The 64,806-nt window shown below is 53.7% G+C and overlaps 9 protein-coding genes across 20 annotated transcripts in view; 7 read left to right on the forward strand and 2 right to left on the reverse strand.

The window, feature by feature from the left end:
- Positions 1–3,298: 3,298 nt before the first annotated feature.
- Positions 3,299–11,234, reverse strand: ZBTB8B (zinc finger and BTB domain containing 8B). Of its 4 annotated transcripts, none has more exons than XM_080632245.1 (4): positions 11,189–11,234; positions 10,487–11,035; positions 7,411–7,589; positions 3,299–6,320 (listed from the first exon to the last, which is right to left on the reverse strand). In XM_080632245.1, exons 2-4 carry the CDS (start codon positions 11,022–11,024, stop codon positions 6,003–6,005), a joined length of 1,035 nt encoding a protein of 344 aa, XP_080488371.1. In that variant the 5' UTR covers positions 11,025–11,035; positions 11,189–11,234; the 3' UTR covers positions 3,299–6,002. The 4 variants fall into 4 exon arrangements, 3 of the variants coding, with proteins under 3 accessions (XP_080488371.1, XP_080488369.1, XP_080488370.1); XM_080632243.1 differs by having other exon boundaries at positions 10,073–11,035; XR_013958240.1 differs by lacking the exon at positions 3,299–6,320 and having other exon boundaries at positions 7,478–7,589; positions 9,891–11,035.
- Positions 11,235–11,283: 49 nt separating this feature from the next.
- On the forward strand, positions 11,284–18,661 carry BSDC1 (BSD domain containing 1). 3 transcript variants are annotated; one of them, XM_080632300.1, is made up of 11 exons: positions 11,284–11,327; positions 11,488–11,548; positions 12,112–12,228; positions 13,236–13,406; positions 13,527–13,581; positions 13,883–13,998; positions 14,312–14,380; positions 14,556–14,637; positions 14,807–15,349; positions 16,346–16,449; positions 16,842–18,661. In XM_080632300.1, the coding sequence occupies exons 1-11, from the start codon at positions 11,317–11,319 to the stop codon at positions 16,872–16,874; spliced, it is 1,362 nt and encodes a 453-aa protein (XP_080488426.1). In that variant the 5' UTR covers positions 11,284–11,316; the 3' UTR covers positions 16,875–18,661. The 3 variants fall into 3 exon arrangements, with proteins under 3 accessions (XP_080488426.1, XP_080488425.1, XP_080488427.1); XM_080632299.1 differs by lacking the exon at positions 11,284–11,327 and having other exon boundaries at positions 11,413–11,548; XM_080632301.1 differs by lacking the exons at positions 11,284–11,327; positions 11,488–11,548; positions 12,112–12,228 and having other exon boundaries at positions 13,246–13,406; positions 14,471–14,637.
- Positions 18,662–18,936: 275 nt separating this feature from the next.
- TSSK3 (testis specific serine kinase 3) lies at positions 18,937–19,919 on the reverse strand (the record flags this gene model as incomplete). Its single annotated transcript, XM_080632564.1, has 2 exons — positions 18,937–19,598; positions 19,775–19,919. The coding sequence occupies 2 exons, from the start codon at positions 19,917–19,919 to the stop codon at positions 18,937–18,939; spliced, it is 807 nt and encodes a 268-aa protein (XP_080488690.1).
- Positions 19,920–23,109: 3,190 nt separating this feature from the next.
- On the forward strand, positions 23,110–40,938 carry KPNA6 (karyopherin subunit alpha 6). Of its 5 annotated transcripts, none has more exons than XM_080632273.1 (14): positions 23,110–23,356; positions 32,042–32,268; positions 32,877–32,972; positions 33,252–33,351; positions 33,632–33,726; positions 34,494–34,625; positions 34,842–34,930; positions 35,939–36,038; positions 37,019–37,182; positions 37,949–38,027; positions 38,185–38,310; positions 38,861–38,988; positions 39,292–39,470; positions 40,248–40,938. In XM_080632273.1, exons 1-14 carry the CDS (start codon positions 23,353–23,355, stop codon positions 40,430–40,432), a joined length of 1,704 nt encoding a protein of 567 aa, XP_080488399.1. In that variant the 5' UTR covers positions 23,110–23,352; the 3' UTR covers positions 40,433–40,938. The 5 variants fall into 5 exon arrangements, with proteins under 5 accessions (XP_080488399.1, XP_080488398.1, XP_080488402.1 ...); XM_080632272.1 differs by lacking the exon at positions 23,110–23,356 and adding an exon at positions 29,125–30,592; XM_080632276.1 differs by lacking the exon at positions 23,110–23,356 and adding an exon at positions 29,130–30,592 and having other exon boundaries at positions 32,042–32,175.
- A 973-nt stretch (positions 40,939–41,911) lies between these two features.
- On the forward strand, positions 41,912–49,046 carry TXLNA (taxilin alpha). 3 transcript variants are annotated; one of them, XM_080632632.1, is made up of 12 exons: positions 41,912–42,166; positions 43,102–43,252; positions 44,232–44,570; positions 44,980–45,071; positions 45,439–45,609; positions 45,901–46,095; positions 46,220–46,339; positions 46,595–46,669; positions 47,154–47,246; positions 47,561–47,656; positions 48,019–48,369; positions 48,541–49,046. In XM_080632632.1, exons 2-11 carry the CDS (start codon positions 43,135–43,137, stop codon positions 48,346–48,348), a joined length of 1,629 nt encoding a protein of 542 aa, XP_080488758.1. In that variant the 5' UTR covers positions 41,912–42,166; positions 43,102–43,134; the 3' UTR covers positions 48,349–48,369; positions 48,541–49,046. The 3 variants fall into 3 exon arrangements, with proteins under 3 accessions (XP_080488758.1, XP_080488759.1, XP_080488757.1); XM_080632633.1 differs by having other exon boundaries at positions 48,811–49,046; XM_080632631.1 differs by having other exon boundaries at positions 41,913–42,166; positions 48,019–49,046.
- A 2,080-nt stretch (positions 49,047–51,126) lies between these two features.
- CCDC28B (coiled-coil domain containing 28B) lies at positions 51,127–52,741 on the forward strand (the record flags this gene model as incomplete). Its single annotated transcript, XM_080632324.1, has 5 exons — positions 51,127–51,257; positions 51,685–51,836; positions 51,911–52,065; positions 52,165–52,187; positions 52,690–52,741. 5 exons carry the CDS (start codon positions 51,127–51,129, stop codon positions 52,739–52,741), a joined length of 513 nt encoding a protein of 170 aa, XP_080488450.1.
- A 174-nt stretch (positions 52,742–52,915) lies between these two features.
- On the forward strand, positions 52,916–55,823 carry IQCC (IQ motif containing C). Its single transcript, XM_080632365.1, has 5 exons — positions 52,916–52,994; positions 53,390–53,533; positions 53,992–54,316; positions 54,498–54,616; positions 55,013–55,823. Exons 1-5 carry the CDS (start codon positions 52,923–52,925, stop codon positions 55,061–55,063), a joined length of 711 nt encoding a protein of 236 aa, XP_080488491.1. The 5' UTR covers positions 52,916–52,922; the 3' UTR covers positions 55,064–55,823.
- Positions 55,824–56,366: 543 nt separating this feature from the next.
- On the forward strand, positions 56,367–60,396 carry DCDC2B (doublecortin domain containing 2B; the record flags this gene model as incomplete). Its single annotated transcript, XM_080632352.1, has 7 exons — positions 56,367–56,904; positions 57,886–57,943; positions 58,319–58,383; positions 58,615–58,746; positions 59,268–59,414; positions 59,642–59,681; positions 60,256–60,396. Exons 1-7 carry the CDS (start codon positions 56,627–56,629, stop codon positions 60,394–60,396), a joined length of 861 nt encoding a protein of 286 aa, XP_080488478.1. The 5' UTR covers positions 56,367–56,626.
- A 1,847-nt stretch (positions 60,397–62,243) lies between these two features.
- CTPS1 (CTP synthase 1) overlaps positions 62,244–64,806 on the forward strand; it is a 14,655-nt gene continuing 12,092 nt past the window's right edge. Inside the window, exons 1-4 of the mRNA XM_080632467.1 lie at positions 62,244–62,531; positions 62,755–62,928; positions 63,179–63,349; positions 64,056–64,156. Of these exons, the coding sequence (XP_080488593.1) occupies positions 62,763–62,928; positions 63,179–63,349; positions 64,056–64,156 (438 nt within the window). The 5' untranslated portion in view covers positions 62,244–62,531; positions 62,755–62,762. The remainder of the gene's footprint in view (positions 62,532–62,754; positions 62,929–63,178; positions 63,350–64,055; positions 64,157–64,806) is intronic.

Raw genomic sequence — 64,806 nt, forward strand, 5'->3', positions numbered from 1 at the left:
CCCTCTGCTCGCCGTCGCCTGTGGATTTCCTGTCATTTATCTTGCTTTTACATCACAGGCTCAAGAGGGGACCAGCAGAAGTGATTCCAAAGGCCATCAGCATCTTTGTCCTTGTCATTCCCTGCTGAGGGTAAAGCAGCACAAGCCCAGCCCCCAGCCCCCAGCTCTTGCCATTAATGGTGCACACTCACTGTGATACTCATTGCAGAATGTAACAGGAACATGCAGTGGGTAGGGGGGGAAAAGAGAAGGGATCAAAGTCTGGTGCAGCTCTGTCTGCAGAGCGAGAGGGTCCAAGCTAGGAAAAAATCACAGAATCCCAGACTGGTTTGGGCTGCAGGGACCTTAAAGCTCATCCAGTGCCAAGGGCAGGGACACCTTCCACTAGAGCAGCTTGCTCCAAGCCCCTGTGTCCAACCTGGCCCTGAACACTGCCAGGGATGGGGCAGCCACAGCTTCTCTGGGCACTTTACTAAAATGACCTAGAGCTGGTACAGTAATTATTAACCCACATTCTGCATCATCTGCCCTGGTTTTTGGTACCCAAATGTCATTTCTGCATGAAGGTCCCCAGCTGCATCCTTCTTGTCTTCTGGCACAAAGGCTTGTTTGGCCTCCAGGTCACCAGGAGATCACTTTTCAGGATGGAAAGGAAGTGGTAATACCCTGTCCCAAAGCCCTGAGCACAGGGAGGAATCTTCCCTCCACCAGCTCACCCAGGAACCCACCTTCAACAGAGCACAGAGCCTGGGGAAATCTGAGGTTTGATGTGGCATGAGCAGAGGCAGCACAAGCATCACCTGTGAGTAGCTTCACCAGAAACCCAAATCCTAACCCTGTACCAACAGAATTCAAATAGACATCGAAAAATACCCATTTTCCATAGAAAAAAAATGGGGGGGGGGGAAAGTAGATTTACTGTGAGATTAGTATTTATTTAATGTTTTCTGTTCTTTAACTAGAAAAGAACCAGACTACATACAACAATATAAACATATATAGTGTACACACAACATAGAGTAAAGATGAACTCAGTAATGCCCCACTGTAGAAAAAACACCATTACAAAAAGCACTTAAAGATGTGATCCCCACCCCTTACAAAGGGTAAATGTGTGGTGGTGATGCACAGGGATTCTCAGCTTTGGTTCAATTTGGTTTTCTCTCTTCCACCCTCACACACATCCCGCAGTGGGGCAGGTACACTTGGGAGAAAACATCAGCACCTCTGTTACTGATCCTTGGAAAACATCCACTTATTAAACCTGAAAAGGCTGCTAGGGTCACACAGCCCCAGAGCGTGTCCCAGACTGTCTGTGAGTGCTGCAAAGCTGACACCACAGAGACCCACAGCTCAGAGCATCTTCTTCCCACATAGAACCATTGATCCCAAATCCCTGCGGAAGCAGAGTGCTGGCTATCAGCCCCTTCTTCTGCTACTCTGCTTTCTCATCAAAACAACTTGCTTAACATTGGATACTGCATTATCTTGGCTGGTTTTGGTTTTAGAAGTACCCTTATTTTGCTTGTACTGGAGCACTTTTTGCTCACAATCATCATCTGCTACCTTTTAAAGTTCAGTAAACAGCAAAAGGAGAGTGAAAACAGGAACAAAATGTCAAAGATGGACACTCAGAGAAAGCCTGAAAGCAAACCGAGTTGGACGCATCAGATTCAGATGGGACAGATGAGAACACAGAGCTGGCCTCCAGGATATTGCCCTGGGGTGTTTGGGGACAGCATTTACAGTTCCTGTGTATGGCATGTTATTTTGAGAGGCTTTTTTGGGGGTGGCTGTTTGGTTTGGTTTAATTCTTTCTTTTTCATTTCCCAGTATCCAAACACCTGCCTATAACAACAAACCAACCCCAAAGAAGTTGCTGTGTGAACACCTGAAGGGGTGTTTCACAGGCAACTTCAGCTGGATCTAAAACCCTTTAATACTACCAAATGAAGAATTCCCAGGCACTTCTGAACCAGAAAGTCTAACCCTACAGATCCCAAGAAGAGAAAAGTGAACAGATTTCCCTGCTTGAATGAAACCAGTGGAAACGAAGAAGGGGTTATTCTGGTTTTCTTCGATTCAGGACATTCCCAATCAACAGGTACACCCAGGTTTTAAATACCATAGGTTGTGAAATAGCCAATATAATTTCAAATGATCTAGACAGAATACTGGGGAGGCTGCTCCCCCTCCTGCACCCATTTTATTGTAGGTCTATGACTGGGTTTTCTTCCAGCCAGGACCAGTGGCTGCTGCCCACTTGGGTGGCTTTTGCTCACCCAACATGAAAAAGTAAAAGCTTTAAAGAGTTTGACAAGTGCAGGTGAATATAAACCTACAACAACTGCTGAGGGAACCAGGGCTCTTACTATAAAAGATATTTTAACCCACCCCCGTCCCCAAAGCTGGTTTGCAAGTTGGCAGCTTCCTTTTCATCCTTTCCTACCAACACTCAACATCTTGCTCGCAGTCACCAGAAATGGATATATTCATTTCTCATCCCCAGAATTCCAACTGGAGCCTTATTCCAGACACTCCCAGGTTTGCTCAGGCAACTTTTGAATGGTAAAATAATAAATCAAAGCAACCCTCATGGAGAGTTTTATTTTCTAGACAATCAAAAAGCTCCAAGATCCACAGAATAGTTGTGTCACTTCTACAAATAAGGGTTGGTTTCTAAGAACTCCTCATTTCATCTAGACCAAAGGACCTCAGTTATGAAACTGCCTTACAAAACAGCAGGAAATTCAACGACCACATTTGGAAGATATACAAGGTCTTGCACCGAGATGTTTAATGCACCACAAATACCAGTGCAGCATGTATCCCTTTCATGAAATACAGTGCAATTATGTGCAGAAGTCCATTCAAACACATAATCCCAAACAAAGTCAGGGAGGCCGAGCCAAGACTTGAAGCTACCAAAACTGCAGGGCCTTTAAAACCCTTTGAGAAAAAGATTATATTAGAAATAACTTCCCTAACCCCATTATTTTTGATTCTTCGTCAAGCACCATATGAATATTGTAAACCAGCCACATCCTCTTCTCAAAGCTTGTGGAGGTTGCATCTACAGTGAAAGACTGGAGGAAAAACATTCAAAAACCTAAGTGGAAAGCACAGCAAACAGCTTTACACGAACACCCGGTCACAAGAATGCGGCTAAACTACACCCTAAGTACAAAGGCTGAAGGACTCCACTGAAAACAAAGCAGCACATGACAGTTCAACAGGAAACACCATTGTGGTGGTCACCTTCAGCCCGGCACGTGAACCCCCCACCCGCACCCCTTCCCCGTGGTACACACACCTCAGCACAGCGCCATTCTCTACGCACAAGACACACAAGAACAATCTCTAAGACCAAGGAAAGCTCAAGTAAAAGGGCTGAAGGTCTCTTCCTGCAGCTCTTACAACACAGACTTTCACAAGAGGTTTGTTTTCCCTACTCTGAGTGTCTTCACTTCCAGAGTCAGCCATGGGAGGAGCTGAATCTCCCAACAGTTTATACTGCACCAGCCAGAACCACGCTTGCCCAATAGTCCAGGTCTAGTGGCTTCTACCAATATTTACAATGAGGTGGCACTTTCATGCTAGAATGAACAGAAACGGGGATGCCTGGCCACTAAATACCAGTTTGGATCCCTATTTACATTCTTACCCACTTCCATTAGCAAGTTTGTCTCCCAGCACAGATAAGCTGTGCCTCTTTTCCAGGAGTTCTCACATGCAGAAGTTCACCCTTAAGCTGATAACCCCCAAAATACCCTCTGATGCTGGATGGACTCAACAAAGATCTAGTAGTACCCCAAAGCCCTGGTCAGCTGCAGGGGGGTTTGCAATGTGCCACCAGGATTTACAGCCCCTTGTTTTGCTCAGATATTCAAAACCCCCAAGGACCCAAGACTAGAGGCTGGGCTCCAACTTTGGCATCTACATGAGCTGGCATTTGATGGTCTTGATTTAGATGACTAAAATAGGGGTATAGAGCCCTCAAGTTTTAAAGATGATGTCCCAGTGATTTTTCTGTGATGATTTGTGTCAGTAGGACACTGTTCAGCTGTTACAAACTCAGATCTACAGATGACCTGGAATAGGGGCTACTGAAAGCTCATGCAACTGAAATTACAACCTGTGATGCCAGGATCAGCTTGCGAGGGCGGCACTCAAGACCAGACCCTTTCAAAGTAAGTCTTGTTCCCTTCTGCTGTTTTCAGGAATCACCAGGAAAGTGACTGTTTCAAAAGCAGCTTGTTTCTTCTCTCCTCACCCTACCCCATCTGGCAATGAATTCTCAGCTGCATTTGTGAGACCAGAATCACTGCCCTTGAGCAAACTACAACATCACTGCAGGATGGAGCAGACAGAGAAGCTGAATTGTTCATTTTCAGTATGTCAAATAAAAGCACAAGATGGGCAAAAAGAATCCAACTAGTTAAATCAGGGGGCTCTTCGGGTTTTGGGTTCTGTCTAGCGTTTGGCACGTGTAAAGTCTTCACCCTAAAACCTGAGGAAGCACTCACTGCCTTGTTAAGTGGGGAGAACTGCTCACTCTTAGTCAGCCACAGGCTTCTGATCTAGCACTTACTCCAGCCAGAAAGACTCCTACAACTTGCCTGTTCACGGAATCACTTATGAACACCACAGTAAAGAAGCATTAACAGTCTTATTTCACAGTATATTTCAGTTTTGCCTCTTTGTTAGGAAACAGGAGGTTATCCATAAGCAAACAGGCTTTCTGGTGGTGGAGTGCTTTCTTCTAAAGCTTCCCAGCTTGATCTTGGATAGCTTCTATCAGTTTGCTACTGGAAAGGTAAAAAAGATCTCACCTCCTTTGAAAACCAACCTTTATCCATCCCAGCAAAGAAGCAGGAGGTCCACACCAGAGGTTTTTGTAAAAAACAACAGAACAACACAAATACTTGGATAAATTCACACAATAACATAAACCATGAGAAGGATCATCAAAGACTGAAAGAGAATAGAGTAAAAGAGAAAGAAAAGGATTTGCATACAAAGAGACTAGTAAAAAACTGAGGTTTTCTACCCAAGAGCTTCAAAAAGGGTTGTCAGAGCTCTTTTATACACGTAGCTCAGACATTTATATTTAACTACTCCTCAGCTACACCAGTGGTGAATGTGGCTCCTTCATCTGCCACCACCACAATTCCCATAGGACCTGACTGACAGCTTTCCACTTCTACCATGAAAAGCTGAAGAGAACTGGGCAGTTCACTGAGTCTAAATGCAGAGACCAGGACACACAACACCATAACGTGTGCTTAAGCCAAGACTACCAAAGTCTAAACGACATCAGACACACATCTGAAGCTCTGGCGTCTGAGCTCTTCAGAGAGGAAGCTGCAGTAAAAACAATTGAGAAGGAGAAGCTTCTTTTCTAAACACCTGCAAAGTTAAGGTCAGATGAAATGTATTTACTCTTACTGCCTATGCTCTCAGCAGCAGCACAGTTTTGTTCTCCTGGGTGTCTGCCCTGGTTTCCAGGTCAAATCCACTCTAAATAACCCCTTAACCTTTACAATTTAGACAATACTGTCCTACTACAAAAGGATCGCAACTTAGCTTAGAAAAGGTCCAAGATGATGGGTGGAAAACACACTTCTTTTAATGTGATCTTCAGAGAGGAGATGGGGCCCCTTTCAGATCAGGGATTAAGGACCGTGACAGCATTATTTGAAGAGATCTGTTATCAAAACACACAGAGATGTTCCACCCATAAAATCAAGACTAGGAGGCAGAGACACCACTGGAGATGGCTCAAGTACAACCTCTATGAACCCCAGACAGCAGATTCTTCACAGATTTCTGGTGCACAGCACTGAAAAGTATTAAAAATTCCAATTCTCCCCACTTTTCTATTAAAAAATGGAATAAAAAAAACCAGCACAGTCTCACTAACTGGGCAAACACTCAGTTTTGTGTCACAGACCGACCACTGTCACAGAGACACTTCAAACACTCCCACTCTCCTCTCACTGCTACATAAGTGTTTCTCGGTCTGACAAGCTCCTGTGGATCTCCTGCTTGTCATCACCATCAGCATCCTCATCATCAGCTGGATCGTTTTCCTCTCCAGACTCCACATATATAGGCCAGTCGTTATCGGCATCACCCTTCTCTTGGCCTTCTGACGACTGCTCCATTAGGCTGAGGTTGATGGGCATCGAGTCCTCGTGGGTGGTGGTCACACAGGTACAGCTGTCGCACAAGCCAAAGCGCCGCAACCCTTGCGACAGGCTACTCGTGAAGGTTCTCCTGCAGCCTTTGCAGATGATTGGCTTGTTTGATCGATGCACCTGAAGTTAAAATGAAAACACTGTTTAAAAAGGCCATCTGCCTCCTTTAGCTCCTTCTGGGGTTCTGCTTTGCACCAGAAAAACACCTCTGCTTCAGCTAAAGGGCAGGTGATCCCATCACAGTTGGGACTACACAAATCCCAAGTAGCCCCATACTTGGAGCTACACAAGTACTAACAACTCAACTATCAATGGCTTAAACTTAGAATCACAGAATGGTTTTGATTGGAAAGGACCTTAAGATCTTCAGTTCCAACCCTCTGCCATGGGCAGAGACACCTCACACTAGACCATGTCACCCAAGGTTCTGTCCAACCTGTGTCTGAACACTGTCAGGGATGGAGCATTTACCACTTCTTTGGGCACCCTGTGCCAGCGCCTCAGCACCCTCTCAGGGAAGAATTTCTTCCTTATCTCCAACCTGAACTTCCCAAGTTTCAGTTTGAACCCATCACCCCTTGTTCTACCGCTACAGTCCCTGAGGAAGATTCCATCTCCAGCATCCTTGTAGCCCCATTCAGACACTGGAAGCTGCTCTGAGGTCTCCACGCAGCTTCTCTTCTCCAGGCTAAACAGCCCCAATGTTCTCAGCCTGTCTTCACATGGGAGGTGCTCCAGCCCTTGATCATCCTTGTTGCCTCCTCTGGACTTACTCCAACAGCTCAATGTCCTTATGTGCGGACACCAGAATTGCACACAGTGCTACAAGTGAGGTCTCATGAGAGGAGAGCAGAGGGGCAGGATCACCTCCTTTGGCCTGCTGGTGATGCTCCTTTTGACGCAGCCCAGGCCATGGCTGGTTTCTGGGCTGTGAGCCTACACTGAAGCTGGGTCATGTTCAGTTTCAAATCAATCAACACTCCCAAATCCTTCTCCTCAGGCTACTCTGAATCACTTCTCCACCCAACCTGTAGCTGTGCCTGGGACTGCGCGGAACCAGGGGCAGGACCTTGTACTACACATTATTACTATTATTACTTATGCCTAGACAAGTTGATCTCCCATCAGCAACAACCACTTTGACCACCACATTTTGGGAGATCAGGAAACTTGCCAAAGCTCCTGGAGAGACAGAATCCTTCCAACTTACACTTAAAGCGTGACTCCGGAGGTGCTCCTGGCGCGTGAAGCGCTTCCCGCAGGTCTCACAGGGGTAGGGCCGCTCACCCGTGTGGGAGCGGATGTGCCGCTTCAGGATTCCCTTCTGCTTAGCTGTGTAGGGGCAGAACGGGCACTTGTGAAGCTTGATGGGCACCACTAACACGTCACCTTGGGGGAAGAAACACACTGCATTAGGTGAGGCGCATTTCCAGTGGCAGCTCCTTGTCCTCCCCGCTGCAAACCTGAGTCAAGACAACCACCCTGTCCTGTCCCTCCACATTTCCCTTACCTGGGATTGCTGCAGGTTGTGCAGTTCCAGAAGACATTAACACAGCTGCAGGCGACGGCATCCCTGAAAGCTCAGCCTGCCTGTACTTACACAGCTGCTGCTCTGAGGGAGTTGGCTCTCAACATGTTCATTTGCTTTTAAGAAGCCTTTAATTAAGTACTAAACATTTGCCTTTAGTGCAGTGGGGTTTCTGCACCATCTCCACTGTCAAAGTCTCCCATTTCTTAAGATACCATTAGCATTAAGCAGCATTAAATCCTAAACCCACAAATTACACGTAGTAGTAGCACAATATGTCCATGTGCTTTTATGAAATGCCTAAACTGAGGTGTGGGGAGCCCACCTGGAAACAGGAATGCTTGTTTCTACTGCCAGTCACTTCAGCCTTTCTACTGGTAGTAACACAACAAAGGGCTCCAATACATTTACTGAGGATTATTTTACTTCTCCAGAAATTAAACTCTACAAACAGAAGTAATACGTAACTTATGAAATCAGGCAGAAAAAGAGGACTAAAATCGAAGATCACATTTTCCATAACCATGGGTATTGCAGAGTTTTGCAGCAGCCCGAGCATAAGCTTCCCCTCCAGCATGAAGGTTGGGATGTTACACTACAAGATCAGTTTTCCCTGTTTCAGGTACTCACCCAGGGAAGGGTTTGTGTATCGAGCCTTGAGCTATGTCAGTTACGCCAGGCTGTGGAACGTTCCTTGCACTGAGGTTTGTCCAACCCAGTCTCAAAGAACCCCAAAAGGAGTGTCTAAATGTATTAACGGGTGAGTGAAACTCATCTCACCTGACCCGGGACCTTCACAAGGTGTTGCTAATCCCTGCTGGGTGGTTAAAGCTCTGTTTAGCAAACAAGAAACCCAGTTCCCACTCCTGCCTTGCTCCAGACTCTTCCAAGATGCCTGTTGCCCCTCCCTCCATGGTGAAGGAAACCAGGAATGGATGTGGACACATGAAAGTCACTGGTATTCATCTCATCTTCAACTTTGTATTTCTCATTCCTGGTGTCCTCTGAAAATGCTAAGACAGCAGGAGCACTGAACGCTGAGGACAGACACTCCCATCCCACTAAACATCCTCAATGCTTGGTTTTAGCACAGAAACAGACCTAAGGCATGCTTGAGGGCTTCCTCACGCCTGTTTAAAGCACATCTACCACTCCATTTCCAAGCTCACACCACCTGATTCTATCAAATCCTAGAAGCACCACCCTTTTAGTGAGTCATTAATGGTCTGAAGACTTAAAGAGAGAAAAAAAGTAACTGAATTCTGTGTGGGAGATGCTCTTGCCTTGCTACACATCCCCCCCCAGAGGCACAATGTGGTGACAGGGCTCTGTCCTGGCAACCTTTGTCCTTCAGTGTCTTGTGATGTTATCAGATTCCTTCTTTTAAAGCAGAAAGAGAATATACTGGGTTTATTTGCTTTAAGATCACAAATGCACACTTGAGTTGGAAGTGATATGAGTGTACTTGCTATCTAAGAGTAGAATGCTCAGGGAAAGGTTTCCTGCCTGGTGCCCAACCCACTCCTGCATCTGTCACATCCTGACCAGTGACGACACTTGCAGTGCCTGTCAGAGCTGCCTCCATCTTTGTAAGCAACTAAAATGCCCAAATCCTTATTGTCCATTTCAGGAGAAACTCGTCTGGACCTGATCTTCCTCTTCTCCAGCTCTCTGCCACTGCTGCTGGGAGATATTCCTGCCAGTGTGAGCCATCCCATGGGACTCGGGAGGCAGTGGAACCTCCGGAGCCCAGTTGAAAAGCCAATCTGCCTCTTGAGGTAAAAATTAAGTGTTGTCTCTCTGCAATACCACAGAGTTTAAAGCTTTCAGTGCTCTGAGAAGAATTCCTGGGCACCACTCAGTGTTGTATAAACCCAATTTCTGTCCTTTTGAAGTTCAAAGCACCAGCAGCTGATGTGCTGGCAAGAGCTTCGGTGGAATGAGCTACTTCTGCTCTGTCAGTTCTGCAGCAGAACCCTCTTGTGGCAGCTCAACTCATCTTCCCGATCGCTCTTTATAGCACTAATGCTACAAGAGGAAGAGTCTTTTTCACAATCCTTTCAATCAGGTCCCAACTGAGATCGTTTATTAAAGCATTACCACCAACACCAAACTCCAGCATCTGCCTCAAAGAGGCTGGAAGAGCCATCAGAAATACTTACCTGCCAAGTGCTGCACTGAATAAAGGAGTACAGCTCTTTGGGAGTCCAGAACAATAGTTTATTTTGCTATGGCATAATATTCAGCAATATATTCCTGCACAAGAATGAGAGTAACAAAGGAAGTCGCACACTTGGTGATCTCCTCCTCCGACCTATGGACTGCACCCCCTGAGTCCTCTCACCTGTGTCCTCACCATACCAGTCGCTGTGAATGTCCATCATGGAGCTCACTGCCACCCCTGCATCCTCTGGCCTACCCTCAAAGCCCCGGACAAAGTGATGGACCACGTCCTCCTTTCTCTGAGCCGAGCTGTTGCGCAACAGGGCCTCGAGGAATTGTTTCATGTGATAGTTATTGCAGGCCAAGTCCATGGCCTGCCCGCTGTGCAGCCCCTCTTCCATCTGCTCCAGGGACAGCGGGGTCGGATACTGCGGCAGCCGCTCACCCGCTTCCACCTCGACCTCCACCTCATCCGAGTCAAACTCCACTTTGGGTTCCACCCCTTTGGGCAGTGAAGAGTTGACATCGTCCGGGGAGTCACTGCTGACGGGGTCCCGGACCACAAGCTCCAGGGGATGGCAACCACTGCACTCACCGCAGGGAGGGTCCTGCTGGCAATCCGAAATCCCTTCCTTCTCCTGCAGGGAGGACACAGAGGCAGAGCACTGGCTCTTGGAGCTGAATGACGTGCCCTCTCTGGCAGACCCGGTGCTCCCACTATCAGCCTGATAGAAAGCCGCTTCCCTCTCTATTTTCCGGCAGATATCCAGTGAGGAGCGGATGTAGGTCTTGCAAAAGTTGACCACGTCGGTCATCTGCAAGTAGCTGGCTGCAGACATCACCTCGATAACGTTTTCCCCACAGAGATCCAGCTTCCCGGAGTAAAGGAAATCCAGGATGATGGAGAAGGCCTCGGAGGTGACAATGTCCAGCGAGGCGGTGCTGTGCCTCCCGCTGTCCTGGATGTAGTGGATGAGGAGCGCTCGGAAGTACCCGCTGTTGGCGAACAGGATGTTCTTGTGCGCTTTGAAGATCCTCCCCTCCACGATAATGCTGCAGTCGCAGAAGAAGTCCCTCTTGCGCTGCTCGTTCAGCTCCCCCAGCAGCTTCGCGTAGTACGACTGCATCTCCATGGCTCCCGCCGCTGCGGGGACAACGGCAACGCCCCGTCAGTGGAGGGGGGAAGGAGAAGGACCCCGGGACCCACAACCGCTGCGGGCCGCAGGGGCCGCGCTACCTCCCCCCAGCCACAGCCACCACCGCGAAGACCCCGGCCCCAATCCCGGTCCCCGCTCACCGCCGCTCCCGCCCGGCCGCCGTACCGGGTCCGCCCTCCGCGGAGGAGGAGCAGGAAGGGGAAGTGACGTAATGAGAGCCGCGGCCCAGTGAGGGGTCGGTAAATATTGGTGACGTCACGCCGCCAAGATGGCGGAGGGGTGAGAGCGGCGGTGCCGGGCCGGGACCGGGCCGGGGGGCGGTGGAGAACGGAGCAGGAGGGGACGGAACTGGGGTACCGGGGGGGATGGAGCGGAGCGGGGCTGGGCCGGGGTCCGGGTGTGCGGCCCAGGCTCTGCCTCACACGCGTGTCCCCCGCAGGGAGGACGCGGGCTGGTGGCGGAGCTGGCTGCAGCAGAGCTACCAGGCCGTCAAGGAGAAGGTAGGAGGCGGCGGGACCCCCTGCACCGGGTCGGAGGGACGGGGGAGCCGCGGGGGCCGGCCGGGGCCGCAGCAGCGCGGGGCTGTGGGGGGGTGGAACTCACCACCCGAGCAGGTGCTCGCGGTGCTGCTTTGCAATGCCCCGTCCCTGGCAGTGTTCAAGGCCAGGTTGGACACAGGGACTTGGAGCAAGCTGCTCTAGTGGAAGGGGTCCCTGCCCGTGGCAGGGGTTGGAGCTGGAGGAGCTTTAAGCTCCCTTCCAACACAAACCAGTCTGGGATTATATGATTTCCTGCTTGGGACAGCAGTGCTTATGTTAATTATATGCAGAACTCGGATCAAAGCTCTTCCTAACGTGTCTTTTTGCATTCTTAATTTAATCCTCCTCCATCATGTGTTGGACATGCAGGTTCCTGTTGTTATTCAGGTTATTGCAGTCTTACCTATTGCACGTGTTGGGCTAAAGGCACTTCAGTCTCTGTGACATGACTGGTGTTCCCAGAGCAACCGTGGCTTTATTGGAGCGCAGAAGGATTACACTCTCTGTCTGTTGTCTTCTTGCAGTCCACGGAAGCTTTGGAGTTCATGAAGCGGGACTTGGCTGAGTTCACTCAAGTAGTGCAGCATGACACAGCCTGCACGATCGCTGCTACAGCCAGCGTGGTCAAGGACAAGCTGGCAGTGAGTAGGGGTGTAAGAGCTGGGATTCCTGTTGCAGAAAGCAAAGTGGGGGGCAGTAGGATGTCTCAGTCCTCCGAGCAAATCCTACCATATAACCATGAGCTTCAAGTTTCAGATGTTCTCCCCGGTGCAGGTTTGGTGCTGAGCACTGTGTAGGTTCCTTACTGTAGTGGTGAGGAACATCTGGAGATGAGTGGAGGAAGGTTCCCTGTGCTTTCCATCCTTTTGTACACCACGTAAGCAAGATAGTGGCAGCATCACTAGCACAGCAGCAGACTTCCACACAAGCTGCTGGTGTTAGCCCTGCACAGCCACCACAGTGACAAACCACTCCCCAAACCTGGCTGATCCTTCCTGCAAACCCCAGGCTTGGTTGCCCACAAACCTCTTTCAAGGCCTGCCTGCTCCCTCCACAACCTTCTAGCCCAGCCCTGGCCACAAGTCACCTTGTTAGCAGTTTTTTGACAGGAGGAACACCCTCCTGCCTTAAAGGAACCTACCCAGGAAAGAGCAAGGTTTGGCCCGCTGCTGCAGGCACTGTTATGAGGATGGTGAGGGGCTGGAGCACCTCCCATGTGGAGCCAGGCTGAGAGCACTGGGGCTGTTGAGTCTGGAGAAGAGAAGCTGCTTGGAGACCTCAGAGCAGCTTCCAGTGTCTGAAGGGGGAAACAAGGATGCTGAGAGGGGCTCTTCATCAGGGACTGTAGGGATAGGACAAGGGGTGATGGGTTCAAACTGAAACAAGGGAAGTTCAGGTTGAAGATAAGGAAGAAGCCCTTCCCTGTGAGGGTGCTGAGGCGCTGGCCCAGGGTGCCCAGAGAAGCTGTGGCTGCCTCATCCCTGGCAGTGTTCAAGGCCAGGCTGGACAGAGCTTTGGGTGACATGGTCTAGTGTGAGGTATCCCTGCTCATGGCAGGGGGTTGGAACTGGATGATTTTAAGGTCCTTTCCAACCCAAACCATTCTGTGATTCTTTATACTTACCCTGTGCTGCCTTTTCTTTTCAAGAGGACAGAAGTTTCCTCAGGTGCAACTGAAAAGGTGAGGAAGGGGATCTCTGACTTCCTGGGTGTCATCTCGAACACATTTGCTCCCTCACCGGATAAGACCATTGACTGCGATGTCATAACATTGATGGCAACCCCCTCGGGCACCACCGAGCCCTATGACAGTGCCAAGGTGAGTGCCCTATTCCTGGAGCTTCCCTCTGGGATGTGGAGTCCCAACCCTTGTCCTCGGGGGGCTCATCTACCACCCCAGCATTGCTGACAGCTCTGCCCTGTGCCTCTTCTCCTCCAGGCTCGCCTCTACAGCCTCCAGTCAGACCCAGCCACCTACTGCAATGAACCTGACGGTATGACAGGGCTGCTCAGAGCCTTTCTCAGTGCCTTGACAGGGAACACTGCTTATGGAGAGCAGATGTGTCTGCTGCATTGGGGACTAGCTTAGACTGAAAGTTTGCTGGGTCACTGCATGGCCTCTTGCTGGCACAGGACCCATGACCGAATGGGCTCAAAGACCCACATTTCCCTCCTCCTTTTTCCCTTGCTCACTCCATCTGGTCTGGTCTGTGGCATCTTCCCAGTGAAACTTCCCAAAGCTGTTCCTTCCCTGTTTGTGCCAAGGTCTGGTATCTTTGTGCTTGCCCTTTCCAGGCCCTGCTGAGCTCCTTGAGGCCTGGCTCTCTCAGTTTAACCTGGAGGAGAAAAAAGGGGAGATCGCAGAGCTGCTGGCAACCAGCCCTTCCATCCGGGCTCTCTACACCAAAATGGTACGGGCTTTGCTTGGCTTCTCACTTGGGTTATGGTGCAGGGAAGCCCTGAGCTGCTGGGCACTGGAACTGGTGGTAGAAAAGACTGCAGTGGCCCATGGAGATTAGGATTCTTCTTCCCTTCTCATTTGTCACGGGCCTGGAACCGAAGTTCCTCTGTAGGCATCCAGTGTGTTGGAGCATCTCCCAAGCCTGTGCCCCTGAAAACACAGGTGCCTTGCACAGGTTAAAGGCTGGCTGTAAGGATGGGGAAGAGAGAGGAGCTCGGCCCTCCCTCTGAAGTGACTCATCCCATTTCTTGTGTCATTCCCAGGTCCCTGCAGCCGTTTCCCACTCTGAATTCTGGCAACGCTACTTCTACAAAGTGCATCGCCTGGAGCAGGTATGGGGGGTGTGGGTGTCCCCCAGGGGTGGGTCCTCCAGCCAAGGTGCTCTCTGATGCAGACCAGAGATGCTTTTCCTGGAGGAGCAGGGGTCTGGGCTGCTGTGACTGTGCCCTTGTTGCCGATGGGGAAGGAAGGGCTGAGACGGGAGCTGCTGACACTGAATCCCTGCAGGATGAAGCCCGGAGGGAGGCTCTGAAGCAGCGAGCGGAGCAGAGCATTCACCGAGAGGAGCCGAGCTGGGAAGAGGATGAAGGTGGGTCAGGTGGTTGGGGGTCTGCGGGAGGGCTGGTGCAGACCTGAGCAGTTAGAGAGGGTGGTGGCTCCTCCTCACTCCCCCACATTCATCTCCCAGCCCCACTGCAGCCACCCCGCTGCATGTCACCTGCTGAAACATCTCTCACTTCTCTTCTGCCTTCCTACAGAGGAGTTCTTGGGGATGTCACCCCTGCCTTGTGCAAACGTCACATTGCCAGAAGCAGCAGAGAAAGAGTGTGCCCCTGCAACCCCGGAGGGAAGGCACCCCACTGTTCACAAGGGACCCTCAGAGGAAAGCTGGGCCGTCCTCCCTCCGGAGCCGGCCCCAGCAGAGGGGAGCCCCTCTGAGAGCAGTGAGAGCGTCTCCCTTGTGACTCAGATTGCAAACCCTGCCTCTGTGCCTGCTGCGCAGCTACAGACTGGAGCTGTACAACCAGCTGGGGCCGGAGACCTCTCCCAGGAGCTGGTGGAGGCCACCTCAGAAGAGCAGAGCTCCCTGCCAAAGCCCCCAGACCCTGCTCATCGTTCTGCACCTACGCGGGAATCAGCAGCATCCTCAGAGCAACCGGCTGCTACCGAGCTCAAAGAGGTGGAGAGCAAAGCCCAGGCCAGGACAGAGACTCTGAAAGAGGAAGGACCATCCGATCTACGAGTCTTCGAGCTGAACTCGGATAGTGGGAAATCCACTCCCTCCAACAATGGCAAGAAAGGTGTGTACGTGAGGGCCAGCACAGGGCCTGAAACCTGCTGCTGGGGGTGGCAGCTTTTGGGGAAAGGGCTCTGATTTTTATGATGATAGGGAGGAGGAAAGGGATTTTGCCAAAGTTGCTCAGGAAGGGTAGATCCAAAGAGTCCCCTCATGGCCAGAACTAAAGTGGAAGGAAATCCTGCTGCTACTGGGCAGGGTCAGGCTGGTCACATCAGATAGTGACAATCTGCTCCAGGCAGACGGCTGGGCTGGTGCCACAGTTGGCTCTGTCCTGAGCTCCCTACAGTAGGGGAGGCGCCTCCAGCCTCTGGCTGACACCATTCGCAACCCTTTCCTTGCAGAGGATTCTGCTTTCAGCAGAGCCTGCTGCAGGGCTCCCAGGACAATGGTTATGGGGGTTGTAGGATTACAAAGCCACTGGAAGCAGCCCGAGATGCAGCACAGTGGCCAGGTTCATGAGCTGAGTCTGTGAGGGGAATGAAGGTAGACAAGAAATCCAAAGTCTGTTGGCTGGACAGAGCAGGGCTTTGGTCCCTGGGTGCTGAGGCCGGGGTCTGGAAAGGGAATGTGGTGGTTCCTTCCCTCTGAGTGTCAGCCTGAGGAGTGTCCCTGCTGCTCCTCTGCCTCAGGAGGTTGTTCTTTCTACTGGGGACTGTGACAGTCCCTGTCATTCCTTATCTGATGTATTTTCTGTGTGCCTGAAACGTGACACATCCCAGTTCTCCCAGGCCAGAGGAGAACAGGTTTCACTGTTCACCTCTCCCAGTTGTTCTGGACCAGCGCTTTGCTGCGAGGCAAGTACAGCTCAGTCCACCCCATCTCTGTTAGTGAGCTGACAGCCTGCTCCTGGGCTTTCTCTCCTCTTAGGCTGCAGGAGATCTGAGCCTCAATGAAAGCCAGGGCTTTGTGGGGCTGCTTGGGCACTGTGTGCTTTGGCCAGAGCATCTGGAGAGCACGTGCAGCTCTAACAGCTCCATCGTGATGTTTGTGGTTCCAGGCTCCAGTACGGACATCAGTGAGGACTGGGAAAAGGACTTTGATTTGGACATGACTGAAGAAGAGGTGCAGCTGGCACTGTCGAAGGTGGAAATGGCTGGGGAGGTGAGTCCAGGGAGGTGCTCACTCAAATAAGGTTGCATCCAGAGGGATGTGGCTGCTGCTGCTCTGCCTGTGAGCTACTGCCTGCATAGGGCAGCTCACAGGAGCCTTCTGGAAGGCATGAGGTGCTCCTTGAGGACACAGGCTTAGCTTGGGATGCTGCTGTGGGAATCACGGGTGTTAGCTGAAGCAGAGAGTGGCTGCCTGGTTGTGCTTAAAGAGGGATGAGTGTGCAAGTTCCCTAAGGGGAGCAGAGCAAGAGAATCCCTCTTGAGAGGGTGTGGGAGCATGAGGGTATGTCAGGCCTTGTGCTGACTCAGGCGCCTGGGGCAGGAGGAGCTGTTGATAGATGGCTTTTGAGTTACAAACACTGGGGGATGTTCTTTTGTTTGCAGCTGGAAGATGAAGAGTGGGAAGACTGGGAATAAAGCAACTGCTTCCAGTGTGTGTCACAGGCTCATTTCCACCATCGACTGTGAATTAAATCACGGACCGGCTGTTCCTTTGTGTGTGACTGTGCTGGGGATTGCATTTCCAGGCTGGAGGAGTTTCATTCCTGCTAAATCCTGTGGGCAACTCTGGTGACCCCTTCAGACCTGGATGAGGAGGAGGAGGAAGCAAGAGTTCACTTGTACACTTAGCTGCTAGGAGCCCATCTTCTCAGTAGGTCCTAGAGACTGGCCATGCCAAACTGGCTGCCCTGGGTCGGGGCAGATGTGATGCAGTGAGGGGTCCCGTGTGCTCGGGTCCCTGGCAGGGTGCTTGCTTGTGTGTGTGTGCACGTCAGCTGCAGCCCAGCAGCTCAAAGGCTCTTGGATGCAAGCTGTGCCTGCTCCCTTGTGCTCTGTGCTGCTCCAGACCAGCCCTGGAGACCATTCCCTGCACAAGCGCTGCACGGCCGGAGGTGCCGCAGGCTCAGCCCCTTCTGCTCTCACTTGTTGCTGCAAAGAAAGGCAGTGGGTTTGTGGCTTTTCCTGGAGCTGGGCCATGCTGGAAGGAGCCAAACTCCCCTCCAAACCCTCAGCTTCTGCCTGGCTTTTTGTCTTGGAAGCTTTTTCTAACGGGAACTCTTGTTTCCTGCTGCGGGAGCAGCAGCTCCTCAAAGAGCCAAGGCCTTGCTGCTTCCCCCTGCACTGCCTTCCTCTCCTGGCATTTGTGTCTTTCGAGTTAAATTCCTCAAGCAAACTACTTGTGGCTTGCTCTTAACTTGAGCCCCTCTGGCAGGCAGCGATTTGGGCTGCCCTGGGAGCAGAACCCTTCCCTGTGGTGCCAAGTTTGGGGTGCGCAGCCTCAGCCTGGCCCTCTGGGATGGTGGTACCTGTGGGCTGAGGTCCACTCCTGCGGCTCCCCTCGTGTCCCACCAGGGTCTCAAGCTTTGCTGTGCTCACTCAGGTTCCTTCACTCAAGCCCTCTGTGACCACTTGCAGTGCTTCTCTCTGACCCACAGCCTCTCTTTCTGGGGCAGTTCCCTTCTCATGTCCTGAGATGCTCCTCAGTGGATGATGCTAATACACAGTTATCCTATAGGGATGGGGCCCTTGCTGCTGCCCCTGCCCTTTGGGGGGTGGTTTTATACATGCTGCCTTTGTTCTTCTGCCCCTTCCAGGGCTGCTTGGTTGGAGCTGTGGGTTTCCTGCTGGTTTAGGGTAGCGCTAACCCAGGTACACTTGGAAGAGTTGGTGGTTTGGGGTTGGTTTGGGGTTTTTTTCTCCCCTTTAGGATTGATTCTCAAGCGCAGCTGCCCGAAGGATTGCATCGGTGGCAGCGGTGCCTTTGGGCATTTACGTGAGAGCACGTTTGTCCTGCAGAACCTTGGAGGGCTGGAGCTGAGCCACGTGGGCTGGCAGAGCCTCTGGTGCCTGGCCCCAAGTGTAGCTGTAGCAGGAAAACTGGCCATGGGTGGGTGCCTGCAGTGAGTGCAGGCTCAAGCCTCTGCTCCCCGGGTTTGATGTGAGTGGTGGCTGCATCCCTGCCCGGCAGCAGAGCTCCGAGTATGCTGTGCTCTCCTCTGTGTCACTTCTGGTTTGCTCTTCTTTAGTCCAATTAACCATTGGGTTGTCTGTGCAATATTCTCTGTTCTCAAGTATCCCACCTCTCCCTGAGCCTTTTCTAGCTGGGGTGAGAGCCAGGATCAATTCTAACAGCTGGTAGTTTTGTAACGATGACTTTCTCCGAACCTTTTGCAGTTAACAGCAATTAAAGGAATTCTACAGAGTCTCTGTCTGTGCTGAGAGTTTCCTTTGCCTTCGGGATGGGAACGGGATGAGGTTGGGATGGGGACGAGATAGGTCCAGGAGGGTCTGTGGGTCACTGCTTTAAACCTCCCTTTCCTCCCACCCTGTAGAGAGCTTGGATTGAACCCATCCAATGCCTGAGCAAATGAGCACGAATGAGCCAGAGGCCTGGCATAGTCACCAGCAAGGCTGGAGACACGAGAGATACGGACTTCCAAATTTATCCTAGTATTAGAAACGTTTCCATTTGGGGGGATCAGGGGTTGGTCAGCCAGGGGTGCCTGCGGACCCCCTCAATCGAGGGTCTCAGCATCATGTCCGGCTCCAGGAGCATCCTGAGGAGGTTCTGCCCCTCCTTGGAGATGCTGAGGTGCGCTGGGACCGAGACTCCCTTGTGCTGCTGGTGCAGCAGGCGGGGGATGTCGGTGTCATCGAAGGGCAGGCGGGCGCAGAGCAGAGCGTAGAGGATGACCCCCGCGCTCCACACATCGCTCTTGCGGCTGTCGTGCGGGAGCCCCTGCAGCACCTCGGGTGCCGCGTAGGCCGTGCTGCCACAGAAGGTCCAGCTCAGCTCCCGCCGCTGCCGGGGCAGCAGCTTGGCGAAGCCGAAGTCCGTCAGCTTCAAGGTGCGGCCCTGCAGCAGCGCGTTCTCGCACTTGAGGTCGCGATGGACCACGCCGCGCTTGTGGCAGTACCGGATCGCCTCCACCAGCTGCAGGAACAGCGCCCTGGCGCGGGGCTCGGGCAGAGGCCCCTCCTGCACCAGGTAGTCAAAGACATCCCCATCCTCCGCCAGCTCCATCACGATGCAGAGCTTCCCTCCCTCCCACTCCAGCACCTCGTGTACGCGGATGATGTTCCTGTGCTCCAAGCGGGTGATGATCTGCAGCTCCCGGGGCAGGAATTTGTGGATATACTCTGGCAAGAGAATCATAGGATCGACCAGGTTGGAAAAGACCTTAAAGGGCACCAAGTCCAATCGTTGCCCAACCGCTGTCTGGTGGCAAGGGTGGGAAACCAGCTTTCTGCTGGGAATTCAAAGCCTCCGAGGATGGACACTGCCTCTTTGGAGCCCTTTCGGGCTCACCTCTTACCTTCTGGCTCTTCCTTCTTATCAATGATTTTAATGGCCACTGTCTTGCGGTGCTTTTGGGAAAACGCCTCCTTCACTTTGGAGTACATCCCCTCGCCAATGGTCCTGCCCAGCTGGTACCCATGGGCGAGCAAAAACCCCTCCATGTCTTCCCTTTGCTCCCTCAGTTCATCCCACAGCCAATCCTCAGCAGCATCCAGGGTGCACCCCGGGGAGGGGACGGGTGACAGCTCACAGAGGGGACCTTCGAACCCCCGGGGGTACCATTGTGACGCAGGTCGGTGCTGCTCAGTCCCGGTGGCGGATGCTCAGCGAGGTGGGTGCAGGCTGGGCCGTCCTCACACAGAGCCCTGGGGTGGGCAGGGTGATGCTGCGGGGCTGGCCGGGGTCTCATCGCTTGCTCCCCTTCACCAGGCGCAGCCAGGGCCCAGCCATGAGCTGCCAGCGCGTGCTGCAGGCTCGGAGGTTCCCCATTGAGGCCGGCGACTGCCCCAGCTCAGAGGTGCCCCCCGAGGCGCAGGAGCCCCTGGAACCCGAGCGGTCGGTGGGGAGGTAAGGAGCGGGCAGGACGTGCTGCGGGTGCAGGGTCTGCAGGCCCCATTGCCTGCAGCACTGCCTTGGTTGGCTTTGTTGGCTGCGTTGAGCCCCTCCGTGTCTGGGATGGGGTGGGTTGATCGCTGCTCACCTGCCTGCTGCTGCCCACAGGCTTTGTTGGGGCAGGCAGGGGCCTCTGATGTGTTGTGCTGATCCGTGCCATGTCAGTGGCAAGCTGTGCAAGGCCAGGCCATGCCGTGCTGTGCTGGCTCATGTCAGATCGTGCCGTGCCATATCAGACAATGCCACGCTGTACTGAACCACGCCATGCTGTGCTGTACTGTGCCCTAGAATCATGGTATCAGCCTGGTTTGGGTTGGAAGGGACCTTAAAGCTCCTCCAGCTCCAACCCCTGCCACGGGCAGGGACACCTTCCACTGGAGCAGCTTGCTCCAAGCCCCTGTGTCCAACCTGGCCTTGAACACTGCCAGGGATGGGGCAGCCACAGCTTCTCTGGGCACCCTGGGCCAGCGCCTCAGCACCCTCACAGGGAGGGTGCCTTATCTCCAACCTGACCTTCCCCTGTTTCAGTTTGAACCCATCACCCCTTGTCCTATCCCTACAGTCCCTGATGAAGAGCCCCTCTCCAGCATCCCTGTAGCCCCCTTCAGACACTGGAAGCTGCTCTGAGGTCTCCACGCAGCTTCTCTTCTCCAGGCTCAACAGCCCCAATGTTCTCAGCCTGGCTCCATACACAAGCTGCTCCAGCCCCTGCTCATCCTTATGGCCTCCTTTGGCCTTGCTCCAACAGCTCCATGTCCTTATGTTGAGGACACCAGAACTGCACCCAGTGCTCTCTCATGAGAGCAGAGTAGGGGGGCAGGATCACCTCCATGCCACGCTGTGCTGTACCAGGCTGTACCATGTCATACCATGCTGTGCCATGTTATACCAGGCTGCGCCATGTTATACCAGGCTGTACCATGTCATACCATGCCGTACCATGTTATACCATGCTGTACCATGTCATACCATGCTGTGCCATGTTATATCAGGCTGTACCATGTCATACCAGGCTGTACCATGTTATACCATGCTGTACCATGTTATACCATGCTGTACCATGTTATACCAGGCTGTACCATGTCATACCATGCCGTGCCATGTTATACCAGGCTGCACCATGTTATACCAGGCTGTACCATGTCATACCAGGCTGTACCATGTTATACCATGCTGTGCCGTGTTATACCATGCCGCACCATGTTATACCATACCGCACCATGTTATACCATGCCGTACCATGTTATACCATGATGTACCATGTTATACCATGCTGTACCATGTTATACCATGCTGCACCATGTTATACCATGATGTACCATGTTATACCAGGCTGTACCATGTTATACCATGCTGTACCATGTTATACCATGCTGCACCATGTTATACCATGATGTACCATGTTATACCAGGCTGCACCATGTTATACCATGCTGTACCATCAGGCTATACCATGCTGTGCCATGTTATACCATGCTGCACCATGTTATACCATGATGTACCATGTTATACCAGGCTGCACCATGTTATACCAGGCTGTACCATGTTATACCATGCTGTACCATGTTATACCATGCTGCACCATGTTATACCATGATGTACCATGTTATACCAGGCTGCGCCATGTTATACCAGGCTGTACCATGTTATACCAGGCTGCACCATGTTATACCAGGCTGTACCATGTTATACCATGCCGTACCATGTTATACCATGCCGTACCATGTTATACCATGCCGTACCATGTTATACCATGCCGTACCATGTTATACCAGGCTGCGCCATGTTATATCAGGCTATACCATGTTATACCATGCTGCACCATGTTATACCATGCCGTACCATGTTATACCATGCCGTACCATGTTATACCAGGCTGTACCATGTTATACCATGCCGTACCATGTTATACCATGCCGTACCATGTTATACCATGCTGTACCATGTTATACCAGGCTGTACCATGTTATACCATGCCGTACCATGTTATACCATGATGTACCATGTTATACCATGATGTACCATGTTATACCAGGCTGTACCATGTTATACCAGGCCGCACCATGTTATACCAGGCTGCGCCATGTTATATCAGGCTATACCATGTTATACCATGCTGCACCATGTTATACCATGCCGTACCATGTTATACCATGCCGTACCATGTTATACCAGGCTGTACCATGTTATACCATGCTGTACCATGTTATACAATGCTGCACCATGTTATACCAGGCTGCACCATGTTATACCATGCCGTACCATGTTATACCAGGCTGTACCATGTCATACCATGCTGTACCATGTTATACAATGCTGCACCATGTTATACCAGGCTGCACCATGTTATACCATGCCGTACCATGTTATACCATGCTGTACCATGTTATACCATGCTGTACCATGCCAGGCTGTGCCGTACTGGGCTGCACCTTGCGGTGCCGCCGGCCTCACTCCGCTCTCTCCCGCAGGCAGCTGCGGCGATGCCCCGGCAGCCACTGCCTGACGCTGCCCAACGTCCCCATTGACGTGTTCATCGCGATGGGCGGCAGCGGCCGGCCCCGCTCCTCCTGATGGATGCCGAGGCCACGCTCGGGTCACCGCGTTTGTAATAAACCGGCATCTTTGAGTGTTCCTGTGCTCGGAGCCCGCCCTGCGTGCGTGGGGAGCGGGGAGGGGGCCGGGGTGGGCGCAGGGGTTGAGGGGGGACGCGGGGGGACGGGGCACGGGCGGGTTGGACAGGAAGGGACAGGACACGGGGGGACGGGGCGCGGATTCCACGCCCACCCGCTAGGGGGCGCCCGAGCGCCTCGGGCGGTGCGGGGAAGAGCGGCCCCGCCCCGTCCGCGCGCTGAGGAGGTTTGTCCCGCCGCGGCCGCCGTCCGTGCCCGTCGCCCTCCCTCTGCCGGCGCCGCCATATTGTGGCCGCCGCCGCCGCTCGGGAGCCGCCGCCGCTCGGGAGCCGCCGCCGCAGGAGCCGCGATGGGTGAGCGGGGGCAGCGGCCGGGGTTCCGGGAGCGGGGCGGGGAGGACCGGGAGCAGCCGGGAGCAGCCGCGGCACCGGCCGGAGCAGCGTGGGCAGCGCGTCCTGTGAGCCCCCGGCACCTCGCACCGGGGCTCCGGCCGCGTCCCCTCAGCGGCGGCGGGCCCGGCTGGCGGGGCGCGGAGTGCGGGCCCGGTCGCCGCCGCTGAGTCATCCCGGCACGGCGGGGCCTGCTCCGGGAAGGGCGCTCGGAGCCCGTGGGGCTCTCACAGCGGGGTTCGCCGGCGAGCCCGGGGTGGTTCTAGCCCGGTGGCCGGGCCGCGGGGCGGGTGCTGGGGGCCGTTGGCCGCTCTGAGCAGCGCTGTGGTAACGGCTCGGGCTCGAGGAGCGGCGGGTTCAGCGCTTGGGCACTGGGGCTGTTTGTGCTGCAGGCACCGAGGAGAAAGGCTTCAGAGCTGCGGTGGGGGAAGGAGCTGCCGCTGTTGGTGTTGCCTGAAAGTGTCCGTGGCGCTGTCACTCCCCTGCGAGCCTGTGTTCTGGAGTCTGTAGGAGTTTACTGCAGGTTAAAGCCATTCCTGTCCCTACAGGCCCTTGTCCCAAGCCCCTCTCCAGGTTTCCTGCAGCCCCTTTAGGCACTGGAGCTGCTCTCAGGTCTCCCCTTCAGGAGCCTTCTCTTCTCCAGGCTGCCCCAGCCCAGCTCTCTCAGCCTGGCTCCAGAGCAGGGATGCTCCAGCTCTCGCAGCATCTCCATGGCCTCCTCTGCACTTGCTCCAGCAGCTCCACGTCCCTCTTGTGCTGCTGCCCCCAAAGTGGACACAGGGCTGCAGATACCACTCTCTGAGAGCTACAAATAAGTCATAACTGAGTATTGCCCTTCAAAAGGCACTTTAGTAGCAGCAGCCTTTTCTTGCTGCTTTGGATGCAGTCTGAAATTGAAGCTCCCTGCTCAGGAGGGAGGTGTCCTTTCCTTGAGGCTTCAAGCAGTAAGACAGGGTTTGAATGGGTGAAGTGGGTGGGAAAGCCAAGCCTGTGGCAGGCGTGTTCTCTGTAAAGCAGGGTGAGGATCCTCTGGGGGGTTAAGGTCTTACCAGCTTTCACCTTGTCTTTGAACCAGATTTCCCTTCAGAAGCCTTAAAAATGGCCTTTGGGGTGGGCTCCTGCAGTGTTCCAGGCCAGGCTGGACAGAGCCTTGAGTGACACGGTCTGGTGTGAGGTGTCCCTGTCCATGGCAGGGGGTTGGAACTGAATGAGCTTTCTCAACCCAAACCATTCTATGTTTTCATCAGAAACTCTCCTTCCATCTTCATCCTGTGATGTGCCAGGGCAGGTGCGTGGCCATGAGCCTGTGTGTGCTGTAGCCACTATAGCTTGAGATGTGAAATCTTGGGATAGAACAAGGGCCTGGGGGTGACTGCCTGAAAGCTGCTGCTGGTATCTGGAGCTGAGGACTTCATGCAGAGGGGCTCCCCATCCTTCCCCACTGCTGCTCCCTGCTGCTGCTTGGAGCTTGAAGCCAGGCTTTTCTGCCAGCAGGGATTGAAAACTCCTCTCATTTAAGAAGTTACATTCGAATAATTCAATGTTTAAAGCAATCAAGGCCTTGGTTTTGGCTAACAGGGCTAAATGGTGGCAGCACAACCCTGTTACCCCTTGTGTGTTGCAGGCTGAGGGTGCGTGCTGGCTGCAAGCAGTCGTGGTGTTGCTCTTGTCTGCATTCTTAGGCATGCTCCTGGGTTTGTTCTTCGTTTGCTATGCAAATGCCACGTCTGGATGCCTTTGCAGAGCTCCTCAGCCTGTGGAGCAGTGTGTGATGCTCCGTGCTTCATAAAACCGGCGTGGCTGATGAATTGACTGAGTTATTTGGCTCTTTTGGCTCTGTTTGCTGTGCTCGGGAGAGCAAATATGAACTTTGTAAAGGAGAGCTTGGTCATTAAAGGAATGTAATAGTGAAAGTATGAATTCCTGCAGCCTCTCAGCTTTAAGCTGTTGTGCTGGCAAGGTCCAGCTGAACTCAGATTTGCTTTGCAAATCAGTGGTGGTTGTTTCTGGAGCAAAGCACATGTTGGGAAGGATGAGCTTTTGCTGGAACTTGATAGCCCTCTAATCATCTCTGCCTGTATCTGGTCAGTTTGAACCTGCTATAACTCTTGTGGGTCGAGTTTGAATTGACTTAGTTGAAGAGGTAATCCCTGCTTTAAGAATTGTAACAAAGGACTCCCTGGCCTTGGGTGATGCTGTTGTCCGTGAGATCCCACTCTTCAGGAAATCTGAATGTCTCAGAACACATCAGTTGTGTTAAAGAGGACTTGAAGCCCCAAACCTCAGATATTTGAGGTGTAAAGATCAGGAGGGGGTAGAGTTGGAATTAATCACTTAGGATAGACATAAGGCAGAAGCTCTTCCCTGTGAGGGTGCTGAGGTGCTGGCACAGGGTGCCCAGAGAAGCTGTGGCTGCCCCATCCCTGGCAGTGTTGGACACAGGGGCTTGGAGCAAGCTGCTCTAGTGGAAGGTGTCCCTGCCTGTGGCAGGGGTTGGAACTGGATGAGCTTTAAGGTCCCTTCCAGCACAAACCATTCCATCAATAGGTGAGTTCTTTTGACACGGACAGCCCGGAAGGAATCCTGATCTTTGACTCTCGGAGTGGACAAGCGTGCTGTGGGACTGTTGTTTTTCCCCAAAGAGGATTTTTGCCTTTCCCTTCCCCCTCCCCAGCCACATCCATGGCGCTGCTGCACATTCCAGCAGTGATAGATATCATCACTGGCTCTGGGGAGCTGAAGCAGAGGGGAGGGAGCCAGTGGTGGCTGCTGCCCTAGCAGCCAAACAGGGCTTATCCCCTGGTACAGCACAGCCCGCGGGGCTGGTGGCAGCCTGGGGTTAAGACCACTCTGAAAGAGAACTGCCTCTGCCTGTGCTTCTGTGTAGCAAACACTCCAACAGAAGAGCAGCAGAGCAAACATGCAAACATAGCAGCACGAGTGATGGGATGACAGAACTTGGCCACTTTTCAAGGGTTTAACAGCAGTTGGGGTAATTCCAGGGCTGTAAGGGAAAAGCCTTGAATTGCTGCTTGTTTGATGGGACTTCTTGTGTAGTTGTTCTCCTGTAAGCACAAGTGTGTAGCTTCCTTTTCCCTCTGTGGCCTTCTGAGCAAGTGAAGGGCGTTTTAATTCACTCCAGATCATCAGTGACATGTTCAATAGGAGACTCTGTTCTTGGCTCATTTCTGGTAGCAGTTCAGAGCTGGCTTTTTGTACTGTACAAGTAATTCAACTACTTTTAGGTATTTATTATACCCAGCTTCATTTAGTCTGTACTTCAGTAGCATGGATTACTTGGGCTTCTTTCTGTGCTTTCAGCTGAAATCACAAAGTTGTCCTGGACATGCTTCTTCTAGAAGAGGGTTCTCCAGAGAAATTAAGCCCATATCTGTCAGGAGGAACCTTTCTGCTGTGTTGTAAAGCAAGTGCTTGAGCTCTTAAGAACTGACTGAAGACACATCCGTGGAGTGCTGTAAAATGCATTGCACAGCTGAGTTTAGAAGGGGTCCTGTAGGAATATGTATTTAGCTCTGAGCCTGGTCAAGTGGGGAGGCAGGGAGATTCCTCTGGGTTTCCAGGTAAGCATATGGAAGGGTAGGAGAAACCCAAAGGACAGAGTCAGTAACGTTTGCCAAATGAAACTGGGTAGTTTGCTGGATGTGTTTTGCTCCTGCTTGTCCCATTTAGGTGGGGTTTAATTGTAGCTGTCCCAGTTTATACCATCACAGGGAAACTTGGCTTGGAAGGAGCCTTTGGAGGATCTGCCCCAGCTGGGAAGCTTTGAAATGTACCCAGTGGAAATGTGGGTGCTGATGGGGTTCATCCCTTCTCCCCTCCAAATACAGAGCTGCTGCCTTCCTGGCTGGCGAGGCTGTGCTGTGGGTATGTGTCTCATGCCCAGCACCAGAACTGTACCAGATGCAAAGATTCCCTTTGGGAAAAGGGGGGTTTGCCTCAAAAAAGGCCTTGTCAGATGTGTCAGTGTAGCTGTTTCTCTGCCTTGTCACTTCAGTCTGACTCAGCAGCTCGGGTCCTGATTTAGACCTGCAGTGACTCAGCTTGGAGGCTTTTAGCAGCAGCTGAGGAAATGTTTGGAGCAAATGCTCTTTGTAATGCAGAGAACTGGGAAGAGCAGCCTCTGGAAAGGAGAAGGGATAGGTTTCTGATCCAGTAACATCAAGAAGCTGTTGCAGTCTTGGGGTGGCAGCGATCACCTTGGAATTCCAGTTTGTGGCTGCACTGCTGTAGCTCATGCTGGCTTTTGCACAGGCTTTGAGGGCTCTGCTGAGCCTCCTAAGCCAAACTTTCACACTGGTTTTTCTTCCTTTTAAGTGGTAAATACCTTCTCATCATCCAGTACATAAGGATGAGCCTGTGTCCTGGGTTCAGCTGTAGCAGTCATTTTTCTCCTTAGTAGCTGGGGCAGTGCTGTGGTTTTGACTTCAGCCTGAGACCAAGGCTGATAACACACCAGTGGTTTTAGTTGTTTACCCCAATCAAGGACTTCTCAGTCTCATGCTCTACCAGCGAGCAGGGGTGATTCCAAAGGTGTTTAGCATTCAGCAGGTGTTGGTGTGGGGACTCTATACTAAAGATGGGCTGTGTGCTGGGAGGCATTGCACTCATTGTGGCTTTAAACTCCCCCTCAGGCAACCATTCTCTCTGGGGAGACTTAAGACTGAGGAAGTTGACTGGTTTCAGGTGGACTTTTAGTACTGCAGATTTTGAGGATGGAGCAAACAGGCTTCTTTTGGAAGTTATAAAGCTGTGTTTTACCTCCTTGATGCTTGGCAGCCCTGGAAGGTGTGTCAGTATTTGGTTTACATCTAAGTTTAGCACAGACCTGGAAGGCAAATTGCTTTGTGCTCTGAAGTGGCCTTAGCAGATCATTGCAGCCAGTGGTTGATAGTGAGCAGAGTTCCTTGGCTGACACTGGCCTTGTCTCTCTGAGTCGGGATGATGGAGCTGCAGCTACACTCGTGGTGCTGCTTTAGTCTTGGTCCTTGTTTGTAGCAGTAGGGGCTTCCTCAGCTGTCAGTGAACCGAATGATGCACTCCCCTCGAGCGTGTCACCCTGCAGAGCCACTCACGGAGCTCAGAAGTAAAAGGTTATGCCTCTGACACTCAGTCCACGGGCCCCAAGTTTCCTGACTGGTGCTGTTTTCCGCAGGGCAGCAGGCTGTGCTTTGTTAAAGCAAGGCATCAGATGTGCAACTGGGATTCAGAACCTGTCCTGCAGAGCCAGGGTTACCTCGTGTTACGTGTTCAGGAGACAGAAATTGCTCTATGTGCAGGCTGATAACCCTTAGATCTGTTCAACTGCCTGAGGCCAGGGGATTCCTAGAGAAGCGATGTTTTGTCCAGGTTCTAAGAAGACCATTTTAAATGGGGTCAATCTTGCAAGTCTAAAGTTGACTGTTTTCTGGTGTGATCTCTGTGAGGTTTTCGTGCAGGCAGCAGGTTCTCAAGTGTCTTTGGTATTTGGAACCTGTGTGAAAACTCTTGGAGATGTGTGGAGCTCTTTGATTTGCAGAAGGAGCTGGGGGAAGGCTCTGCAGACTCAGGTTTTTAAACACCTTTTAAACAAGCTTTTACCTTTGCAGGTTTTCATTCTGCCCAAGAAAGGTGAATTGGACGGAAGAGGTTGAGGTGAGGGTGGTGGTGCACACTGAGCCCCTCCATGGCCAGTGCTCAAGAATGGCAATAACCTGCTGAGGAAGCATGGATGCTTCAGAGGGACTTGCAGTAGTCACTTCTAACTGCCCAGTGAAAAGGGAACAGGTAGAGGTTGTACTTTGGTTCCAGGGTAATCCGAGGGATGCCAAACGTGGAGGAAACCAGGTTCCTAGGAAACAAGGTTGCCTCTTGCAGCAGGAAGGAGCGAAGCATGAGCAAGGGCCTGAAACTGGAGGGCCTGGACTGGCTGTTAACCCTGGTGGTGAAAGTGCCTCATTCTAATCCTGTCCTAATTCCTGATGGTTTTCCTTTTCTAATAACATATTCATGATATTCCAATAGGGGTTTCCCTTTAGTATAACAGGGAAATCCAGAGCCTTAAACTACAAGGTGAGGAGTGTGCTCTGAGACCTCCCAGCGTGTCGGGGTGTGCTAAGCCCAGTGGGGTTGTGCAAGTTTGGAGGTAGCTGAGCTGTCATGTGTTGCTTTGCTATTTATATGACTAACTGCTTGGTAATCCAGCATATGGCATTAACTCCTTTAAGCACTTTTCCCTCCTCCTTGTCTTCAAAACTACCTTTTAATTGGAGCCTTCAGCTTTCCAAAGGGAGGGAACAAATTTGTCTTTGTTTGGGATTCTGTTGTAATCCTCAGAAGGAAGCCAGGAACTCTCACTCTTTTGTGTGGCTGATGAGCCATTAGCGTTGGGGCAGCCATGGGGCTACACTGAAGTGACACTGGTACTTAAATGGATCTTCTGAATTCACATCTCTCTATGCAGATGCCACACCTTGCTACTGTCAGATCAGATAGAACCTCCTAAAGCCTGTAGGGGTTTGAAAAGCCTTTTCTGTGTTCTGAATTAGCTGATATTCAGTTAATAATCAATTCTTCAATCTTAGAATCATAGAATGGTTGGGGTTGGAAAGGACCTGAAGATCATCCAGTTCCAAACCCCCTGCCATGGGCAGGGACACCTCACACTAAACCATGTCACCCAAGGCTCTGTCCAACCGGGACCAATCTTGCCGTACAATGCTGCTGAGAAGAGGGATAGACAAGTAGGAGTGGTTGAATAGTTCCTGTGATCTTCAGTCTCTGCTCTTTGCCATGTACAGAAAGTGCTGCCAAATACCTTTAGGAACAGGCCTCTGAAATCCTGACTTGTGAGAGGTGAACTCGGGGAGAAGATGAATGGTTTAATGCAGGCTTCACAGTGAGGCTGCTGTGAGGTAGAGTGCAGTGTTGAGTGTGGTGTCAGCAGGTTTCTTGCCTTGGTTTTATGGAGGACAGGCCTTATAGAATGGGGTATTTAGGGAAGGGACTAAAGGTGGATCTCTGTAAGGCTCCAGATCTTGCAGGACCTCCTGCAACTTGGTTACTTCACCCTATGGTCAGTTTTGAGGCTCTGTGCTTCTTCCTTAGTGGTGCTCGGCCTGATGGACTCTCTCTTTCTTACAGCCTCTGGCCACTCACTGTCCCTTAAGCAAGTTACTGAAGAAGGCTCTAACTCTGGACAGGGTCAGTGCTGTATGCCAAGGACCTGCATCTCTCACAGTGGAAGTGACCAGAGGAACTTGGGGTTTGGGTTCTTTCTTTATCTATTGCCTTTCAGAGAACTTTCCTCTTGCTGTTTTGGGAAGAGACTCCCCTCCTAGCAAGATGCTGTGAAATTGCCTGCCTTTTCCCCACAGTGCTTGCTGCCTTTTTAGCTGGTTTGGGGGAATCCTAGAACTGAAAGTGTTTTGTATCCTCTCCTGTCAAAACATGAATATTCCCAGTTTCCTCTTCCCCTGGCACTGAATGCTTGGCTGTTTGTGTGTTCTATGCGTGTGTGTGTCTTCTCACAGCGTTCCTAGCAGGAGGGCAGTAAGGTCTGAACCATCTCCAGCTGACCTTGGAGCAGCTCCAGAAGGGCTGCAGGCAGTTGATAAGTCGTACTGAAGCTTTCTGTAAGCAACGTGGCTGAGGAGTGCCTGAAGCTGGAAAGAGGAGGGGAAGGAGATAGCACTGCAAACCTTCACAGGGCACTTCTTCCACCTGCCCTCAGCAGTTGGATGGAAGCAGATATTGGTGGCCAGCAGAGTTCTGGAGGAGAGGAAGTTGGTCTTGGGGTTGATTTTGCACTCTGTTGTGCATCATGATTGCTCCTCTCCTGTCCTGAGAAAGGCATGGATGTTAAGCAGATAACTGCATCATAAATGGGAGAAAGGGAGAGTCTGGAGAGGTGCAAGAAGGAGTTGACATGGGCAGAGCAGTGGATTGCAGCTGGATGCAGCTGGGGAGTTGATATCCCTCTGTCCTCGGGTTTCTGCTTGGCCCTGCTTGCCTTTCCCTGTGCCAAATAGTGGAGTGTCACTTCCCTGACTGGGAGGCACGTTTGCAGTCACCAAGAAGTGCTGCGTGAGGCAGATATGAACCAGCAAAATAAGTAGGTCAAGTACTGAGCACTGGCAGTACCTGGTAGGAGAGACATGGCCTGTACATGATGTGCAGCCCTGCTCTCTGCAAGGGCTGGTACCACTGTTATAGCATCAAGGCCACAGTTTGCTTGGGAGTGCTCTTGGCTTTTTGCTGTGTGTACGTGGTGAGCTCAGTCTGGGGACAAAAGTCGAGGTGTGGTTTATGCCATGATGATACAAGGGAAGGAATTTCTGCTTAAAGCCAAAGTGGAATTTAGTTGTGCACCCCCTGAGGACAGTGAAGCTGTTTGAGTGCGAGCCTTTCACGTGGGTAATGTGCCTGATACTATCCAATTGGGTCTGGGCTCCTCTTGGAACCTATGAATTCTTCCTAGAAACTTCCTAACCCTCTTGCCATAGCAGCCTATGACATGAGCTAAGGTTGGGATCACATCCGAAGTCTGATCTGGCTATTCCATGCTGCTTCACGTGCCTGGGCTACCTTGTCAGCAAGGCTGTGTGGGTAAAGGAACAGAGAGCTGAGGCAGGTGGTGTCTTCTCCTCCCAGAGACCATGGCGAGCCCTGCCAAGGACAACTATCGAATGAAGAGTTACAAGAACAAAGCCCTAAACCCTGAGGAAATGCGCCGCCGAAGAGAAGAGGAAGGAATTCAACTGCGCAAACAGAAACGAGAGCAACAGGTAACTGTCACCTTGAGTAGCTTGTGTACAGCCTTAACACAACCAGGATTGTGCTGCTGCCTAACTGGAATCTTCAAGGATCTGTGCATTAAGGTTCGTTGGCAGTCCTCTTATTTTTTTCCTGTTCTAACCAACATCTTGCTTTTCTCTTTCTCTTTATACCCGGTGCAGAGCACACAGCTCGTATCCAGAGCTTTCCAAGCACTTTCTCCTTGGGGTATTGGAGGTTTTTGTTCACAGATCCTTGTTGGTAAAGGGGTGTTTGGATTAGTTGGTGAATGGGACTGTTTCCCTGAAGCAGGAAGCACAAGTGGGAGTATGGGCTGCACATAGTAATTCTGAGCTGTGGTTTGCTTTTTGCCTTGGAGGTCTATGAACCTAAGAGGTGCTGTGTGGCTCAGACTGTTTGCTCTATCAGTGCATCACCTACCAGCTGCCTTCTCCCTGGCTTCCCTCACTTGTTAAGTCCGATTCTGCGCTTGCAGACCAGTGTCTGAGGGCAAGACTTGGCATGTTTTATTACTGGGGTTTGGTGCCAAACTAGGCTTCAGAGGGCAGAGCTGTTATTAATGACTGCTTCTCTATTCAGGTTGGGCTCAGCCTAGCTGACAGTATCTTGTTTGAGGAACAAGAATGTCTAGTTATGAAGACTATACATCATTGCTTTCTAATAATGCCTCCTGTGTTTTGTTCCTCCCCAGCTCTTTAAAAGAAGAAACGTGGAATTGATCAATGAAGATGCCTCCATGTTTGATAGTCTTCTTGTGGATCCCTACGTCAGTTCCACCACATGTGGGGTAGGTGCCTTATTGTGATCATGCCTGTGGATAGATTTAACAGTGGGGACAGCAGAGAGCTGACAAACTTGAGAGGTTTTTGCTTTCTCACTTTTGAGAACATTGCAGATATTACTCCAGTGAACTGGAAAAGTCTGTCAGGAAGTAAATAATGTGCTGAGATCTCAAATTTGTACCTTTGGATTACTGGCTAAGCACAAAATCATGGTAGGCTGTCAAGGACTGTGATGCCTTAGTGTGAAATGGAACCCTTGTTCTGTCTCCTTTGCATGCTTTCAGGAGGGAGTGATCACAAGAGAGATGGTAGAGATGCTTTTCTCAGATGACCCTGACCTACAGCTAGCAACCACTCAGAAATTCAGGAAGTTACTCTCCAAAGGTAAAAATAACTCCTTCTTGCCATCAGCTCTGGTGTAACCTTTCTTCTGCAAGCATTTGTGCTCATGTATTGCTGGGCAGAAGCGCAGTAGCTTTGAGCCTGGGAGGAAGAAAGCTAGAATCTGGTACGTTGTAATGATTTCTGGTTGTATGGATTGCACAGACAGTGATTGTGGCGAGTTGTTCTGCTGGGTTTGGTACAGGTTGGGATCATTCAGTTCAGTGACAGCTTATCCGCTGTTAGACCTGTGTGCTCTTTTGACGCTGTTCTGCTGTTTCAGAGCCAAATCCTCCAATAGATGAAGTGATAAACACTCAAGGAGTGGTGGACAGATTTGTGGAATTCCTGAAGAGGAGTGAGAACTGCACACTACAGGTAAAGGAGATGCTGCTGGGGGTTCATCATGGCATGGAGCTGTGGAACCTTCACAGCTCGGCACCCCGAACCCACCGAGGGGCCATCAGGGAAAAGTGGTGTCTTGAACCTGAAAGGTGCAGGTTCTGTGATGGATGGGAGAAGGCAAAGGGAGCCTGTAATGCTTAGGCAAGAAATGAAATTATAAATGGCTCTGAATTAAACTCTTGGAAGAATGCTGGCAAAAATACCCTAGCTGAGCTGCAGCAGAAGGGAATTTGGCCTCCCTGTCTTTGCTGGGAGCTAGTGGAGCCATGGAACATGTGCGTGTAGGAAGAAATCGTGTGAGGAGAAACCTCCTTTATTAGAGGCTGTTAAGTACAGGTGAAGAGTCTGTTAGAAAGGGGTTGGGTAGACCTGATGCTGCCATGGGGCAGAGGGATGGAAATGGTCTGCTCCAGGTCTGTTTGTGCACTGTGTGTCTGCACTTTTCTTGCTGGAAGATGGTTGTATTGGTGAAATGATGAGGTGTAACTGGTGATGTCTTCTGCCTCCTGCTCTCCTATATCTATCCTTAGAGCCTCCAAGAAGGCATTTAGCAGATGTGGCTCTTTATTGCTCAGGAAAGTAAAATCCTTTCCTTCAAATACGGAGCTGTTTGGATATGGTTTTCTCTCTCAACCTTTTTAGTAGAAGTTGAAAGAATGATAGCCAGAAGTTGCTGGCAAATATTTTGCTAAATCAAGATTATTTTAGTCATCCTCATGTCACTTCTTTGGTTGTTCCAGTTCGAAGCAGCGTGGGCACTGACGAATATTGCATCAGGAACTTCCCAACAAACAAAAATAGTAATAGAAGCTGGGGCAGTTCCTATATTTATAGAGCTGCTAAACTCGGACTTTGAGGATGTTCAAGAACAGGTAAGGTTCACTTCTTACTTTGGGGTTAGGGAGAGAACCACAGTGGGGTTGCCTGTGATAAAAATGCGGTGTTTAAGCTGCGTGGCCAGTGTCTAACAACTGGTTTCAATTCCAGCTTGCCTGGAATTACAGGGAAACGCTTTCTTAGCACACTGCCCTCTTCTTCCTCTGTTCAGAAACTGTGTGAATCCTAAAACTGTTGCTGTTTCCTTTCAGGCTGTCTGGGCATTGGGGAACATTGCTGGAGACAGCTCTCTGTGTAGAGATTATGTCCTTAACTGCGCTATTCTTCCTCCCTTATTAATGTGAGTAGCCATGAATACTTGCCAATCCAGTTCCTGATGTCCCAGTGCCCTACAGCAGAGCAATATTTGCACTGGGTGAATAGATTCCCTAGCAATTCATGGTGGTGATTGCTGGGAATCAAACCATTGGTACCGGTTTAAACCACGACACCAGTTAAACCAGCAGTTCAGACAAGTATCTGATACCGAGTGGGACTTGGTAGCTAACATGCCTTCTCACAAACCTTTACACTGTGCTCAGTCTGAAGCTGGTGCTGCGGCAGTGTGCTTGTCCTGGAGTCACAGTGCTCACTGTGTCCCCCTCCAGATGCCTGCTCTTTGTGCTTACACTGTGGATTCCAGGTGCTTGTCCGAGTGGGCTCCTCTATCTAGGACTGATGACAGGGAGCAGGTCTTTGTACCCACCTCCCCTCTGCAGCTCCTGAGCGTGGTGCGTGCCCACCAGAGCCAGGGCTGTCTGTCAGACACATGCTTTGACTGCTCTGGAAAGAATGAATCTTTATCCTGTCCTTGGCAGACTGCTGCTTTATCACAAATGGATTGTTACACTGCTACTTCTGTCAGTCACCTGGCAGCAGTGACTGCTGACAAGTCCTCAGCCCACAGGACTTGCTGTCCTCATTAGAGTGGAGTGACAGCAGTTTGTGTCCTCTAGTGAGGACCATCTGACCTCAGATAGGGTGTGAGCGGCTGCCTGGGCTGAATTTGAACTTGGAGCTGCATTCAACTAACTTGCCCTTCCTTCTGTGACTTCTCTAATGTGGAACTTGCCTTCTTGACCCACATCCCTTGTTGTTGGTAGCAATAAAAGTTCTTTATCCTAAGAAGTAGTTGCATGTCACTTCTCTTCTTGCTTATGGATAGGCTCAAGAGGCACACAGCATGGCTTGAGCTGCAGCAAGTGGAATAGTGGCTCGACTTCCTTAAAATCATACTGGTTCTTCTCCTCTTGATTCTCTTGCTGGCTTCCACCTCAAGGATGATAATTCCTGGTACTTGTCTCTTTAGGCTCCTTACGAAGTCCACCAGGTTGACAATGACACGAAATGCTGTCTGGGCCTTGTCAAACTTGTGCAGAGGAAAGAGTCCACCGCCTGAATTTGATAAGGTGAGAGGAAATGCCTTGTTGGCAGAGAGGTGATGGGGAGACACCCAGGGTCGATGGCTGTCTCAATTCTTTTTGACTGCTGGACTTCTCTAAGTCATTCTGGGAGGGAACAGGGTGAGGTTCTCCCTGCTGAGACTCATCCTGCTGCTCAGCAGGTGCTTATGTACCCATTCATTTTCTTCCCAGCTCCAGTGGCAGCCCATCAGCTGGACCCCTCAAGGAAGGGGCAAGCACGGGTTTCCCTGTGGGGCAGCCTATGCTGTGGGCTTCCCTAAACCTTTTTAATCAACACTGGAATGTTGAGACTTCACTCAATTGTGACTGAGAACTTGATTCTGAGACCTTTAAATGCTACAAAGCAGGACTCCTGGAGCTGTGGGAGCTTTCCTCTCCCCTTTCCTGGTGAGCTGCTGGCACTACCAGAAGGGTCTGTTGGCTTTTCAGCTGTCTCATCCTTCTTTGGTAGAAGAAAACCATTCAGATCAATGTTTTTCCCCCCAAAGGCTGAAAGCTGACACTGTTCAGATTCCATCCCTCACCTTGGGATGAAATCTCAATGGAGCGTCCTATAAAATCACTTATAAATGATCAAAGTACTCAGAGGTGTAACTTGGTGGTTGCTGCTCTGAATACGGAGCTATTTGGGGGCTATCAAGAATAAGAACTGGAGCAGTGCTCTTCCACAAGATGTGTAAGGAGCTTCCAAATGGTAGCCTGCACAGTAGCACTTATCCCAGGAGTCCAGACTTGGTCCTAGAGGAAGGGATGTAATTTCGCCTTAGCAATAACGCTGCTGAAGTGACTTCAGACCCTGATTATAAGGTGTGTGAACCAACAAGGAAGCTGCTGACTCTAGGGGAGGAAACAGTGGACATCCAAGACTTGTTATCTTGCCAGTCAGCACAACCACGTGGTGCTTTACATGCAAACGTGGTGGTCCTGGCCACAGTGTGACTAACCTGGGGTGGTGGCTCTTGTAGGTGTCTCCCTGCCTGCCAGTGTTGTCCCGGTTGTTGTTCAACAGTGACTCTGACCTGCTGGCAGATGCCTGCTGGGCTCTTTCCTACTTATCAGATGGTCCCAATGAGAAAATCCAAGCAGTTATTGACTCGGGAGTGTGTCGGCGACTGGTGGAGCTCTTAATGTGAGTATCTTGTCCTGCTGCTTCAGCCCAGTGAGACTGGGAAGCATACGCCTGAACCTAAGTTCATGTCAAAGCGCATCAGAGCACCCTTCATGCCTCTTGTGTGCATAGGATCCAGGTAGTGGGTTCTGTAGCTGACTTCAGAGCAGTGATGACGTAGGAGGGCCTGAAGCAGGTTGAGAGCTGTAGTTTCCTGTCTTTTCTTTCTGAGAGAAGCTGGGTTCCTCCTGTGTGCTGGATAAACTTGCTAAAAAGAGGTTGGAATGACGCTTCTAACGTGTGAGAGAGGACTGCAGTGTGTCCTGTGCTCTCAACCTTCAAATATGCTTATGGAAGCCTAGTTCTTAGGCAGATCCACAGGTGGCAAAAAGAGTGTCTACCAAAAATCAGCTTGGCTTTGTTTCTCTGATACCTATATGGGAACTTGGATAAAATGTTGGAATGAGCCTCCAACACCTGCAGAACTGGGAGATAGTTGCTTCCAAAATTCTCCTGAAACATTCTGGGTGTTCTCATTGGGTTAAAAACATCTTTTGGTCTGGAAGTGGGGGAATGTAAGAGGTGAGATCTGTAATTGAGCCATTTGAAGATGATGGAGTTAGGATGAAAATCTCTGCTCTGTGACTTTGTTTTCAATGTCAGTATTACTGTGTGCTAGGGGGAGGAATTGTAAGCAAACAATGCAGATGAGTTGCTGGGGAGAGAATCTTCTGCCTGTGTGTGATCTGATAGACTTGGCTTTGTCCTTGTGCCGTTTCTCCTGCAGGCACAATGACTACAAAGTGGCCTCTCCAGCTCTGCGAGCAGTGGGTAACATCGTGACGGGGGATGACATCCAGACCCAGGTGAGGGATGTGCCTGTATCCCAGGGAACAGGGAGGTTCTTCCTGCTGAGGCTCTTCTTGCTCTTCGGCAGATGTTGGAGTGCCTGCTTCATTTTGTGCCCAGCTCCAGCTCTGAACCTGACACTGGTGATCTCACTTCTGCTTTCTTTCTCCAAAGGTGATTCTGAACTGTTCAGCCCTGCCTTGTCTCCTTCACCTATTAAGTAGTCCCAAGGAGTCAATCAGGAAAGAAGCCTGCTGGACTATATCCAACATCACAGCAGGAAACAGAGCGCAGATACAGGTAGGGTCTTCTCCAGCCCACCTGCAGTGAACCTCAATGCCAAGCTCAGCATTAAGGATTCTCAGCTTTTTTCGCTGGCAGTCAGAGGCTGGGTTTGTTCACATCTCTCATTCTGCAGTAATGTGTAAATTTGCTGCTCCCAGCCATCTGCCAATGGAGCTAAGAAAAGCCTTTTAATGGTACCAACAAAGAGTGGCCTGAAATGAGTGCCACAGGTTGGATCATTGGAGCAGGAGCAGATACAGCCCCTGCATCTCCCTGCTCTGTTAGAGGTACCCCTTTGAAAAGCTGGAGCTTGTTGAGTTGTGAGTTATCCTTTTCATGCCCTACATAAAGGCAGATGAGTGATGGGAGCACTGCTGCAGCATTGCTGCAGTAATACGGGGTGTCTGCTGTGGGCTGGTTGTGGGATTGACCATCTTGTGTTAATAGGATTTGGCTGAGGAATTGCTGAAGAGCACAGCTTGGAAAGTTCTTTTGCATTGACAAATGGAGGTGGAGGTTTCTCTCCCGTTGCCTACTCAACCCCTTCTCGCTGCTCTCTCCCCAGGCAGTCATAGATGCAAACATCTTCCCAGTCCTGATAGAGATCTTGCAGAAAGCAGAATTCCGCACGCGGAAGGAGGCAGCGTGGGCTATCACCAACGCGACGTCAGGAGGAACCCCTGAGCAGATCAGGTATTCCCTGTGGCTCCTCTTGGGGGACAGCTGTCAGTGTGTGGAAGCTTTGTCTCTGTGGGAACTGTGAGACAAGTACAAGGGAGTGATGTGGAGAGCCTCAGGGAGAGTACCTTGGGCAGAGCTGGAGCTGGATCGTGCCCTGAGCTGGGAATTGCAGCTTCCTTCTGAATCAGGAGAAGCAAATCCAATCTGCTTCCCCTTCCCTCTTCAGAGAGCTCAGACCAGGCTAAATGTCCAAACCTGATGACTGATTAAATTCCAGATCCTGAGCAGTCTGTGTTGCTGGTGCTCTCTCTTCAGATACTTGGTAAACTTGGGTTGTATCAAGCCTCTTTGTGACCTGCTGACTGTCATGGACTCCAAGATTGTCCAGGTGGCCTTGAACGGACTGGAGAACATCCTGAGGCTTGGAGAGCAGGAAGCCAACCAAAGTGGGACAGGCATTAACCCGTACTGCAGTCTGATTGAGGAGGCCTATGGTAGGTTGTGGCCTTGGTGCTGTTGGCTTTGAGCACCACAAGGTGTCTGTTCGTTCTGTTGTTGCTTTTCTACTGTGCTAAAGGATTTAGCATGCCCCAAACTAGCCAAGATCTGTACCAATGGTGTCTTTAGACTCTTAGGATTTGGGCATAGGACAAAATACTTGGAAGTAAAAACTATGCTACTTCTGGTCTATGCTTCCTAGACCTGCAGCTGAGCTGATAATTGTGGCTTGTAGCAGAATTAGTCAGAAATAAGCTGAGCTAAGTAAAAAGTGACACTTCTGGGTCTAAAATTGCTCTAACTGGACCCAGTTATACACGGTGGATGTACCGTGGAAATCCAGAGAGGCTTCACTTTTCCCTGGAGCAACTTAATTTGGTGAGTTTAATTAGGACAGGGAAAGCTGCTGCTGCCGTTCTGCTGGAGGCTACTGGGGCGGGCGCTGCTTCCTTCCCCTCCGTACCCCCAGCAACTACCAACCTGCTTGTGCCAGTTGGTTTAACTTCACTGAAATGTGGGTTTGTCCCCAGCAGAACTGGGAGTGTGGCTGCTTTAGCTGTGTCAGCGAAACAGGCTATGGAAGAGACATGAATGCTGCCTGATAGGAAAGCCACAAGCAGCTCTGGAATAGCTTTAGATGTCGGTGCTGCTCACCAACCCCAAATGTAATGCAGACAGAGGTCTTGCAGCAAACGGGAAGGGTGGAGGATGGATGTGGGGTTGCAAATACCAGGATCTCATTTCATCATGTTCCATTTCTCTTTCCCTCCAAGGTTTGGATAAGATAGAGTTCCTACAGAGCCATGAGAACCAAGAGATCTACCAGAAGGCCTTTGACCTGATTGAGCACTACTTTGGAGTAGAGGATGACTCTGCTTTGGCTCCCCAGGTAGATGAGAACCAGCAGCAATTCATCTTCCAGCAGTCTGAAGCCCCCATGGAAGGTTTCCAGCTATAATGTGCCCGGGGCAGGGAACAGAACACCACAAACTTGCTGGAAAGCAACCGAGAGCAGCTGATCATCCCATCCCCTTCTTACACACGGGAGGCCAAGCACTCACTCCACCTTTAGGAAGCAATTCCTCCTTCAACCAACTAAACCAGTGCTTTGCCGGGACGGAGAGAAGGGGATGTTCTTACACTTCTTTTTCTTTTTGCTGCTGCATCCATGTCTTTCAAGCAGGCATCTGGGTGGAGGAAGGACACGGAGGTGGCAATTGCACCTCTGGGTTTGGGTTATTTTTTTTCCCCTTTGTGGTGATCTCTTCCCAAATGTCACTTCTTAACTCGGGTACTTAATTGAGATGGCAGCGATGGGTCGGGTAAGAACACAAGTAGCAGTAAGCGTTCTGACAGCGGTAATTCTGCAAGCCCTGGGTTGAGCTATTTAATGAGGTTTTTTTTTCCTTTTTTTGCACATGTTATTCTTTATTAAAGACTCTAATTTGCCAAGAGCAAAGTTTAGCCCTGGCCTTTCTGCGCCCCTCCTTCAGCGGACAGTCCTCTGGCACCTGGGCCACGCTCCCCTGAACTACACTGTAAATGGACAGAGAAATGGGAAGTTCTCCCACTCCGGGGAAGAGTTTTTTGGGGGAAGGCTCCTTCCCTTTGCATAGAGCTATTGTATTTTGGTGATTTGTTTCTTGAAGAACTACTTGTACCATTCACAAGGAGAGAAAAGAAGCAACAAGACCCCTAAAGATGGTAACTGAGGAGGGGCAGGATGGTGGGGAGGGGGAAGCAGAGGCTGTGTTTGCATTGCTGCTGCTGGCCAGCCCCGGGCCTGTGGCCACGGTGAGAACCCACCTTCAGCTTCACTTGAAATCTATTTTTTTTCCATGAGAACACGTTTTGAGTCGTGGGTTTTTCTTCTGGATCAATGGGGAGGAAGAGGATGGGGGAAAGAAGAAAGGGGGGGAGTGGTTCTTCCCATTCCCAGCTATTCCTCCTGCTCGCAGGTACATCGTGTATATTCAACCAAAACAAGGCAAACCTCTGTATTTTCTATATTACACAGAGGTGAATATTTACCGAATTGGGCTGCAGCGCTAGCACTGCGTACGCAATTGCTGTGATTTACGTCAACGGAGCGCTGTGAGGCAGGAGCAACGGGAACCGAGCCCTCTGGCTTCTGCTCCGCGGCTCCCTCCCCCACTGGGCGAGCCCCCCTGGGGCTCCTCAACCTCTTCCATCGCTTCCCCAAGCCCGCATTCACCAGCAGCGGCCCCGCGGGACGAGTCTCTGACCGTTAACCTCGACCCGTGCGGGAGCGCCGCGGGGCACTATGGGAGCTGTAGGCAGAGGGGAAGGGCGAGCGCTGCCCGCGAGGGGCATGCTGGGAATTGTAGTCCACAGGGCGGGCACGGCGCTGCGCAAAGCACGCTGGGAGTTGTAGTTCCCCGTTCTCCCGGCATGCCCCGCACTGCCTCACCGCTGATTGGGCGGTGGCTTTGCCCGGCGCTTGCGCGTTGCGCGGCCGGTGGGAGGCCCGGGCCGGAGCCGCTTCCTTCAGCGCGGGGCCCGGCGGGGGGCGGCTGCACCGGGCACCGGTACCGGCGAGCGGCCGCTCCCTCCTCCCTCCCCCCCCAACCCTTCCCCTCTGGTGCACCGCGGTGCCGCCGGGCTCTGCGCGCTGATTGGCTGAGGAGAGAGCGGAGCCGTGCGTCAGAGCGCTAGGGGTGACGCCACGGGGGTGCGTGCGTGACGTCACCGCGGGGCCGGGGGCTCGTGGCCGATGTTAACGGCGCGGGGGGGGGGGGCGGTCGGGCCGGGGCCACGGCGCGGGCACCGATGGGGCAGGGCCGTGCTCGGGGGGGGGGGCGGGAAGGGGCACGGGGAGCGGTGTTAATGAGTTACGGGTCTAATGGGGGGGGGCAAGGACGGGCGGTGGGAAGGGGGGGGTCTCGGCCGGTCCCGCGGTGTCAGTGTCAAGGGCAGGGGGTGCTGAGGAGGGTACCGGGGGACCGAGGCCGGGTCCGAGCATCGCCGCTGGCCCGGGCCCGGTGTCACCCCCTCGGCAGAGGAAAAGCAGCGCCCGCGGCGCCGGGGCGGGAGGCGGGAGCGGACACGTGTGCGGGGACACGCGCCGGGTCTCTCGCGTGTTCTCGTTGTGGGCCCCGTCCGGGGCTGCTCCCCGCGGAGCCGGGGCCGTTCCCTGCTCCCCAGGAGCGGTTCCTGCCCTCCGGCCTCGGCTCCGCAATGAGCGCGGGGCTGCGGGCGGGGAGGGTGAGAGCGAACCTGCCCTGCGGGGGGGCGGAGGTGCTGAGCTCGCTGCTGCCACGGTCTCTGTCAGCAGAGGCTGCTCTGGGGGTTGGAATCCATGTGGGGATGAAGGGGAGGTTGTGCCCAGCGCATTAGGAAGGCTTTGTGCTATGTGTGCATCAGGAGGTGGTTCCTTGCTCTAGAAGAGGCTGCTTCAGCTTTCCTCGGGTGGAAGAGGAGTTATCCTTAATGCAGGAGCTGATCCTGGGAAGGGGAACATTGAAACACAAGGATGCTTCCTCAGCACAGAGCCGCGGGTGGCAGCCTCTGCCGAGAGCAAGCTCCTTCCCGATCCTGGTGGATGACTCCTCACATCAAAGTGTTGCTGCTCCCAAACGGCCGCTGCTTCTCTTCCCCTTCCTTTAGGCTTTTCAAGGCTGAGCGAGGAGAAAGCTCACGATGAAGAACCAAGGTGGGGAGACCAAAGCGGCCCCACGGCCTCCCAGCTCCCCCAGGATGAGCAGCGCTCTGGTGCTGGAGGAGGGCGACGCGCCGGAGGCCACGGCACCCTCGGAAGGTGGGGAGGCCCCAGGGCCGGGGCAGGCTTGATTCTGTTCACGTTTATCAAGTGGCTCTCGGTTCAAACCAACCCTGCCCTTGTACTGTGATGGCTCAGGGGCAGCAAACAGAGTTCGTTTGGTAACCGGCTGCTGTGAGGCTCATCTGGAGAGGTTTTAGTGCTTCCTGGCTGCTCTTCCCCAAAGCCCCTGCAGCGGGGGACAAGAGGCAGTGCGGCTGCTCTTATACATGAGGAGGAGGCTGAACCAGCTTCCAGATCCATTGTCATGGAAAAACGCCTGGCTCTGGGGATAATGGGAAGCAGTTTCTGCAAGGGAATGCTCACCCACATCACGGGTGGTGGGGAGGAAGGGGAATTCCTGCTCTTGACAGATGTCAGGGGCTTGGTCATGCTCCCTGATCGCAGCAGTAGCTGTGGGGGTGCCCCACCGTTGTCAGGGCAGCTGGCTGGGAGGCAGCGGAACAAAGCAGCTTATGTGGAGCCTGGAGAGGAGGAGCTGCGTGGAGACCTCAGAGCAGCTTCCAGTGTCTGAATGGGGCTACAAGGATGCTGGAGAGGGGCTCTTCATTAGGGACTGTAGCAACAGGACAAGGGGTGATGGGTTCAGACTGGAACAGGAGAAGGTCAGGCTGGAGATAAGAAGCTCTTCCCTGTGAGGGTGCTGAGGCGCTGGCACAGGGTGCCCAGAGAAGCTGTGGCTGCCCCATCCCTGGCAGTGTTCAAGGCCAGGTTGGACACAGAGGCTTGGAGCAAGCTGCTCCAGTGGAAGGTGTCCCTGCCCGTGGCAGGGGTTGGGACTGGATGAGCTTTAAGGTCCCTTCAACCCAAACCATTCCATGATTCCATGTTGCTGAATTTCAGCCCCTCGGTGCCATGGGGTGCTCAGGAACCCTTCCCTTTGCCCTGTTGCTTATAGAACCCCAGAGGGGCTCTATAATGGAGGGGAATCTCATGCTTTGTGTTCCACCTCGCACAGCTCCTCTGGCACAGGAGGACACCAAATCCTCCCGGCCCGCCGTGCGCGACGTCTCCGAGGAGCTGAGCCGGCAGCTTGAGGACATCCTGAACACCTACTGCGTGGATGCCAGGCAGGAGGCGCCGGGGGAGGACGGGGGCCAGAGTGAGCCCCCGGAGCCTGAGGAGCCCGAGAAGGGCCGCAGCGAGTCCCCGAGGAACGGGGACCAGGAGCCGGGCGGCCCCGAGCTGAATGGGGAGAAGGAGAGCACCAAAGGGACCGAAGAGTTCCGGCCCGGGGAGGAGTGTGGGGAGCGGGATCAGAAGAAGGCGCAGGAGAAGAAGAAAGCCAAGGGCCTGGGTAAGAGCTTCCCTGCTCTGGTGGTGCCCCCAGCCTGAGAACTTCCGTGAGTCATGGATTTAGTTGCCCTCAGCAGCACTTGGGAATGATGCAGCATCCTATGTGAGATGTACCGAGTGCTGCAAAGGCACTGACTGCTCCTGGGTGCTGCTGCAGTCTCCTAGGTCTGTGGTGGTCTCTTGTGCTGGATATGACCCTCTGTAGCCAGCCCAGTGGTGGTTTCCCACTTGGAAAACCAGGTCTCTCCCCAGCTCAGCTGAAATCTGTGGGGCAGAGGCCTGAGAAGGCACTGGAGATGTAGCCCTGGCCAGGGCAGGGCTGTGAGGCCTGGTTTGGGTCTCCTGTCTTTGCCCTCGGGAGCCAGGATGCTGGGTGAGTGCTGTTGTTTTAATTGCATGTCTCCTTCCAGGCAAGGAGATCACTTTGCTGATGCAGACCCTGAACACCCTGAGCACGCCAGAGGAGAAACTTGCAGCACTGTGCAAGAAATACGCTGAGCTGGTGAGTGCTGGTTTGTTGCAGGCTCTGGGGCTGGGCGAGGACGCTGCAGCCGTGAGGAGGCAGAAGCTGCTTGTAGATACTTGGGGTTTGTCTTGCTTGTGCAAGGAGCAGTCTAGGAGCACGCATGCAGCTTTGCAGTGCCTGACCTGGGATCCCTGCACTGCTGGAGATCCCGACAGTAGAGGAATGGTGGTGCTTGGTCCAGGCAGGCAGCGTTGTTTGCAGAAGCCTAAGGAAGGATAGGGGCAAATCTGCTCCTCTCAGAGCACAGAGACCGTTTCGCTGAGCCCTGTGTCCCCTCCTCGGGGTGCAGCCGATTGCTCTGCTCGGTCTGGCTGCATCCGTGCCCTCTGCTCCCCTGTCACAGCTGGAGGAGCACCGGAACTCCCAGAAGCAGATGAAGATCCTGCAGAAGAAGCAGACGCAGCTGGTGCAGGAGAAGGACCACCTGCAGAGTGAGCACAGCAAAGCCATCCTGGCCCGCAGCAAGCTGGAGAGCCTGTGCCGTGAGCTCCAGAGGCACAACCGCACCCTCAAGGCAGGTGTCTCCTGGGTGCTGCTTCACCTCAGCCCTTGGATCAGCCGCTCTGGCACATTTCCCTTCGTCCAGAGCCAGGGCAGAGCTTTGATTCTGCTCTTAAACCATCCCTACCAATGCTGCCCGAGTGTTATTTCAGGATATGTCCCTGGAGAAAGGGAGGGGAAAGGCTCGAAGTGACTTCCTCATTGATGGAAGCAATGGTGGGAGGCTGGGGGTGTTCTGAGCATCCCAAGTTTGGGCTGTTTGCTCAAGCACGGAGGCTGATGTGTCCCTGCCCTCCTCACGCAGGAGGAGGGTGTCCAGCGTGCGCGGGAGGAAGAGGAGAAGCGGAAGGAGGTGACATCCCACTTCCAGGTGACACTGAACGACATCCAGCTCCAGATGGAGCAGCACAACGAGAGGAACTCCAAGCTGCGCCAAGAGAACATGGAGCTGGCAGAGAGGCTCAAGAAGCTCATCGAGCAGTACGAGCTGCGGGAGGAGGTGGGAGATGTGGGGCCAGGCTGCTCCGGGGGGGCTCTGCTGCTGCCAGAGGGGAGAAGGGGGCTCTGGGGTCACTGCCTGGGCTGGGTGTGTTGGTGACCGGGTGGTGCTGATCCCTTGGCAGCACATCGATAAGGTGTTCAAACACAAGGACCTGCAGCAGCAGCTGGTGGATGCCAAGCTCCAGCAGGCACAGGAAATGCTGAAGGAGGCAGAGGAGAGACACCAGCGGGAGAAGGACTTTGTAAGTGTTGGAGCAGCTCTCTCATGGTTGTGAATGCTTTTGGCCTTGTCCCTCTGGGGTGGTTTGTCCATGTGGGATCCCTGGTGCAGAGCCCAGTTGGGATCAGGCCGTCCCAGGCCTCCTGCATGCCCAGCAAGGACTGATCCCCCAGAGGATTCCGGAGTGGGGCTGGAGCCCTGCTTCCAAGCCCGCTCCTGTCTGCAGGCCATGCAGCAGCCATGCAGCAGCCAGGTAACTGCTTTTGCTCTTCCCCAGCTGCTGAAGGAAGCTGTGGAATCCCAGAGGATGTGTGAGCTGATGAAGCAACAGGAGACCCATCTCAAGCAGCAGGTGAGATGTTACCTGGTTGATGAGATGGGAGTCACCTGGGCTGTGTGCTCGGCCTCGTTGTTGGTTTGGGGTCTTTTTCCTTCCTCCTTAAGAAGAAAAGCACCCACGTGGAAAGCGCAGGGGCAGGAGTGCTGCTGGGTTTGGTGTTGGTGAGCTGGTGTTGGCGTGGTGTGAGCTGAGAATTCCTGCAGCAGTTCTGCCTCCTGGGGGAAAGGCTTTTCCCAGCGCTGGGAGCAGTGTTGGGATCATAGCTGGCTGCATCAGACCCAGCAGTTGCCTCTTGCCAAGGCCAGGGGGTGTTTGTGGAACACATCAGTCCCAGGATCCTTCCTTAGGAAAGAGGCTTTCCACATTCCCTGCTCCCTGACGCTGGCAGAGCAGCTCCAGCTCCTGGTTTGTCACGAAGTCCATTCAGGAGATCCCAGCTCAGTTCTTGGCTGCCACGGGCCCTGTGCTGGCTGTAACCCTCCTCCCTCTCCCACAGCTGGCTCTCTACACGGAGAAGTTTGAAGAATTCCAGAACACCCTTTCCAAAAGCAGCGAAGTGTTCACCACGTTCAAACAGGAGATGGAGAAGGTGGGTACCACGGCTGCTGCCGGGCAGGCTGCCTGCTTCCATCTCCCTGATGCTGCCGGGAGCTGCAGCTCTCTCCTTTGGGATTGCTGGTGCTAAAATGAGCCACGAGGTTGCTGCCAGCGTTGCAGCAGGGACGAGCAGCACAACCCTGTCCCCTGCGTTGTTGGTTGCTGGTCAGTGCTTGAAGCTGCGGGAGGCAGGGAGATGTTTCCCAGGACAGCAGAAGCTCACGCTGGGATCCTGGGTGCCCGTGGGAGATGTCACAGAGCACAGCACTGCCCGTGCCTGAGTCGTCCCCTTGTTGTCACCTGTAGATGACAAAGAAGATCAAGAAGCTGGAGAAGGAGACCACGATGTACCGCTCTCGCTGGGAGAGCAGCAACAAGGCTCTGCTGGAAATGGCTGAAGAGGTGAGGAGGCTCCAGCTGGCCTGTTCCCTGCCTGTGGTGCTGGGAGCCCTCTGGCCCGTGGTTAGTGCAGAGGTGGGTGGAAGAGCTGGGTCTCAGCAGCAGTTGGCCTCTGTGGGAGCACAGGAAGAAAACAGCCGTGATGGCAGCGTCAGGTTTGGTGTGGTCTTGGCAGTGTTGGGGTTCATCAGTTGGATTTGATGATCTTCAAGGGCTTTTCCAACCTCATTGATTCAGTGATCCTAGGTTCTTTGAACGCCAAACGTTTGCTCCATCACGAGTATTTTCCCCCGTTGGGCTCCCCCCCCGGGGTTTCAGCTCTGCCTTTGTGCCTGAAGGAGTCTGAGCTGCTGCTCTCTTTGCAGAAAACCCTGCGGGACAAAGAGTTAGAGGGGCTGCAGGTGAAAATCCAGCGCCTGGAGAAGCTGTGCCGAGCTCTGCAGACCGAGCGCAACGACCTCAACAAGAAGGTGCAGGACCTGTGTGCCCACGTGCCCCGGGCAGACACCGACCTGGGCGAGCCCCTGAAGGACCCCCCTCGGGACAGCTCGGACGCGGTGGCTCCAGCAGAGGAATGCCTGAACTTGGGAAAGCCAACACAGAGCCCGGATCCTGCGCCGGAGAGCCTGGGAGAACTGAGCATAGGAGCCTTGGGGCAGAGCGGGACTGAGGGAGGCAGCCCGGGTGCTGACTGAGCCTGCTGTGCGCCAGCACAGGTAGGGCGAGGGAGGGCAACGTCGGTGCTTCCATAGACTCCATCTGATGCTTCTCTCCGGGTCTTGGGATGGGCAGGAGAGGCCTGGGGAGCTGAGATTTCCTAGCTTAGGTTTTTTGGAGGGTTTTTAAGATTTTATATATATATATATATGATATATAAATACATGCAGGGCAGCGTCCGCTCTATAGGTGAACACGAGAACAACCCACCCTGCGTGTGCGTGAATAATATATGGAACTCAACTGATCGACCCTCTCACTGGGAGACCTTGGCATGGGCAGGCTGCAGCTCCCCCAAAACCTCGTGCACCTCAGGAAAGGAGGTGCCTGGATCTGCCCTGGCCCAGCGGGAACATCCGGATGCGCCAATGCTCTCACACGGAGTGAAAGCAGGGAGAAACAAAGCGTTGCCCAGCACTGATCCTCCCTCCCTCCTCCAGGTCAGGAAGGGGGAGGCTCCTGGACTTGCTCCTGGGTTTCCATGCTCCGGCTGGCAGCAAACGAGGCCGTTTCCCCTCCTCTGTGCGGGTTTTGTGTGTGAAACAGGGACAAAACGCAGCAGAGCAGCCGGGGGAGCCCGGTTCTCCCCCAAACCCGCTGGTGTCTCAGTAGCCTTATGAATTCACAGTTGCCTCTTTGCTATACGCACACGTGCACAAGTGTATTAAACAGTTAACCCAAAGCTCTCCTTCCCAAGTGTTTTGCACAAGCGCGTGCGATCGGTTGTGCCCGGGGAACCAGGGAGCTTCCATCTCAGCTCCTTTGCCCCTGCACCAGCTCCATCCCTTGGTGCCAAGTGGCCCCTCTTGGAGCTGGGGCTCCAGGAGGATAAACCCTGCATCTTAACCTGCATCACTGGGACCGCGGGGGGCTGGTGTCAGACCCCCACGGACCCGCAGCCTGGCCGTGCTGGTGCTGTCGCAGCCCTCCCCTTTCTCCTTTCCCCCTTTGCTCTCTCAGAAGAGCCTCTCCCCAGTGCAGGTCTCTGCAGCCTCTGCCCGCAGGAGGAAGCGCTGAGCCGAAGGACCCTGTTGTGCTGTGATGGACAGACTGGAGCCTGCTGCTGGCACAGGCCTGGGGGAGTTCTTATTGCCTCAAGACTTTCTCTTTTCACTGTTGTTTCGGGAGACCTCAGCTCGTTGGAAACCTCCTTCTGCAGCTCCTCTTCACAACAGACTCCTTTCAGCTTTGCCTGCCTTTTGCTGGGAGCTGCTCCTCGCAGTGCAGCAGCTTTGGTTTCTCTCCCAGCACCGGCGCTGCTCTCGCACCTTGGCTGTGCTGCTCTACCGTGCCCTCACCCAGGAGCTGCCTCCGCGTCCCCCTTTCCTCTACAGGGACCCCGGCGAGCTCAGGGCTAACAATGAGGTCTATGGAGCCTCTGCAGAGCCGCAGCCTTCAGCACCCACTGGAGCGAGCGTGGCTTCAGCAGTGCTGCTTCCTCCAGCACAGGGACACGTTTGCCTCGGGAAGGAGCCCCCTGCAAGTGAATGTGGCTCTGGCCTGGCGGGACCGGCCCTTCCCAGCAGCCGGACTTTGGGCTTCCCATCCTAAAACCTCTTAGGAAATCACTAAACCCCTTTTGTTTTCCTTTCCCCGATACAGGGCAGGAACCCCTGCAGGGGCTCCTGTATCCTCCTACCCCATGGAAACCCCCCCACCCTCACTGCTGCTGCCTCTTGTTTCTCGCTCATCGTGTTGGGGGGTGAAGATCTGGGCTGTGGGGCAGGAAGGGGGAGGCCGGGAGGGAGCCGGGGTCCCTGTGGGGGGCAAGGTTGGGTGGCTTTGTCCCTGGCACCTCCTGTGCCGCTTGCCCTCCTTGTGAGCCATGGGGCCCCTGAGCGCCGTTGTCCTGCACCAGCCGCTGCCACCCCGTGTGTCCTGATGGCATCAAACTGGTGTCGGGCTGGTCCCTGGTGCTGGCATCACCCCTGCAGCCGCCGTGGAGCCCTGCAGTGATTGCCTGAAGCCGTTCTGTGTGCGCCAGGGGACGGGGCTCGTCCCTGCAGAGCCGGCTCCTGTGATCACACGAGCCCGCTGACACTGGGGGGCCCCAGGGGGTGGCAGGACCATGGCCGCATCCTGCCCTCTCCCCAGCGCCACATGGAGCCGGTGCTGAGGCTGGGAGCGGCGCGGCCGCTGGTGCCCGGCAGTGCCGCGGCCCCGGGACCCGCCGGAGGAAGTTCCCTTTCCCTTTAAATGCAAATCCCAGCCCCGGGGCTGCGGGACGAGTGTCCGGAGGGGCCGGGGCCGGGGCCGCGGCCGGGTGCGCTCCGCAGGTTGGGCCGGCGCCTGGCGCAGGTCAGTCCCGCTGCATGGCCGTGGCGGTGCGGGAAGCGCGGCCGGAGGCTGCGGGCAAAGGGGCTCCCACATCCCAGTCCTGCCGCCATGAAGGGACCCGAGCGGGGCTCGGGGGTGCCGGGTCCCCGCGGGCTCGGGGCCGCTCTCGCTGTGGGGTCTCTCGGTGCGGTCTCTCTCTCCGGTGCGTGCGGCCGGAATCTTCCTTCCCGTTAGGAAGCGGCCGGAGGCTCCCGGCTGCGGCTCAGCCCCGGGGCTTTGTTCCGCACGCTGAGAGCCCTGGGAATGCCATGGGCTGAGGCAGGCGGGTGGCTCCGCTCCGGGCGCTGCTCCCTGCGGCCACCCCGATAGCGCCAGCTCGGGGCGGACGGGTCCTGCCCGAGGACATCAGCAGGAGCCACCAAAAGCTGTGTCTGTCCCACGCAGGGTCCCTGCCCCGCGGCTCCGGTGCCCCCATCGCCATGGAGGAGCGGAGGAGGAAGCGCAGCCCCCGGCCCTGCCTGGCCCAGCCGCTGCCCCCCAGCCGGAGCACGTCCTTCGCGCTGCCGCTGCCTGCCCTGCCCTCGCCCCGGCAGCGCGCCCGGCTCAGGCGGTCAGTGCTGGGGCATGGGGACAGCCAGCACCCTGCGGCCCTGCGGGGCGGGGGGTACCAGTGTGCGTGCCCCCGGTGTGGGTGATACCAGTGTGTGTGCACGCAGTGCAGGTGACACGAGTGTCTGTGCACCTGGTATGGGTGGCACCAGTGTCTGTGCTCGCAGTGTGGGTGTTACCAGTGTGTGTGTACCTGGTGCGGGTGACACCAGTGTCTGTGCTCCCGGTACTGGTGGTACCCTGTGTGGGTGACACTGGTGTCTGTGCACCCAGTATGGGTGACATCAGCGTCTGTGCTCCTAGTACAGGTGACACCAGTGTGTGTGTACCCAGTGCGGGTGACACCAGTGTCTGTGTACCTGGTGCAGGTGACACCAGTGTCTGTGCTCCCGGTACGGGTGACACCAGTGTCTGTGTTCCTGGTGCAGAACGAGCAAGGAGCGGGTGCGCAGCACGGCGGTGGCACGGGGGGCCCCGCTGCAGCACAGCTTCCTCACCGACGTGTCCGATGTGTGCGAGATGGAGGGGGGGCTGCTCAGCCTCCTCAGCGACTTCCACTCGGGAAAGCTGCAGGCCTTTGGTGAGGGGATGGGGCCGGGGGCAGGCCCGGGGGGCCGGGGCTGCTGGGCTGTGACGGCTCCGTGCGTGGCGCAGGGAAGGAGTGCTCCTTCCAGCAGCTGGAGCATGTGCGGGAGATGCAGGAGAAGCTGGCGCGGCTCCACTTCGGCCTCGATGGCTGCGTGGAGGAGCTCCCTGAGGAGCAGAAGAAGGCGGCGGCCGACCGGAACCTGGACCAGCTGCTGGCGCACGTGAGTGTCCCCCCCTGCCTGCTCCTGCTGCCATGGCCGGGGTCCTGCTGGCCCCGGCTGTGCCACCGGTGCCTTAACCTCTGCCTTTGTCTCCTGCAGCTGGAGGAGCTCAGCAGCTCCATGTATCCTGGGCAATGGTGGCGGTGGCAGTGATGGTGGAAGTGATGGTGGTGGTCATTTTAGTGGTGTGGCAGTGATGGTGGTGGTTATGATGGTGGTGGCAATGGTGGTAGTGGTGACAGTGGCATTGGTGGCAGTGGTGGCCATGGTAGCAGTGGTGATGGTGGTGATGGTGGCAATGATGATGGTGGCAAGTGATGGTGGTGGCAGTGGTGGTAGTGGTGACAGTGATAATGGTAACAATGGTGGCAGTGGTGATGATGATTGTGGCGATGGTGGCAGTGGCACTGGTGGCACTGGTGACAGTGACGATGATGGTGATGATGATGGCAATAGTGGCCTTGGTGACAGTGATGATGATGGTGGTGGTGGCGATGGTGACAATGGTGATGATGGTGGCACTGGTGACAGTGATGATGATGGTGATGATGATGGCAATGGTGGCACTGGTGACGGTGACAGGGCCGCGTGTCCCCTTTGCGCTCTCCCTTGACCCACACTCAGCCAGAAGCTGCACCTGGCCGAGAGCTCCGACCCCGAGGACTCCGCGGCCTGACCCAGCGCCCGGCCCGGCCCCCGCAGACCCCGCGGAGAGGCCGGCGGCGGCGACGACACCGGAGTCACCACACGGGACCCCCCCCGCCGCCGCCTTGGTGCGACCCATAACGGCGAGCGGGCGGGGCCTGGCAGTGGCGCGGCCGGATGACGCCATCAACCGGCGCCTGGGTGCCGGGGCCATGGCGGCGCTGTGGCCGCAGGCGGAGGCAGAGGGATCGCGGCGGCTGCTGCGGGCCGTGACCCGCCTGCAGGTCGGGGCCGGGACGGGGCGACCCGGCTGGGGCGGGGGGACCTGGATGGGCCGGGTTTGAGGGGGGAAACAGCCGCGGGGGAGCGTGGCTAAGGGAGCGCCGATGGGGGGCACGTCAGGGAGAAGGGGGGACACAGCTGGATGGGGCACAGCTGGATGGGGGCACAGCTGGATGGGGGCACAGCTGGATGGGGGCACAGCTGGATGGGGTTGGCAGGAGCCATGCATCGGGCGCTGCCTCATTAAAAGCTGCCGTGGTTCCAGACCCGTCTGCTCCTTGTGCGCCGGGCCGGGTGCTGTGGGTGGCCGGGGGGTGGCTGAGGGGCTGTGGGTCTCTGTGGGAGGGTTCGGGGGGTTGTGACCGGCTCCATGGGGACCCCCGGCCTGTTCCCGCAGGCCTGTGTCAGGGGTTACCTGGTGCGGAAGCGGTTTCAGAGCCTGCGGGCAGCGTACGAGGAGGTGGTTTTGGAGATCGAAGGAGACCTGAGCCAGCTGCAGTGGAGGGGACGGCTCCTGCCGCGGCCTGTCTTCATCCCTGAGGTCTGTGTGCCGGCACGGGCTGAGCTAATGCAGCCCCTCCGAGGGGGGGGCGGTGTTGGGGCAGCCGTGCAGACGGTGCTCCTGCAGCAGGAACCTGTAATTCTTCCACACAAACCCAATGGTTACTTTGCGCTGCCTGCAAGACTCTCCCTGGCTTGTGCCCGGAGGATTTCTACCTCCGGGTGAAGCTCAGCTTCCAGTCAGACGGTGCAGTCTCCCACCTCCCCTGGTCATGCACTGGCCATTGGACCTGCTCCTACAGCAGCTGAGCGCTGCTCTGCAGGGGTTTGGGCACATCTGGAAGGAAAGCCCTTTAAAGAGTTCCAGCCTGGAGCACGTCAGTGTCACAGCACTGCTGATGGTGGTGTACAGAGCCCCTGGCTCACAGCAGGGCCACCGTTCAGGTCGTTGTCTTTTCTTTTCCATATATTTCAGTCTCTTGCACGTTGCCCCTTTAGGAGCCAGCACAAGGGAAGTGTTCAAGTCCATGTGAGGTTGCAGCAAGTGACAAAGCCAGCACAGAAAAACCGCAGGAGGAGCTGGATGCCTCTGAGCCAGAGCAGGACCGGGGCTGCAGCAGCATGAATCCTACAGCCCAGCTGCTGAGTGAGAAGGGGCCGAGCCCCACGGGTGCAGGAGATGCAGTGGCCCCCCTGAATCTGGAGGCTGATGCTGATGAACCCCCTGAAAAGGGGTGCAGTGCCCCAGCTGGGAGCAAGGACTGGCAGAATGACAGCAACGGATCCTCTGGCCTGGAGGCAGAGTTCCTTGGAGCCTGCCTGGGTAAGAGCCGGGAGCTGTGATCTCTTGCATGGGCTCAGAGACCTGCTGGTGAGCGCCAGCAGCGCAGTAGGGAACCAAAAACCTTGCAAATACCTTGAAGAAGTTGGAGCAGCTCGGCGCAGGGGAGGCAGCAGTGGGAACCTTTGTTCTACTAATGGGTTATTTGTCCATTTCTTGGCAGAAATTCCACTTGTGGACATAAAGGAGCTTCCTCGGACTCGCTCTGGTCTCCAGTCCTACCGAAACCACTTGGTCATGGAGCTGCTGTGGTTGGAACAAGCGATTGTCAGCCGTAAAAACGTAAGGCCCTTTCCAAAGCAGTGGGGCAGAGTGGTGGGGCTGGATCAGTTGCCCAGGGGTTGGGCTGGAAGATGCCAGCACCCTTCAGTTTTCCTTCTCTAGGGGAAAATAAGCCCAAAAGGAATGATAAAGGGGAACAAGAGCTGTCTGGATCTGGTTACAGGCTTTGCTCCTTGCCTGCTGCAGGGCTGTTGCTGCTTTGGTAACCACCCTGTCTGTCCAATGCAATGGTCTGTACCCACTCACTGGGTGACTTTGCACTGCTTGAAAGGTGGCACTTGTGCATCTTCTGGCCAGGTGCACTGATTCTGCTGGCTGATGTGCAGGGGAGGCTGCCTTCCTCCTCAGAGACCTCTGGGATTTAATCATGAATGCTTGGTTTTCTTTCTCTTGCAGTTCTTGACGTTGAAGCAGAGGCTGGGGACTCCTGGAGGAGAGCAGTCCTGAGCATAAGGGGCACTTGTATTGGTGTGGAGAAGCTGTGGAGCTGCAGCACCGGCATCGTGACTTGGCCTCGTGGACAGCAGCAGCTCTGGGGAACTCCAGCTTTTTGGGTTGACGTTTGCCACTTCAAGTGAATGCTGCAAGAAAGCCTTTTGTTTCCTTTCAATGTGAATATTTGGCCAAAGCAGGGGTTAGGCATCACTCTGAAGCCAGGAGGTGGTTGTGTGTCCTGGAGGGAGTCCCAGTGAGACCTCCTTCTACAAGAACCCTATTTCTGTTGGCTGAGCTGGATGATCCTAGGGGCAAAACAAGGTTAGGAGAACTGTTGCTTAGAGAAGGCTCATTGCTTGTAGTGGAACTAAAATGCCTGAAGGCAGAAGGTGCTTTGAACCTGCAGGAGCAAGCTCTTCTGTGCGACCTCTGTGTGATTCATACCAGTGTCTGAGCTGTGTAGCTGCACATCAAATCTGACCTTGAGGACAGGAGGCTTGGTTCCCAACTCGCATATGGATGGCCATTGTAGCATCTCTGTGTGTGGCAGAGTGACCTGGATTGGTGCTTGAGGGGGCAAGTAAGGACTTGTGGGGTTTGGAGCTTTGTTTATATGTTCCTCTAGTCCAGGAGCATTCAGGGTCCCTCAGAAAGGGACTTTTCACGTGGTGCTGTGGTTCTTTACCCCACGTCTTCTGTGGAAATGCTCTGCATTCCTGCTGCCTGAGCAGTCACTCTTGCCATGTGGGGGATGCATCCTTCTGGTGCTGAATGAAGCTGACTTGTTTGTGAATAAAAAGCTTTCCTGATGCTCATCTCTGTTGGTTCCTGGCTGGCTCCTGCCTTCTCCTGGGCAGAGCCACGTGAGTCCATGGTCCATTTCAACCCACAGCTTCCTGTTCAGTGCAAAGGGTGGAGCATCCACTGGGATGTGTACATTTGATACAGACAGCACAGAAACCCATCACACTTCTCATGCAGGTAGCAAGTGATGGTAAAGGGGTGACAGCATCTGGATAGTGCTGCTGTGGATGAGGCGTGAGCTGCTGTCATCAAGATACTGGTGCTTGCTGTGCCTCTGGGCTTCTAATCATAGAATCACAGAGTGGTTTGGGTTGGAAGGGACCTTAAAGCTCATTCAGTTCCAACCCCTGCCACGAGCAGGGACCCCTTCCACTGGAGCAGCTTGCTCCAAGCCCCTGTGTCCAACCTGGCCTTGAACACTGCCAGGGATGGGGCAGCCACAGCTTCTCTGTTAGTCTGAGGCTGGTGACCACAGTGCCTGGTGAGGGAGCTCGCAGTGTTTGGTGTCTGAGCCTTCAAGAGCCGTTTGGTTCCTGGTTTTCAAATCGAAAGCTGCTCTTCGGCTTGTTTGATGTGGCCTCCAGGCGGCCCCACAACTTCCTCCGGCTGGGCCTGCATCCATGGAGACAGCCGCACACCCCAGGCAGCGCTGGGAAGGGACAGTGGAGTCTGAGAGTGGTTGATCCGAGGGTTTGGGCTCAGTGGAGCTCTCCTCCACTCCCCACACTGCTCTGTGTGTGGTCAGCAGGGCTTCTGCTTGACCCCTGGGAGATGAGCTCCCGTGGCTTAGCCCTGGCACCTCCAGCCAAGAATGTGCTTGTGTATCGCAACGGTGACCCCTTCTTCCCCGGGAGGAGGTTTGTGGTGAACCAGCGGCGGTTCCTGACCTTGGAGGCCTTCCTGAACGAGGTGACCACGAGCATTGATGCACCCGTGGCCGTGAGGAAGCTCTACACCCCCCGGCACGGCAGCTGCGTGGCGGGGCTGGGGGACCTGCAGGACGGGTGCCAGTACGTGGCTGCGGGCTTCGAGAGGTTCAAAAAGCTCGAGTGAGTGGATGGGGTTTGGTGAGCAGCTTCCATGACCTCGGTGGGGAATGGATTGGGGGGTGAACAAAAAACTGAGGGAAGAGGGGGACAAAGCAAATGAGAAGCAGAGGCAGGTTATTTTCTGGGAACTATTAGACATAGGATCATGGAATCAAGCAGGGTGGAAAAGCCCTTTAAGCTCATCCAGTCCAACCATTCCCCAGCACTGCCAAGGCCACCACTAACTCATGGCACTGAGGGCCTTGTCTCCATGGTGTGTGAACACTTGCAGGGACGGTGACTCCAGCCCTGCCCTGGGCAGCCTGTGCCAATGCCTGAGCGCCCTTTGGGGAAGGAATTGTTCCTCAGCTCCATCTAAACCTCCCCTGGTGCTGCTTGAGGCCACATATTCCAGGTCGAAAGGAAAATGCAAATATTCCTGATAACATAATTTGATTCTCAGGAAGAAAGGGATGCTTGTGTTTGCTGTCAGGATGTTGGGATGGGTGCTGCTGAGCCTCCAGCACCCTGTGGTGTGTGGGAGGTTCTGCAGCCACCCTCTATCCATGAACAAATGCTTCTGCTTCGCTTTCATGGAAGGTTTTGTTTTGCAGTCCTGCAGTGTGGAGCTGGTTTGGCTCCTGAAATAGAGCGTTCAGGAGGTTTTGTGACATCCCTTGAGAGGATGTGTCTGTGTGTGAGGTGAATTGGACTCCCTGGTGTGTTTTGTTGAGGGGGTGTGCCGGTCTGCATCAACACCAGGCAGCCCTTGGAGCCTTCATCCGGCACAAAGGAATAAAATCTCCTGGGTGCTGTATTTGGCTGGGAATTTCTTCAATGTAGAGGCCTTTAATTTAGACTGAAGCTCTGGGACACCATGAGCTGAGACACCTGGGGAACAGCAAGAGAAGGGACCCAAAGAAGTGCCCGTGCAGCAAGGCAGAGCAGTCGGGCGTTTCGTTGCTGTGTGTTGCAGCTGGTGGTGGTGTCTTCTTCTCACAGCTATTTAAATCATGGAAAGAAGGAGCTCCATGGAATGACGCACAACGAGGGTCTGCAGGTGAGTCCTGGAGGTGATGGGTGCAGAGGAGTGGGGAGGTGTGGGGCATTGATGAAACTGAAGTTGAGGTTTAAGGCTGTGAGGTGCCCAGTGAGATCAGGTAAAAGTGCCACAGGAATCAGTGGGATGTGTGAGAGAGCACAGGGGCTGCTGCTGCATCCCTTCATCCCCTTTAAGGGAAGGATCTGTGCTCCTCACACTCAGCTGTGTGCTGAGCCTCGCCAGCCTTGCTGTTGCTGGCAACAAACCCCTCCTAGCAGCAGCAGGGCTGGAGATGTCCCAGGGCCAGCAGATCCTGATGGAGGAAAGGGAACAGCCCCGGGAGGCTCCGTGCCAGGGCTGTGGGTGTTGTCGTGCACTGACCTCTGTCTCTAGTTCCACACTGCAGCTCCCTGGAAGTCGCGACGGCAGAAGGCCACCCACCAGCCCTGCACCATACAGTGAGTGCCTCAGGGTTTTCTCCTTGGAGGGTCTCTGGGAATGTTTTTGGAGGAGGGAATTGCTCTGTGAGATCCTGGGAATGCTGCCCCACAGGGACAATTCCCAGCTTCTACCAGAAGTAGTCGTCACAAATCTTATCCAGGCATCACTGGCTGCCTTTCCCCCCTCTCCATCTTCCACAGCTGCAGGAATACTGGCTCATCGCCCACTCTGGGATGTTTCTTCCACAGTGTTTTCCGGAATGGGGATTTGCTGAGCCCTCCTTTCCCTCTGCCAGTCTCTAACAGCGCCCTGCTGCAGTGGGATTCACTCTTGGCCACGGTGACAGAGAAAGCCGCCCTGCACAGTGGAGCTGTCAGTAGGTTAGTGTGCGGATAAGGCTCTGCTGGCTCCTCTGTCCTTCCATTCAGAACATAAGCAGCTCTGGTTCAGCAGGGGGCTGGGAGCTCAGCCAGCCACTTCCAGTCTGCTTTTGCAAACTCATTTGATTTTCAGGTTTTCCCATCTTTAAATCAGAGATAACCCCAGTGCTTAGTGAGGAGGGCTGATGGTGCTGGTGGTTTGGTGAGAAAATAAGCAAACAGTAAAGCATGGGATAAAAAGGAGTTTATATCTAGAGGGATGGGCTTTTATCCAACACATAGAGCCTACCTTCCCCTCATACATCTGTTTACTGACACCCAAGGGAAAAGTTGAGATCTCCTGCATCCTACTGATCACTGGGTGTAGTATTTGTGTGTACTTCCTTGGAGTAATATGAACAATGATTGATCCTCTGCCTTGTCTCGTCCCTGTTTACCGCTTGGCACTTGTTTGCTTCCATGCTGAGGGGCTGCTCCAGGTCTCGTCTCAGCTCTGAAGCCTTTGCTGTCTCTTCCTTGAGGCTCTGCAGGCTGGATGGAACCTGGGTGTCTGGTGGAGAGGAGCTGGTGGATGGCGGATACTACGTGGCAGTGGGAAATGAGGAGTACAAGAAACTGCCTTACTTTGAGCTGCTGGTGCCCCAGGATCCTGCCAGGAGGACACTGTGGTATGTAGACTGCAGCCGAATGGCTTAAAGAATCCTCTCTGTGGTCTTCAGCTAAAGCCATCCCTTTTGTGTCTCTTCTGTCCAGTGCTGTCTGCTTCAGGGCTTGAGTTTTGCTTCATTTGTTGGAAGTTTAGGAGCAAATAATGTGTTTGCAAAGCTCTCAGTGTAGGGGCACTGAAGAGCACCAGCCTATGAGGCCGGGCACTGAATCTGCTGCTTTGTTACAGGAACCACCCAAGTAACAGGCGCAAAAGGCACTGCTGGAGGGTGAGTGGCTCAGCTGGCATGGAACTGTCTGTGCTACCATCACTGTTGTTGCTGCACCATTCTTCCACAAGCAGGGGATGTGTCCAGCAATCTCCATTCCCAATTGCCATGGCTACGGTACCTTTCCTTGCACCATTCCCAAAGGAATGGGGCTAGAGACACATTATATTGGAGGTGATTCACAGTTCTGCCTAGGAAGGCTCTTTGGATGAATTAGAACTTCAAAGGAGAATGACTCCTTTGAACTTAGAGGAGAGAAAGCTCTAGTAAAGAATGAGCTGATGGTTCCTCAGGGGGGAGGCTGCTGTGCTGAGTTTGCTCTAGAGGCTGGGCAGCATTTCTCAGTGGTTGGGCACTGTCAGCCTTTCCCCCTGGACCACACTGTTGTTGATAGTTGAGTGCCACAGCTCTCCTCTGCAGTGGGACAGAATCATTGGGGTTAACTAAACTACCTCTGAGTTAAGTGTAGAGACCCAAGTTTACATACCAAAGCCATAAGCCTGGAAAGGGAATGCAGGAATTTAATCCCAGGATCTTTCTGTAATAGTGAAGTTGACATTAATTTCTTTCTCAGCACAAAAAGGCACAGGCTACAGGCAAATCACAAGAGGCTGTGGCAAGGAAAAGGGATGCCAGTGACTCTGAGGATGACAAGCACCGAACGATGCTGCCCCTGGCAGGAAAGAGCTGGGAGGAGCTGGCAGAGGAAGGGTGATGGGAGAAGAGGTACATTCAGGTACACCTCTACCTGCACAGCTGCAGTAACAGGAGCATGTGAATCCCAGATTCCTGGACTACCACGTCCTGGCCAGGAATTCTGATGGATTCACGAACTCTCCCAAAATCAAGCATCCTCATCATCTGGGCTTGAGAACCACAGTACCAGGGAGCAACGCATCAGATGCCCAATATTGTTAAATGATGAAGATCTTTCCCCTTTTCTGCTGCTTGTCTGAACTCTAATTCAGCTGGTTTGGATCTGAACTTGGGAAGCAGGAATTACTAAATAGAATACAGGCCTTTTGCACTTTTCTCTGCCAGGAAGTTTGTTCTTTATCAGATACTTCTTATAATGAGATGTCATTGCATCACCATCCCTCTGCTTTGGAATGCCTGGATGATATTTGCAGCCATCAAACCCGTTCCCCAAAACTATATATCTTTTATTTCTGTGAACTTGTTTTGGGAGCTGCTGCCTGATTTCAGAGTAGTTATAGTAATAAACTGCTCTTGGATTGACCCTCCTTGTGCAAAGGGTTCTGTATTTCCCTCCTTAGTACTTTTGACTACAGAAGCCACTTTCACAAGCTTGGCCACAAAACCAGGGAGTTCTTAAATAGACTCCTTCTATATAAAACTCAATTAGTCAATGTTACACAGTTTATTAATCATTTATTACCCCTCCAGTGATGAACAAGATGATTCAATCCTTCTTGCCTTGAAACACCCCAGGTAAGAAATTCCTTGACTCAAGATATTAACCAGGATGTCCTTGCAACATGCCTGGTCCACCCTGGTGCTCAGGGAATACAGTCCATGCTTTGACAGTTGTTGACATCTGTGTATTAAAGTAGAGCTTCCTGGGTCTGCTGCTGAGCCAGAAGCCCCCCTTCAGCCACAGGGATTACCTTAGAACAGCTTCTCTTCCTCTGCTTCTCACTGCAGCTTGGTCATGAACCAGCCATGATTCCGAGGGGGATGAGCAGCATTCCTCCTGCAGCCCTGCGGAAACTTCGGCTGGAAGAATCCAAACCTACCAGGGAGGATCACGATTCCTCCCTCCCAGGATAAGGGACAGCTTGTTTGGGGTGGTACCGTGGAGACTGACTCGGAAGACACTGCCTAATGCCTCCTAACCCACAGGGCGCATGTGATGCTCCAGTCGCGGTCCTCCTGATGGTCCCTACGCGTGTCCCCGCTTTCTGGCCGCGTCCCTGTGTTAGTGGAGAGGCTCCTGTTGTGCTGTTTAATTCCACCATCTACTGGTCATTGCTGGGGATGACACCGAGCAGGCCCTGCTGGGCAAGGCGAGAGGCCAAGAGCCACCGCAGGACCACACAACTTCCTTACACACCTCTTGGTCCTCCGTTATATTACATCTGCAGGATGTGCCCAAAGCCCTTCGTTACCCGGGGTTACAGATGGGATCACTTTGCACTTGGGTGAAAACCTGATCAAGTTCTCAGCACAAGTGTATTAATCCTGCACATGGAAACTGAAGGAGCTGTACCGCAGACACGAGGGGAATGTGCTGCTATGTGGAGGTGGGGACGGACCCCACTTGTGGAAGATTTTCTCCCCCTCGTCCTATTGTTCCTCAGTGCAGAGCTGCTCCGGCCCTAACAGCAGCTCCGTGGCCTCCTCTGGCTCGCTCCAACAGCTCCACGTCCCTCTTGTGCTGCTGCTGGATCAAGGCTGCTGGGGGGGGCCCCCAGAGCACAGCAGAGGGGCATGATCCCCTACCTGAGCTCACGCTCTGGGGGTGCACCCAGCACACAGGGGGGTTCTGGGCTCAAGAACCGGGTCATGGGGAGCTTCTCACTGCCTAGCACCCCAAGTCCTTCTCCTCAGGCTGCTCTCACCGTGTTGATACCGGGGGTCACCCCCCCCCATCCGCAGGACCCTGCGCTCCCCCCGTACCTCAGCACCGGAGCCCCCTGAGGAGCGGGCGGGAGCCTGGGCGGGGCGATGGCGGCGCCGTTCCCACCTCCCTCCAACTGCGCCTGCGCCGAGCCCCGGGCTGCGCCTGCTCCGGCCTCACGCGCTCCCCGCCGAGCCGGCCGGCAGCAGCGCGGCGCGCGCCACAACACCCCCCCCCAGCCCCGGCTCCGCTCCGCGCTGCGGGCACAGGTGAGGGGCGGCACCATGTGGGGAGGGGGGCGGGGGGGGGGCGGGCGGGACCACGCGGAGTCCTCGGGAGGGGGGTTTGAACGAGCCGGGGGCCGCGGCGGGAAAGGGCGGGAACCGGCCCTCAGTGACAGGCGGGAACGGCGCTGACAGGGATGGCGGGGGGCGGCTGCTGACGGCAGTGCCGGGGCAGAGCCCTCGCTGAGGCGCTGTCGGTGTCGGGCAGCGAGGCAGATGAAGTACATCCTGGTGACGGGCGGCGTGATCTCGGGCATCGGCAAGGGGATCATCGCCAGCAGCATCGGCACCATCCTCAAGTCCTGCGGGCTGCATGTCACCTCCATCAAGATCGACCCCTACATCAACATCGACGCGGGCACCTTCTCCCCGTATGAGCATGGTGGGTGCCGCGAGCGCCGGGGTGTGCGGGTGGGGGCCTGGCCTGGCAGGAGCCACCTCCGGTGTGTGGTGGAGGAGCCTGGCCCTGCAGGCCTCAATGGAGCAGTCCTCTTTGTTATAGCCACTCCTCAGCTTGCTGTATCAACCAAAGGAGGTGTTTTCTTACATTGAACTCTTCACAGGCAAACCCAGCGAGTTGCTGGCATTGACCATTTCCCTCTGACATGTGTGCCTGTGCCTTTGTGCTGCAGGGGAGGTGTTTGTGCTGGATGATGGAGGGGAAGTGGACCTGGACCTGGGTAACTATGAGCGCTTCCTCGACATCCGACTCACCAAAGACAACAATCTGACCACTGGGAAGATCTACCAGTATGTCATCAACAAGGAGAGGAAGGGAGACTATCTTGGCAAAACTGTCCAAGGTGATGTGAAGCTTCATTTCTGAGGCTTAGAAATATATCCTGCATTTCTGTCCTGGTTTTGCATTGCATCTTGAGGTCTTTGATATGTCCTGGTGATGTTTTTGGGTTGTTTTTTAGAAGGGGAAATAGAAGATGCAGTAGTGCAGGTCTGCTGGTGTGTGCCATACTGAACCAGGGCACCTGGGAGCCCCTCAGGACTTCCCAGTGCTCAGTAATATAATGCCTGTACACTGGCCTTGTAGCCAATGCTAAATGTGAGCAGACTTCAGGCTGATACAGCTCTGCATTGGTTGGTTGCTGGTTAAACTGGTTATTGCTTTTGATAACTATCATGGCATTAGGAAACCCAGAGGATCTTGGTGGATCACATCAGTCCTTTCCCTTTTTAAGCATTCTCCACAGCTGTTTCGGATAAGGCCAGTTTAAAACTCTCTGTTCAAAGCAAAGAACTGTTTGTACACGAATCTTCCATCTTACAGGAAATGTTTACGTGTGTTTAAATTGAGGCAGGGTTACATTGCCTGCCAAGGCACTGCTTGAAAATCACAGCCAAGAATAAGCACTGCAAAAATGCATTGTTCTTTAAAGAGACAAATCCCTGCTCGAGTCACATGGGAAACACTGGCTAGTTATGTGCTCTTTAATGAGCTAGAGGGAGAAGTGTGTGTGGGTTGTGGCTTTAACCCTGCCTGGGTTTCTTTTCCAGTTGTTCCCCACATCACAGATGCGATACAAGAATGGGTAATGAGGCAGGCACGGATTCCTGTGGATGAAGATGGCATTGAACCCCAAGTTTGTGTGATTGAGGTTTGTAGCTCTTAAAAAGTACTTTTAGCTTTCTGTATGGAGTAAACTGACCAGAATATTTTGCATAGTAATTTTTATTATTAACGTTCAACTCTGCTTGTTGTTGAGTTGGTTAAAAATCCTTGTTACCTTCACTTATTCAGCTAATCTTTTGAATGCTCTCTGCCTGAATCTGTACACAGAAACACTTAGGTCTTGGACAATTACTAGATGCTTTGCTTTCCAGTGTAATGTGTATTAGTCTATATGGTGAATTTTAGCTCTTGTAACTTTGTATGCCAAAGTCTGGTTGATCATGCTGTGCCCTCTCCTTCCCTGGTGGTTTGAGGAGAGTGGGGGGCAGGTAAATCACCCCCAGGGAACCGTAAAGGGAGCCTTGGAGCCACTAGTGCAAGTATGGGCCTAGAAAAGGGAAAGGCACAAGTTAGTGATGACAAACCCCGTGCAGTGTCCTGTGTGCTGTATGGGACATGCTGCTGCTGAAGGAGGCAGAGGAGGATGGTGAAGGCTCTTGAGAATGCTGAGCTGGCTGGCAAGATATGCTAATGCAGGAGAGAGGGAGCTTGTCAGAGTGCCCAGGTCATGCTGACTTAGACTCCATGCAGCCTGAGTGCCAGGTTCTGTTCCAGTACTCACAAGCCTGCATCCTG

Source organism: Psittacula echo, assembly GCF_963264785.1.
Source record: "Psittacula echo genome assembly, chromosome: 21".
Classification (NCBI taxonomy): domain Eukaryota; kingdom Metazoa; phylum Chordata; class Aves; order Psittaciformes; family Psittacidae; genus Psittacula; species Psittacula echo.

Excerpts from the sequence above, each read along its gene's own strand:
- ZBTB8B (XM_080632243.1), bottom strand. The coding sequence starts at position 11,024 with ATGGAGATGCAGTCGTACTACGCGAAGCTGCTGGGGGAGCTGAACGAG. Across the intron at positions 7,590-10,072 it reads CTGGTATGGTGAGGACACAG|GTGACGTGTTAGTGGTGCCC; the intron begins GTGAGAGGACTC and ends TCTTCCCCCAAG. Across the intron at positions 6,321-7,410 it reads TCCGGAGTCACGCTTTAAGT|GTGCATCGATCAAACAAGCC; the intron begins GTAAGTTGGAAG and ends TTTTAACTTCAG.
- BSDC1 (XM_080632299.1), top strand. The coding sequence starts at position 11,414 with ATGGAGCGGAGCGGGGCTGGGCCGGGGTCCGGGTGTGCGGCCCAGGCT. Across the intron at positions 12,229-13,235 it reads TGGTCAAGGACAAGCTGGCA|AGGACAGAAGTTTCCTCAGG; the intron begins GTGAGTAGGGGT and ends TTTCTTTTCAAG. Across the intron at positions 13,999-14,311 it reads GGGCTCTCTACACCAAAATG|GTCCCTGCAGCCGTTTCCCA; the intron begins GTACGGGCTTTG and ends TGTCATTCCCAG.
- KPNA6 (XM_080632272.1), top strand. The coding sequence starts at position 30,511 with ATGGACTCTCTCTTTCTTACAGCCTCTGGCCACTCACTGTCCCTTAAG. Across the intron at positions 30,593-32,041 it reads AGGCTCTAACTCTGGACAGG|AGACCATGGCGAGCCCTGCC; the intron begins GTCAGTGCTGTA and ends TTCTCCTCCCAG. Across the intron at positions 38,989-39,291 it reads GGAACCCCTGAGCAGATCAG|ATACTTGGTAAACTTGGGTT; the intron begins GTATTCCCTGTG and ends CTCTCTCTTCAG.
- TXLNA (XM_080632632.1), top strand. The coding sequence starts at position 43,135 with ATGAAGAACCAAGGTGGGGAGACCAAAGCGGCCCCACGGCCTCCCAGC. Across the intron at positions 45,072-45,438 it reads GCAAGAAATACGCTGAGCTG|CTGGAGGAGCACCGGAACTC; the intron begins GTGAGTGCTGGT and ends CCCCTGTCACAG. Across the intron at positions 46,340-46,594 it reads ACCAGCGGGAGAAGGACTTT|CTGCTGAAGGAAGCTGTGGA; the intron begins GTAAGTGTTGGA and ends GCTCTTCCCCAG.
- IQCC (XM_080632365.1), top strand. The coding sequence starts at position 52,923 with ATGGCGGCGCTGTGGCCGCAGGCGGAGGCAGAGGGATCGCGGCGGCTG. Across the intron at positions 52,995-53,389 it reads GGGCCGTGACCCGCCTGCAG|GCCTGTGTCAGGGGTTACCT; the intron begins GTCGGGGCCGGG and ends CTGTTCCCGCAG. Across the intron at positions 54,617-55,012 it reads CGATTGTCAGCCGTAAAAAC|TTCTTGACGTTGAAGCAGAG; the intron begins GTAAGGCCCTTT and ends TTTCTCTTGCAG.